The following is a 60,948-nucleotide window of genomic DNA, read 5'->3' as shown; positions in this document are numbered from 1 at the left end:
ACCCACTGAAAACGGGTCCACGACCCACTTTTGGGTCGCAACCCACCAGTTGAGAATCACTGGTCTAGCATGTTTTCATGCTAACATTTGCAAATAGCACTAAACACAATGAACAGTTGAGGCTGATGTCCAAACACTTAATTTTCTAATTAAAATATATATCTGTTCCAAATTTCACAGCAATCCATCAAAGTATAGAGATATTGCGCTACAAACGGAGATGTCCAAATCAGAACCGCTAAAGGAAAAGTCAGACTATCACTGAAGTCATTCAGATCTATCCTCTGTGGACCATGAACGTGCACATTTTCATGGCAATCCAATCATTAGTTGTTGTGATATTTTAGTCGATGGGCCAATACCATCCCTTGAGCTGCTGGTGTGGCTTAAAACTGATGTTTGTGATTTTTAAGTCAAGTAACAACTCAGCACTTTTCATATGAAATTGGGTAATATTACAAGGTCGTGAATCCAAGCTGACCACAGCCGATGTTCTCTGCTCAGAAGCACAGGGGCCTACAGGGGGCAGTGCTTCAGACTGGAAAGGGTAGGGGACTGGTGGAGGATCTCTGTATTGAGGCAAGATTTACCATCTCTGTGTCATAGTGGACAAATAACATATTTAAATTATCATTTCATTTTTAAAGAGCTCTGACTCTAAAAAGTTATCTTTAAATGCAACTCCCCCCTTTCCTTTATTTGGCTGTGAGTCAACTGATATTTCAATTCACACCATATAAAACAATGAATTTGTGCAAGGTGGCAATATTTGTCAGTTGCAAATAGATGATCAAAGTGTTCATTCTATTTGTAAATCAGCCTCTCAAGCATCTTCAACATTTTTATTTCAAACTGAAGTTACAAGACATTAATAAATGATGGTAATCCAGATTTAAGATTTCTTGATTTTAAGTCAAGTATGAGATAACATGCTGATCCTGCCCTCCAAACTCTGCCACAACACGATATATGAAAATGATCTGTCACAGCTACAAAAGAGGAAACATTTGACATTACAGGGAACTTCTTAAGACCACTAAAAAATACATCTCCTCAAATGTATCTTCCCTTTCTTCACATTTCCCGACCCGCGGCTGCTCACCTTTGATACGATTTGTTTCCCAATTATTGTGAATGACTATTTCAGAAATATTTCACACACCAAAGAATCAGAACCATGCTTCCCAGCCCACATAAACTCTGCCAAGCACATTTGGATCCATGGCTTGGTCAAGCAGACAGTCCACCTGCTTCTCCACTGACAAGCCTGCAGCTGGAAGCTTAGCACGAATGTTGTGCTCCTTACTCCCCAGGACCACAGACTCCATCCCCGAGAAGGCAGCGTCCTTCTCAAAGCCCAGCTTCAGCTCCTCACTGACCAAAATAAAGCAACATCTAATCACACACAAGTACAATTCAAATGATGTCAATGAAGACCAGTTACAGTATTTTGGATTGAAACTGAAAGCTGAAAATTTAACATTGTGTCACATAGGTAGTTTTGATTTTAGAGCAGTCATATCAGATTGGATTACGTGACAGATTACTTAAACTTTCCAACCCTTGTATACATCAACATTCGGGTAGAACTTGATAAAAGTGCTATTAGTTTAGGATTATAACATATAATATAACATTTTTGCAATTATGTGATTTTGTAAATTACACAATTGGAGCAATATTTCCACCATAATGGATATCAACAATGCAAGTCTCGTCTTTAATTGTAAAACTCCTCAGTGTGGTCTGACATGAATGACATCCTGTTGATTGGTCTGTCATGTTATGATTTGATGACATACCTGGTTATAACCGCTGGATTTGCTCCTTCTAGTTTTCTTCTGGCAAAGTTCACCTTCTGTAGGGGATACCAGTTGATTTCTTTGGTGTTTACGCTGTCCGTCCATGTGCCTCCTTTCTTCATCTGTTTCAGCTCAAAGTTCTGTTCAGAGCAATGGGAAACATTGTTTGTCATGAAGTTTATTGACAGTTTACTGTATAGCGAAGGTCTTAGCTTAAAGCTACAGCCACATATTTCAAAAACTCTAAAGACAAATCAGATTCACACCTTACATTCTTGCCTGTAACACATTTAAAATGTCCATTTCTACTTACATCCCCGGAGACATTATCAAATGTCCTTACCTCTTTTATCTGTAGTTCAAATACTGACAGTGAGAAATTCAATGTTAAATGGGATCTCTGCAGCAGGAGTGATTGCTTACCTTCCAGTCCAACGAGGGCTCCTTGACAAACACATCCATGGTGTTCAGCAAAAGGTCCGGCTCGGCACTGTAAGCTCGGAGGGAGTGGACCATGATGCTCTGGATCAAACCCGACTCCCTCAAGGGTTGCATTAGATTCACAAACTGCTGGGTCAGCCGGAAAGGCATGAGCTCAGGCACAGGGAGGAACTGGGAGGAAATACAAGATTGAACGGAGAGGGAATTATTTATACAAGAGATGGTGGAGTCTTTTCAAACAAAGTGCTGTTCACATTCATATAGCTGGACACAGTAACACCTAAGAACCTCATGGTCTTCTGTCTGTTACATTTTCATCCATGCTAGCGGTACGTCTCTCTGGATGCCAACATTGGTCTGCCCATCGGTCAGACCACCAATTTTAGTTAAAAACTTTCACTTCTGCCCTCAATGAAACAAGCATGGCCAACCTGTGTGGCTGAGCCGAATGCATGACCAAAGTCGATGCCAATCATGCCTCCCGTTTCCGTGTTGATCATGAAGTTGGAGAGATGGCGGTCACCAATTCCGAGAATCCATTGGCTGACACACAGCAAGGCATGGGAGCTGATGAAGTGGGAGCGCAGGGAGAGAAATGCCTCAGGACTGTTGCACATCTTCAGAAAAGCTCTCCTAGACATTGAAAAAAAAAAGAGAGAAGAAGTTGTTTTACTGAAAGTGTGAACCTTCATCAGCAGTTTTAGAATACAGAGATTCAACTTACTTCAGGAGATCACTGGGCACATGCTGCAACACTTTCGCAAAGTTGTTGATCGTCTCAGTACGTTTCGCTCTCCTGGCAAAGGATAAATATGCTGTAGCTCACATTTTATAAAACAGTATTTCCCCGTGTGGCATTGCCCAATGTTAAAACAGACTATAACAGATTAATACTGCTGTGAATATTAAACTACAATCAACAAAATTCAGCTGAAACAGTTAAGTTAAAAGGAACAGAATGAACATTTGGGAGACTTACTGGTAAGCGCGTCCATACAGTGCAATACCAGTTAAGTTTTCATCAAATGTTTTGAGCCAGTTATTGTAGTCTTCAACACACCTTTAAGAAACAGAAATCCACATTTACATACACTGTTTTCAATGAATCTGAAGATGACATAACCTCACCACTGGACAGCGGGGTTATGAGATTGAAATAGATACTGTACCTCTTTGCCCTTTGCTGTTCCTCGTCAGTCATTGTGTTGCACAGGAACTCTTTCAGTGTACAGGTATTCTCCATCCATTCAATTAGACCAATTCTGTAAAGGCAGTGAAAATGGTCAATTACGTTACCTTACAGTCTATGATCCCCAATCCCTAACAACTCATTTAAAGAATAAAGAATAATAAAATAATTTTTATTAAAAAAAAATGAATCTCAGGAATCTGTGTTGCGTTTCATGTCTTATTTGCTGGATGCAAAGAAAAACAGGAAACAAGTCTGTTGTAGTTGTACTTCGACTGGTGTAATCAGTACAAGCATTAGGTTTAACTGGAAGGATATAATGATGGATGGACCGACAGGCCTGGCACCTTGTGGTTATGGGAATGACTTGATAGGTGCATAGCTGCAGGCCTCTGTGTGTGCATGCGGCGTCATGACTCAGCAGAATGTTCATGACAGCAAAGAGCTGCTCAATGCGTTGGTCCTGGCGGAGGTCCTCTCCACCCTTCACCAGAAAGGGGTGGTCCCGTTCATCATCCCCGCGGATGATCAGGCGTTTGGGCCGACGGATAGACGGCATCACCTTCACCTGCGGAGCATAAATTCACACTGATATACTGAGCAGCCCACAGTGGGATTACAAACGTACATAGGGCTGCTATTAGAACAATTTAATTATTATTTGACAGTAAACAACAATAAAAACATACCCTTTCGTCAAAGCCTGTTATTTTTGCATGATATTCTGGCAAAGGTTTGGATCTGCCATCATATTGTCCTACGAGAGGAAGGAAAACATCTTCATTGGTGAAAAGGGTAGAGTTCCATAGAACAATATTATATTTTCACAACCGCAAACATGATGTTCTCTGAATCAGTGGCTGCCAACCGTTTTTGTCGGCGGCGGAATATATATATATATATATATATATATATATATATATATATCATAGCCAGCAATGTACAATATCTAAAGAGTACCGATTGCCCTTATTTTAACAGCAGGAGTGTCCAACTGCACTGACCTGGGATCTCCAGCTCATTGCTGAATGTGTCTGCTTTAAATCCACTCAGCCAGGGCGAGTATTCCTTAAGGTTCCCTGGTTCCTTCTGAAATACACGCATGGATGCTGCCAGATCATCCACCTGCCGCACAAAGCTTTTTTGTTTCCTCTTCTCAAACAGCTTGCTGCCTTCAGATCCCAGCAGTTTCTCCACATCTTTGGAAAATTTCTGTTAAATACAAAAAAAGAAAGAAGAAAAAATTGATTGAAATGTGCACATTTTTGTACACATGCTTTTGCAATACAAAAAGGATAAAAGCAAACTACAAACTTTGATGAATTTCTTGCGAAACATTCCATGACCGCCTGTGTTACAATCTCCGAGAGAAGATTGCATCTCCTTATACATGTCGCCCATCCGCCTCTTGTCAAAGCCTGGTTTTTCCAATTCATTTTTCACACAATCCCACCAATCCTGTGTGGACCAAACGACAACAATCAATGACAGGCCAGTAACCAGGAAGTGGCAGCTTGATTCATTCATGGCTGAACTTGCACTTATTACCTTAAAAAGCATTTCAGGGTTTGTCAGCTGCTGCAGTGCATCCACAAAGTTCTTCACATGTCCTCCCTTATCCAGCATGCCCCTGAGCCTGTTGAAGCACACACAATACCAATAAGCAGACATTTATATATACATCATACTGTCATTTTCCTTTCTTCCCAAAAGAGACATTAGGCAGTTTACTTGTTGACAAATCCCTGCTGCTGGTGGCCTGTAGCAGAGTCCTCAAACCGGTAACTCTCACTGCTGATCATAAGAGCGTAAACCAGAGCTTGAGGGTAGCACTCCGCTATCTGCTCAATGCAGCGCTGCATGGCCACAGCTTCCGGCTTGTCCAGTAGGGCGACCATTTGACTGATCCATCCAATCAGCATCCAGCAGGGAACTGACACCATCTACAGGTGGTAAGAAAGTCAAGACACAGACTTTTGATGTAGTGTTTCGCCTGTAACAAGTTTTACATTGTTGTGTGATCATTTTCACAGTCACAGCAGGGGAAAATGGATGGATGGAACTGATGGAAGTGCGCTAAACTGTACTAATGTGGCCTTAGCTTCCACAACACCCATGGTCTTCACATACTAACCTCTTTCATCATGAGGTCCAGTGTCTCAGAGGGGTACAACTCAATGATCTGCAGCAGACGAGGGAACTTGAGGCGAGCTTCCTCTGAGTTCATCTTCAGTGCTTTAAACATGCTCTCTAATACATGAACAGGCATTGCCAACAGGTCTGGAAATTGGCTTTCTGTAACAAAACGCAAAATGTATCAAGTTAGATCACTTGGGTTACTGGTGCAACAAAGGCACACAATCAGTCAGTATCGTTGATCACCAGTATCGCTCTGCTCCTCCTCTCGCAGCCGTTTGTCACAGAAGTTAGCCAAAGTCATGTATGTCTCAATGATGCTGCTGCTTTCCACAAAGTCCTGAGTATAAGACTGAAGCTCTTCATCAGCCTTTCTGGTAGCATCACACAGCAACGTCAATGCCTTCAACTGCAGCCCCACTTCCACTTTCTGCAGGGGAAAAAGATCTCTCATTCACAGACTGTTTGCGCGTGATCTAGTCATACCATACACTATACAGTATTTTATAAATAACTTTGAAAGTAATATAATTGGAGTACCTTTGGATTTTCATCTGGCCAAGCAGCTCCAGAAAGCTTTGCAACTGTCTCTGCTTTCTCAGCTTCAACAGTTCCCAGGACAGAGGGGCTCCTGCTTACAGCTGTGGCCAGGATGTGGAAGGATGTACCCTGGAGTATCTTTTGGTCTCTGAATACTTTAGCTGTGGCACTCTGACAGTCAGCCTGAAGGTCCTCTGCAGAGAGATGAGAGCTGACATGAAACATCTCAACAGCAAACTAGAGCAGCTGAACTCACACTTATCTGTTTGTGCATGTTGTTGCGCCTTTAAGTTCAGTTCCAGTTAAAAAGTGAACGTAAACAAAAATGTGCTTTGCAAATATTTTATGGTGGACATCTACGATGTTCTTTAGACTTCACAAACACAAAACATGTGTTTTGATGAGTAACACCGAATGCAAACAGAACTTTTGTTTGTTTACAATAAAACTCCACAGGGCACCTTAAAGTTTCACACGACTACAGTAATCACGTTGAGGCTGCCTATCCTTCCCTGTCTTGTAATCCTCAAGATAATGCACACGAGTCTTTTCCCTACTTACCCAGGAGTGGGATAGTCTTCAGCATGGCACTGATTTGTTCAACAGGACCATGGGCCTGGATGCGTTTCTGGCTGTAGCGGCTAAAACTGTGGACCCACCGCTGGAACCAGCCTCTGTTTGTTTTGGCTTCTTTGTGAAGTTCCTTCAGCAGCTTGTTGGCCACAGAAATGTTATTCTGAAAACAACATTCGTGTTCCAAGGTGAGTTTGTGGTCAACATGGGACAGCACAAAATAAGTAACTTCCACAGTTTGTTTCTTCACCTGCTTCCAAGCGCTGTCGGCCATTTGTAGCTTCATGTTGAACTTGCAGTCATTTACTAATGTGTCAATGTCTCCCGCCGGGTCTTCTGAGTTGCCCACCTCCATGCTGTCACTGGGAGCGTGGCCTCTTAGCTTTACTCTGATCTTGTCCAAGAAGAAACATCTGAAATGCAGAGATCAAAGATGACACCGCATCACAATGTGTTATCTGATCATTTAAAAGATTTGTAAGAAAAATATGATATTTTTTTTTTTGCTGACCGAGATGTAATGATGTCATCCCATAAATTCACTGGATCCGCTTTGGCGTCAGGATACCGCTCGGTCCATAGTCTTATGAGCCGCTTGAGCGAGCTCACAGACACTAGCGAATGAAACACAATGAAAGTTACTAAATGTTGAGAGTGGGACAAACACATTGTTGTATTTATGGGATTACACAAAGACAGTTGCAGGGAAAGCATTCTGCAATTCTTGCAAGACAACGTCTCGGCTCACCGTCTCCTTTAATGAACAGCAGGAAGTCTTGGATTTCAGTCAAGGACTGCACTGACTGCAGGATGGTCAGCCGACTTTGAGTCAACAGCGTATCCACACTGGAGTAATTCTATGAGGCGAAAACATTTACTTTTGTTTGCTTTTAAAGTAAGAATGAGTTCAGAACAATCTTTGTCGTTCTGAAACTCTGAGGTGAAAGACAGAAAGGACGTTTGCAGCAGACCTGCATGAAGAGCTGCATGGCATAGTTGGTGTAGTATGTCGCGCGGTCATAGTCCTCCTGCAGGATGTAGAGCAAGCTGAGCTCTTGGCTGTAATGGCTTTCCAGCAGCTTTTTACGCTCCTCCACCTTCATGGCTTTGTCGATGAAGCTGAGAAGAGTTTGGTCCACCTCACCCAGCTGCAGCTGCTTCAGCATGCTGCGAATCATGTGCTGCAGGTACATTTCCTGGCACAAACGCAAAAGACTGGTGTGAGAAAAGCACTACAACGTGCACTGCAATGCATTGCATCACAATAGGACTTATATCAGACTATGATATGCTACAGAATTCTTTAACTTTTTGGTTAAATTCAAGCGAAAATTAAAGGTGACTGAAGAGTCTGGGAGGGTCGTTTGCATGCCATGGAGGCCTGAGATTACGTTCATTCAACAAGACATGACGAATACCCGGTTTGGAATCAAAAACCTGCAGGACGTCAGTTCCCCCTGGTGCATAGCTGAGAATTCCTCGACTGTGAAAGGTAAGATCTAGTACCTGGTAGAGCGGCTCCGACCACATCCTCTCGAGGTTGGGTGGGGAGTTTTCATCTATGTACACGGTGGAGCAGTACTGAAGAGACTTCCACTCAGTCAGCTGACTGTAGGCCTGCAGGGCAGCTATTTCCCAAAATTCCTTCTCAGAGTCTGTGGGCTCGCCATCACTCCATTGCTCAGTGTTCAGGGCCTGCCAGTATGGAAGAGAGTGAGCAGTTTGACCCCACTGTGCTGCACACACAAGCTAGCACTCTGATAGAACTGCACCAATCCACGTGCGTTGACATGCTGCCTCAGCACTCCGCTAGATTTATTGTAAACCCATACCTCATTGTAAAGCTTCACAGCATCTGCAAAGTCAGTGTTGGCTTCAGCTTGAAGCGCAGCGCAGGTGATCGACTTGGTCCCGACTTTACCACCAAAGATGCCGCGCACGACATCATAGTCCTCCAGAGATCTGTAAAGCCTGGAGTAGACAGGGAACAAAGACTGGATTGAGTAATTAGTGAAACAATAAAGCTAACATTCAGTTCCAGCACTGATAGAACCAGTATCAATGGTCAACAAAGTTGTAACACCTTGCCAGGTGGATCCATTTATTGGTGTCCGGGGGGATTTCTTTGCATCCTCGTGACCGCTTGGCAGGAGGCTCATCCTGGCCACCGGCATGCAACAACAAGCCCTCTTCCAGCAGCAGGATGCCCGACGGCTGCTGGAGACTCATCAGGCAAGTGGAGCTGATGGCTGCAGGATCGAGCAGATGCAGCTCCTTATGCTGGTGGCACATGTCCTAGCAACACAACCAGCAGAGTGTCAACTCAACCCATCAGCTTTCAGCCTTGAAGTTTATAGTCTTGAGTTGGACTGTAATAAGCTATAAAATAGCGAGGTATGAAGAAGAAGAAGAATTATTATAATTATGTCACCCCTGACAAAGGCTATCCTCCAGAGGAAACTGGAATATTATTGTTAAGATCCTAAATACTTACTGGCCATAAAGTCAGTGGTATTGTGGATGTAAATGAAATGAATACAGGCGCTACCTTCATTTTGACAATATCAATGAATGCTGTCAGTTTTCACATTTAAGACTCTGCAAGCAAAATATTAAAATCGTTTCTCAAAGTTATACCTGCACACATGCTATGAATGGAGGGAAGCAGAGGGTGCTCTTGCTCAGGAATGTATTCATGCTGAGACGCAGTTCCTCTTTAATCCTCCCGCTCTCCACTCTTGTTTTGTGTGTTTCCATTTCTTGGAGGATTCCAGCAAACAGGGAGCTGAACAGCTGTTTGGCTAAAATTGGATCTCTCTGAAGGAACATACATAGGGGAAAAAATCCATTAGCTGCTTGTTTTCTGTTCTTTAGGGTATATGTATTCATTTATATTTCGAGACGGAGTACTTTGTGAGAAGGACACAGAGAGCAGTGGCAGTCTTACCTGGGCTAGTGCTTGAAGGGGGGCGATGAGGCTACTGTATGGGATCTGGATGTCTGGGAAGTCTCCCACTCTGTAGTTACGATAGAGAGTCACCTGAGCCTCTTTTCGCAGCCTTTGATCAGCTTTGTCCACCTGTGGGACACACAACAGAACCACAGACAGTAAGTAAGACTCCAATCTTAACATTGTTTGTGCTGCCATCCAGACTTTGACAAATGAATTTCACTGAGGATAAATGTGGATCAGCATATTGCTTGTTGCGTGTTTGATACCTTTTTCTGTCTTTGCTGTTGGATCTCTTTATGCGCAAAAGTCAAGCTGACTTTCTCCTGATCCTTGAGAAATCGGCGTCTCAATCTTAGGATGTTACTGCGTTGCTCATTTGCCGCTGTTGATATAGAGACAACAAATCACATTTACAGAATTCCAATCCATTTGAAACACTGTTTCTCTCTTGGAACATACTTAAGACTCACAAAACATTAAGCCAAGGATGGAAAGTGAAAACCAACCTCGAGTGCGACTGTCCACCTCATCGGTTGATGCAGTAAGGCGCCTGAGCCCAAAGCCTTCTCCCACTGGTCTCCTTGCTGTAGTTTGCCTCTCTTGTTTCTTATCAAACGCCAACAATGAAGACAGAGACTCAGAGCCAAGTGTGTACTCTGCTAAGGTGTCCACACTGCTTCCCGTCAGCCAGTTATATGCTGTACGTCGACCTGGGGAAAAAACAAAACAAAACAAGGTAAATATACACATGTTCACCTACAGATCCTCTGACCTCAAAGCCAAAGGTACAGCAAATGCTTCCATCTTTAGTGCTGACACCAGGATATTGCCTTATAGCAGTACCTGCTGTTTGGGTTTGGCTGAACTCTAATGAACTCTGAGTGGCTCGGAGCTTCCCCTTAATGCTTCCAGCCTGCGAAGCCGCCACACTCTGTGGGCCTTGAGAGCTTTGGGTTTCAACAAACATGGGAGTCATCACCGTGCTCCTGAAGCGCCAGTTGGAGTCGATCACATAGTCCTGGAGAGTGGAGAAATATAATGAACACAGCAGGCTCGTCAGTAACATACAAATACAAATCTCAAGTTTGCAGTAATAGCTCGTAGCAGCTAATTTGAACTGGCTCATTTCTTACAGACCCCCTGAGAGAAATAAATGATTTTTAACTGACCTGGAAGGTACACTCTGACAGCGGATACTCAAAAATGTTTCGTATGAAGTCGGGACTCTGGCTGGTCATTTCCAGCAGAAGATTGGTTGCAAAGCTTAAGAAACACTTTTCAATTTGACAGGAGTACAGAGACCGAAGCACCGTCAACATTCGCTCAAGGGTCGCAGTTGGGAGGCGCTTCTCCTGACTCCAGAAGTTACGAACATGAAGCCTACAAAGGAAAACGGACAGGGATGGTTTGGTTTTTCAGTCAAAACACTGAATATTGTTTAGATTACACTACCCTGATTAGTATGAGAAAGGATAAAATGAATAAAACAAAAGAGAAATAGTTGCTTCTTACTGAAGGCCTTGGTTTTCTTCAGACAGTCCCTGAAGTAGAGTTTCTTTAGCTGCGTTCAAAACCTCTAGTGAGGTGTTGTCCTCCATGCTCTCTGCATCACTGGAAGAATAACAAACAGTATATAGTTCATACCAGAGACGTACTGCTCACTGCTCATGTCCAGTACGAAGAAAATGCAATGTAATAAAAGTTATGCTGAAGAATTTTGCAGGATTTGCTCGTCTTGCTATATGCAATTTATTTTGACCCACATTGATTGATTGTTTGACTCATGCAGTCAAATCAGAAGAGTTACGAAAATCAATGCATTATGTGGGAACAGACGCCAGAATGGCTGACAGTACCTGTAGTTGTCCTGGATCCACATGAGGATGTCGTACATCCTCTCTCTGCACACTGGTGAAGGATGGGAGACGAAAGCTGTCACAGCTCCCAGGAGCTCCTGAAGCTGAACCGGACTCAGGCAGGCAATAATCTTGTGGATGATATCCAGACACACTCTCTGCCTGGCTTCATCCCTGACGAGGGACATGCAGAAACATGGTTGCAGCACAAATGAGCATTGAAATGTGTTATTCATTTAGATACGAGACAACACCACTTTAAACCCTCTGCAGCTACCTGCAGCAGAGTTTTGTCAATCCAGAAAGACAATAAGCATGCAGATCACATAGAGCGGCCTGGTCAGGACTTACCTGTGGCCCATCATTTGAATGAAGCCTGTGGTCTTCAGATGCAGAAAGATGTCTGGGATGACATCCGCACGGCTCAGCACGCACTCCAAACAATGAGTCTTTAAGATGCCGTGCAACTTTGGCAGGAGGGAGAACACGTGGTTGACAAACCTGAAGAATAAAAAAAAATACAGCTGCAGTTACAGTAAGACTGAGACAGGTTAGAAAATGACTTAGTTTCTAAGCCAGGGATCAGGTCAAAGGAAACACAGTAAGATTCATGAAATGATTTATGTTAGAGGGGAATCACATTAAACATAAAGCAGAACTACAAACTCACCGATCCATAAATGGAGGAAAGTGCTTTGAAACTTTGTTCAAGCAAATAATGAACTTGTCATCCATGTCTTTCTTCTTCAGGTTCGTTATCTTACTTGCAGCCAGACTGAGAAGCTCTTGACGATGCTGAGACAAGAAACAAAAATGACACAGAATCTGAATAAATAACATGAATTAAATATAAGAGTATTGCAGATAACTTCTGAAAATAAATATTCTTTTCTAATATGAGCTCTTTGCTACCGAGTTCATTTGAGCTCTCCTCAGACATAAACATAAATGAAGTTTCACTGTAATTCAACCAAACTGGGGAAGGTCTCATACATCGTCTGTTTCACTCATGTTCTTCAGGATGAGGCCGATAATCTCAGCAGCAGCTGCGTAGACGTCTTTATATCTTACGAAGGACACGTTGTTGGTGAGAGACTGGATGTACCTGAAAAAAACAAACAAGATGGCAGTATGTGAGCAACAACACACGTGTACATGTTTCAGAAGAAACCACCAATGTCTGAATATATTGCTCTATTTCTCTTCCTGGTTGTTTATTTGTTTCATTGATTGATTTCCCCCCCCGCCCTGAACTTAAACCTTGGATAAATGGCAGTTGTGTTAGCAAATTAAATGGTGGTTTCAAACTGTAAAGCTGTCAGCTGACACGTTGCCATTTAGCTTGCGCTATATATTTTACCCGTCGTATTCAATTCCACATGAGGCATCGTAAGCAGGGAGGTTGTTGCCCAGGATGATTCCCAGCAGCTGAAGTCCAACAGAGTTGTCTTTGCTATTTGGGTCGATGCCACGAAATCGGTCGTATATCAGACTACAAGGGCAAGAAAAAGATAAAGTCAAGGCCCGGTTCAATTCACAATACAATTTACAGAATTACACAATGACAACACATTTCTATTGTTCATAATTAACATCTCGAGTCAATTTTCCATCTGGCTTTGAAATCACACGTGTCTTTTGTGTGTCTGTGTCCTGATCTGGCCATTCCCACTGAGCTACAGGCTTGTGTCAAAAGCATTTGTTCAGTGAGAGCGTTTGAGAACTACCTGTAAGGCACATGCAGACAGTCTTTCCAGCACTCAACCAGGGTGCGAATGATCTCCAGATTGTGCCGGAAAACTGCCCTCTTGGAGTTGAAGCTATGCTTCATCAGGAACTCTAACAGCCGGTTGGCGAGCACTTCATCTCTGGGGTTTCCCTAGGACAAAAGAATCCTGTTACTAACAGCAATCCACCAGTTATTCATGTGATAAAAAGACAGCAATAGCTAAAGGGATACTCCCGCTCATTAAAAACTGTTTAAACTCGTTTATATGGTTCTTATACCCCTTAAACTGGAAAATTCATATGCAATATATTGTTAACAAAATATTGAAAACTGCACAGCAATGACAAAAATGTAATAATGATTTTTATTTGCGGCCTTTAAAATGTAAGCATTAGCCACCTTGGGGCTGACCAGACTCGTCCAAGAGAGCACCGTGACGATGATATCCACCACCATGAAATGGATCCCCTCTCCTCCGTTGTTTCCAGAAACGACGACCTGCAGGAGCGGCCCCAGCCAGTGCTTGGCATATGGTCGGAACACCTGGAAGGATCAACAGCAGAGATTGAATCCACAGACAAATAGTGAACACAAGAGGAGCAGCAGTACGAGGCGTCACATACGGGTAGATACAGCATCACCGTAGCCATTTCTTTTCCAAGACACTAACTGAATGAATTCACACTGAGCGACATTTACCTCCTCTGTGTTGATGATCAGCTTTGAGATGAAGAGTCGGATATTCAGATGTGTAGCTGGATTTGATAGTTTGCCATGTAGAAATTTCATCCATGGAGGAAGTTCACTCGGCATGTTTCCCTGTTTCATTAACAAAGAAGAGAGCAGTTCCAGAATAATATTTGCATGTGATCATAGTCATAAATGACAGTGATTTACTCTTCCTCGGTGCCACTGACCTGTTCAATCTTGGGGGTTATGTTGTTCCTGAGCATGTGTCCAATAAGAGCAGTCATGGTCGCCATGCATTCATGCTGATTTAGCTCATCCATTTCCAGATCCACCATTGCATCCTGGGAGGGATTTGTCTCCTCTGTCTCCTTGATGTAGAAACATACAAACACTGTTGAGACCTTCATATGACACTCACGCATGTTACTAGCTTGGTGCGGTGTTATAAAGGGAAACATGAAAGACTTAATGACTAACTCTTTTTGCAACAGTGCGTCTTTGTCCTTCAGGGTTTTGGGAGCTGAAGGAAAAGCTTTGGACTCCGGTGGAGAAATCAAACTGGCTCATCTCCTCACTCAGGCTGCTGTCGGCCATGTAAGACTGGGAGGACAGGTACACTGGCGCTTCTGTGGGAACCAAAACATAAATCTCATGAACATCCTCTGCTGGAGATGCACTGACCTCTATGGCCAACTATTTATCTTCGTTCGACCCATCGCATCCCATTTCATTGTAAGAAGTAGGGCATTTTCATCAGACTAATAATTAAGCCTAGAGACAGACAAACTAGTCTGTGGCAAAGATTGCTAAATTCCAACAGTTTAAAAACATTGGTGGTAGCAGAACATACCTCCGTTCTCCTCGCTCACTTCTTTCCGAATCGTCACGTATTTCTTCTTTCTCTCAAGTGGGACCTACAGTGATATATGAATATGTGTGTATATATATATATATATATATATATACACACATATATATATATATATATACCATGACTGCAACTCTGAGAATAGTATGAACCAAACATACCTCAATTTCAATTGGAAAGTTGTAGGTCCTTTCAACGTCAATGACATTCTCCAGAATGAACTGATTCTGGACAAGGAAAGAAACCCACAACCAGTGAAGTCCTCAGTCACTACACCTCTCATCTCTTATCATGGATTACACACAAAAATAGCTGTAGTGCTTTGCTCTAAAATGAAAGATGGCTGCAGTACTGAAGAGAGTTGGATATAATTATACATTATATATAATTATACATTATATAATTATATATCATTACCTTCTCTGGTTTCTCACTGAAGAGGAAGCCATGGTAGAATTTGGGCTCATTGAAGCTGCAGCTGATGGCTGCGATGGCACAGTTGTAGGCAGCACAGTGATAGTGTCTCCTAAGATCAAGGAGCTGAGTTTCACCGGCCATGTTCTCAGTGAATGCTTCAAAACAGGACCTAATTCAAATAAAATCAGCATTCATTCATGGAACAATAAGGACACTTCACATCATTTGTTGTGTCGCTTCTTGAATCGTGAAAGTGTCCTACTTGATCACGGTCTTGGACAACTCATTCCCCTCTGTTTTGTCTGAACGACAGTAGGCTTGATTAATGCGGGATTCCTTGGAGTAGACCTCTTCTTTGGGAAGCAGAGAATACAGGAGCTCCATCAGCTTGTAGCAGCCGTTCTTCTTCATCAGCTGGATCTCAAATTCCATTTCATTTGACTGAAATTGAGAAATAAATTAGCCTTAAAAACGATTTTCAATGTGCTCCTCTGACCGAAATAATTCAGCACCAGCTGTGGCCTATGAGGACAAAAAAAATACAACAGTTAAGTGTTTGATTAAAAGCTAAACATGCCATATAAAATAACATAAAAATAATACGGTGAAACAACAAAACACAGCTACAACAGCTATTAGCGTTCCCCAAAAATGTTAAGAAGCAAACCTTTGTGAAGCGGCTGAGCAGCAAAACTATTATGTCAGAGACATTCGCCACAAAGAAGTCAGTCAGGGCCTTGGTGCTACAGTGAGAGGCGAGAGGTAGCAGGACCCTCTCCATCATGGCCTGCAGCATGGAGCTCATGGGCACATCCCCCTGCTGGATCACCCGGTATACTGTACACAGTAGCTGCAGCTGCCGCTCACTGCTTGACCTACATGTAGTGAGACATTGACAAACACAGGGAGTGGACACAAAATAAGAGACTCCCGTACGTTCCAATAACATAATATAATATAATGACCCTGCAACGGACCTTGTTTAACCCACCAATTCAAAACACTGACACCTCATGTGCAACCTTACCGTCTCCCTTGAATGAGGCTTTACTAACCGTCTAGCAATTCTTTGGAAACAAGTTTGGAAGGGCTCCTCCATGATGTGCTTTCTATCGCGACACAGAATCCCTGCCATCAGTTTGAGAAGAAGCGGGCTCTGAGAAAGCTCCAGGGCATCCAGCAACTAAAAGACAGAAAGAAACGATTCGTCCAACATTACAACCGTTCTTACATGGAGAAACCTGCAGGAGAAACACACACACACACACAAGTCTTTGGAGACAGGTGAGTCTGCTTGTTCTTAAGAGAAAAAAAAAATATCTATCAATGATGTCCCCCCCCTTAATCTGTGTTATCCTCCTTAATCTCCAAAACCCTGACTTCACCTTTCGGATACAGTCCATGTAGTTGTTGCGGTGCAGCGAGCCCTTAGCGAACTCGTCGGACTGCATGGGGAAGTGGGACGCAACCAGGGAGTCCAGGGCTCTCTGCAGCTCACCAAGTGGCTCCTCTGGGAGGGTGGTGAAGAAGGCCAACACCAGCAGAGCCTGACTCTGAAGAGTTGAGGGAATCCAAGAAAATGAAAACACACAGATTCCTACATGGTAATTTGAAGCGATCCACCACACGGACTCTCAAAATGGAAACCATTCCCATTACCTTGAGATTCAGTGGCAGACTCATGTCAACCAGCAGCATGGTGAAAGTGGAAAACACCGGTCTGAACGCGTCGTGGTTGGTATCGGAGCAGACAGAGGAGTCAATCTGACGACAGAGGGGAAAAAAGAGGAGGACATTAGAGATGCATTGTATATATTTTTCCCAGGCCTGGGCACACAAATTACAATGATTATTACTGATTCACAAACCTGGCAGGTACAGTTCCGAGTTAATAACATTCGGATGCTTTTCTATGGACATGCAGCAGTAACTACAGATTCATAATACCTGTAGGAGCTTGGAGAGCAGCAGAAGAGTGGCAGTTTTGCTCTCTGGAGTGGAGGAGCCTCCTTCCCACCACGACTGCAGACTACTCCATCTTCTTAGCACCTCTTCGACCAGCTGTTTTCCCTGAGTCTTCCTCACAGAGCGCTCTCTAAAGCTATGATCCAGCATGCCATTCAGCAACACGCTCACCTGATGAACAATAATTCAACACCAAAAAAAAAAGAAAATGTAGAAAAACAATAATGTTCCTTCACAGGTGCAAAAACTTGTTCTGAAATTGAAAAATGTGAAAGAAAAGGGAGAAGAGCCAGCTACCATGCTGGGGTTCTGAGAGGATGCTTTCATGAGGCGTGGCACTGTGGTGTTCAGACTTTTCAGCAGCTCGGTGTTGATGGTCATCTGGAAGAGGCTGTAGAAGTACTCGCCGTGCGAGAAGCTCAGGAAGTTCTGGCTGTGACTTCCAGAGATTGGCACAGAGAGCATGATGGTGTTCAACAACAGCTCCACCAGCTGCTCACTCTGCAGAGAAACGGCAATATACAACATAACTCACCACAAGTAGCTTCAATTTCCTCTGATTTGATCAAATCCAATCCAAAGAGAGGTAGCACTGACCTGTTGATTTAGAGAAAAGGCAAGCTGAAGCAGGCCATCCGCCAGAGTCTTGGTGTTTATGTCCAAGGATGGAAGTGCCTTCCGGTCCTCACCCGGCGCGATTCCTTTATACACCGTCATGAGAAGTTGGGACCCAAGTGATTTGGCATAGGTGTCATCCTTTAACGCGATGAGAAGGACAAAAAAACACAAACAAAAAGGTGTGTTCTTTTTTTGAGGATACAAACACTGTAGTATAATTTCATAATTATGAAAACTGAATTGCATGGGATGGAAGTAAAAAACAGTGGTGCATATAGAACGCTTATTGTGGCTTAATGGTCACACAACCCCATTTGAAAATGTCCCAGGACGAATACCTGGCTGTGCAGAATGGAGCTGAGGAAGTCGGCTTTGTGGATCTGCTTACAGGACGACAGAACCATTTTCATCTGGTCATGGCGGCTCAGATTGCTCGAGTAACAGAGGTCTACAGCACACAACTCCTCCACACTAGAGACCATGAACGACATTAAGAGAGAAAATAAACACGGGATGATTGTACTATGATCACAATCATGGTCTCCACGACTGCAATCAGAAGTCATTTTTGTTACAATTTAATACAATTAATATGCTATCAATTTTACTACGACTGTATATTTAGTCAGGTATCAGTGAGCTCAATTCAAGTTTGTAATTTTGCTTCCATACATAAAACAAACACACGCAACTTTATTGATCTGCGTTCTTTAAAAATTCAAATCCGCTGCCTATTGAGTATTATTGCACATGTTGCACATATTGCACAATAACAAAAAAACATTGCACGTGGCTTGTCTAGTGAACTTAAAATTAGAGTACTACTCAGAGATGATTTACCTTTTACGGGAGAGTTTTGTCCGCAGGCTGCTTTCAAGGCGCGTGCGGTAAGGCGAGGCCAGCAGCGCCTTTAGTAAAGGAACGCAGACTTCTGGTAGGTTCCTCATTACCTCCACATCTGCCATGTTGAACCCCACAGTGGATGGCTCACACACCACCAGCGCAGTCAGCTCAAAGAAATCTGAGACAAAAACGTCTTGTTCCAGAAGCTGTGAATACATGAAGGAAATAGTGAGGAAAAAATGTAAAAAAGGAGACCAAGAAGAAGACTAAGGACGTCCTTTATGTCAAGAGTGTCGTAAATTCAGTGATACCTTCCAAATCTCTTGGTCTCCTTTGACAAGAATCATGGTGGCAAAGTCCAGCAGGCGGACAATGATGGTGCACTTGCTGAAGTTGTACTGGTCCACCTCTCTTGGGCTGAAGTGAGAGGTCCTCTTGCCAAGGGGGAAGCAGCTCTCTGCTGCTGCCAGTTCGTGAGTTGCCAGTTCCGTCAAAAAGAAACAAGTAGCTTTCAGAAAGCTTGATTTCTCTTCAGGGCCTTGGCAACGAAGGAGGAAAAAAACCCAAAAACATTTCATTCATTTGGTAATGTTACCTGGACATGTTAACTAGTCATCCAGTATACACGTGTGTAGGTTGAGCAGGTGAGGACTTTCTGAACAGATGATGTCAGCAAGAGGGATTTCCTGATGACTTACTAAGCATGACGTGAGGCTTGATTACGTGTCGGTGGATGAAGGTGTTGTAGCAGTCCAGGGCAGCCAGCAGTACGTCCATCCACTGCAGGGTGGCTCTGACACTGAAAGGACCCGTCAGGTCCCCGAGAGTTGGCTGAGAGAGGAGACCTCCACCCTCGAAACGCGAGATCAGAAAACCTTTGCCATGATCCTTCAGCATGCCGTCTACCCACTGAGGTGGAGACTCCTTTCCTACGGTCAGTCACACACATCAGAGAATGTATTCACATGTAAGTGAATGAAACATAAATGAATGCATCACTGCTGTGTTGATACTATTTGAGATGAACTCAAAATAATAGCTTGGTTTATAATTGTATTTTCTTTTTATAACTAGCATTTGTTGTTGTTACTGGTTCATCTGATCAAGGCCACCATGGTAGGATTGCTCACCTGGGAGGAGAGGTACGAACTCAAAGAAGAGTTCCATGCATTTGTGGCGACACTCGGCCTGAGGTCGGCCACATTGTTCCAGAAGCCACAAAACCACATCAGAGAGGCACAGCTTTCTATCAGGTGGAAAGCCCCTTTATGAACAAATAGGAATAAAAAGACAATGATTTATTTATACATATAATCTCAAATGTCTTATCTTTTCATAAACATTACTGCAACTCGGCCTCCTGTACAAAAAAGGGGAGTGCACACATACTTACACATTATGTCGTTATGAAATACAATGCTTAACATACACAATGTAACGATGACCAACCTTGGGACGCGTGTCTTAGCACTGTGCTGATTGAGACTGGCGCCCTTTTGTTTGATGATTCTTTTCAGATGATCAATGGCACTGCAAGACTGCTGCACCGTACCTGAGGACGGAAGAGTGGCGAAAACAGATGCAGACCTTTTTCAAAATGAAACTATGAGTTTCCTTTAATGTGAAATGGAACCTTTTTTAACCCAACATGACAGCATTAGAATATATATATATGTTTTACAATTACTAGCATGTGGATTAAAGAAAATAGTGCTGTAACATCGCAGGAAAATAAATACATGACTATCTGAATGTCCTGTCTGTAAAGCGAAGTGGAGGAACAGTTACCCATAGAGCGCTCATCTGAGTGTGCAAGAGCCAGACTTTCCACAAATATGACGAGAACTTCAAAGATGAATTGCTCCACCAAGGACTTCTCCTCCCTGCAGAGACAAATAGGCAGCAGCATTGAGCAGATACAGTACAACTGTACAACATGTTGGTGACATAAAACCATTTCTCACAATTAAATTAGTCATTCTTCATGAAAATGTAGGAATTTAAATATAATGAAGACGAAACCTTATCACTGTCAGCATTGGCTTTCATTTACCAAACCAGTCAAACCGTAAATATGAAAAACCAGACAACGCTTGCTATTCTGGGGGTCAGCAGAAAAGCATCGTACCTGAATTGTCTGTAGATGCTGTTGAATGCTAAGGCCGCACCGAGTCTCTTGAAGCCATTGGGGTGGAGAGCCAAGCTGTAGATACGCTTAAACAAGGACTTCATGTTGGTAGGACTCTTCTCCTGCTGCTTGGGGGTGGTTTGCTTGATTGACCATTTGACAAACTCTTCAATGCAGCGGCCACAGAAGTCTCTGAGAGTGCTATCTATCGGGTCAACCACACCGTCCTGAGGAGGAAAACAAACACAGCAATGTGTGTACTTCACATGGTAGAAAGGAAGAGTCTTCATGTATTTATGCATAATCTCAGGTCTTGTTTGAACACTTAGCCTGTAAAGCCCTGCATAGAATATAAACACTTACCATAATGGCCTCCAGGACAGCTACTGTGTCTTGGCTCTCAAACTTCTTGTTGTTTGTGAACCAATGAATCAGCTGCATGACCAGCGGTTCAAAGAGCTGTCTGGTGACCTGGTAAAGAAATTTTAATTCATAAACATTACAGTAGACATCATCATGTGAGAACCCTAATATTGTTTTTGATTTGGGGGTAAACGGTCCCTTTAAGGTCATACACAACACATATTTAAATAAACTAACGAAATAAATCATTCAAAAGAAATGGTAACTTCATCCTTAAACTCCCATCAAGTGTCTGTAAAACTTCCAAATAATCTCTTTTTTCCGAGAGATAATCAACACATGTCGCTCCCTGTTTGGACAACAATCATTCAAAATTCCACGATATGACTTTTAATGGGAATTGTGCTCGTGGTGACTATGTTGTTGGGGCGCACATACCTGATCCACGTCGCAGGCCAGACGCAGTAGCACAGGAAACAGCCTCTTGTGCAGCTTGTACATGGGCGGCAAACTATTGTCTCCCTCCACCATCTGAGCACTCTTCCCAACCATGTAGACCACCAAGCTGTGGAGAAGCTCACAAGCTGCTACCTGCAGCACAAAAGAAACTGGAGTAAAATACTCATTTCTATTGGGTGACACCATTGTCGTCACGCCTACGTTTGCATCAAATTCATTTGGGAAATGCTTTGATGTTGGAGGACGTACTTTGGTTTGTCTGTCACTCGTGGACAGAGCCAGTTCACTGATGTGAGGCAGGAATGGGTCGAGGTAGATGACTGGCTTCATGTCGGCGAATGGCACCGCAAAGCTGAGCCTTTTCTCAGAATCCCAGGCGACAAACTTCTTCATCGTTTCCTCTGATGAGACCGCTGAATGTGAAAATAGAGGCCTACCATCAACAAAACAGCGCACTTCTCGCAGTCATGTGTCAAGTGAACCATCACAGTGGAGCGTGGCCCAGTGTGTCCGTGCAAAAAGGGAATGAGACAGCAGCGGCTTTGTTTTGAAAAGTCTTACCGGTTACAAGGTTCCTGTTCAGCTTTCCTCCCAGGTGACCGAGCAACTTCACCACTCTGAGCCTCACCACGACAAGAGGAGCGTCTTCCTGCATTCACACAGAAGCAATCAGTGAGCTCACGGACAGGACTTCTCATGAATGAGTCGCAATTCCACTCACCAATATCTGCAACGTGCAGTAACAGGTGATTCCTGAGCACTTGTTTTGAAGTAATTCATCTTCATAAGAGATTGAAATATTATTATACATAATCAAACGACTCGTAGAGATACTCCTCAAGTCTTTTTGGGGGTCTGTAAATTCTGGCACACATCACACAAAGCATGCTCTCCTCCTGCTGTATTTGTATTGTTGTGCTAATGAGGCGAACACACTACTAGTTAACAGTTCATTAACCCTGTTTACAATAACTGCAGCCAAATTGTGATGATGGACTAAAAAGACAACTTCTTATATGAACTTTCCTGACTCGTTCGTGCAGTGAGAGACTATAGAGAGTGAACTGGACATTTTACGTTGTTAAGGCTGAAGCCACAGTAAGAAATAAGACAAAAAGCAAGATGTCTTCCCACTTTCCCATCCAGTACCGTGGTGAGCTGTTTCGATTTTTTCAAGAGCCTCGTCATCACTCGGCTGTACCCCTTGTCCCTTCTCGAAGACACAGAAGACATCACCTCCCAGTTGCTGTCGTCTTTGTCTGAAGTAAACAACACCGAAATAGATTTTGGTAATTTCATTGACAATCTTCATTTACTGAACTGAAATCTCCCCCCGATACTATCATGGGCGTACCGTTGGTGGTACTTTTCAGGTATCCGTCCAGAAGAGGAAGGATGCTCGTGTAGCAGTTTTGCATGGTCTCCAGAGGAATGTGGGAGGACCAGTCCTCGAGAGCATCAAGGGCCACGTTGGCCAAAGGAACATGGCTCAGACCCAACTTCAGAGCCGCCTAGACGCCCATTCACACACACACACACACACACAAAACTTACGGTAAGCTAATTGTGAATTACTGCACTAAAGCCCCGCCTGTACATCTGCATACTATGTTTTTGTTTGAAGCTGTATCCATCTATCCTTATCTAGGTGACAAAAACACAATGAAACAAGTTCAAGGATCCCACCTCGAGAGCAGGACAGTAGGCCTTGATGTCCAGAGCTATGATGTTGTGGTGCAGCGAGAGGACGAATGTCAAGCAGGACGCCAGCAGCTCATCTTTGTACTGCTTCATTCTCACACACACCTGGAAGGAAACCACATGTCACTTACACCCCCTGCATATTAAGGTCCTCCGTAGTGCCACATTTTAGTTGATGGCATTCCCAGGAAGTATTGGAAAGAGAAGCTACCTCTTTTCCAAACTTAGAGAAGAGGGCGAAACAAGCACTCTTCACTGTGTCACTCTGGGGCGATGTCGAGCTCCTCGGGCCAACTCCCTGATCAAAAACAGAGAAAGAATAGAAATGTCACTCACGTTGAACACACGAGTAAAAGAAGTACAAGTTACAAAGCTGAGTTTGCACAACACTGCTGAGCTTACAGGACATCCATTGTTGTTGTCCACCTGATCACATACCCACAGCCTTGATACAAACAGTATTCATGTGTATTCATGGTAATATTACCTGGTAGTACTTGATTCTCTTTGCAATGTTCATGGTGACAGAGAGCAGCTTGTAAAAGCCACTGACAAGTGGATTTCGTATGGAGTGGAGGATAAGTTCATGGCTCAAGGGATACATCCAGGACTGAAAATACTCCAGGTGTTTAGTCAGCAACAACTCGCTGCAAAAGAGGGAAAACAGCGTGAGACTGACATTGTAAATGCTTAACGTGAACAATGACTGTGGTAGAATGCACAGTATGTCCAATTTAATAATAATAACAACAATAATAACACATTTTATTTGTACAGCGCTTTAAAAAGGTACTCAACGGTACTTTAAATGTGATAACAATGTCTGCTTGTCCCGCTGTTAACTTTGCCACTTTTAAAGAGCCTCATGATGTCCGGTAGACCGATCTCCCATGTGTGCCGTCTCCAATACCTGCAGAAGTCAACCAGATTGATAAAGGCAGTGAAATCTTTGATCTTATTGGGCAGCAGATGAGCCGTGGGGTCGGAGGACGGCAGGACATGGGCCGCATCATCTGGAGCCTGATAGACAAGGAGGCCATGGATTAGGGTTCAGAGTACACAAAGGCCATTGAAGGGAAACAGATACCAAAGTATACCAAAGCTTTTAGTTTCATGCCATCGACATGGGACATAATCAAATTGACTGAACCAATATCAACATATCTCGTACACTAGCCAATCCAATTTCACTTGTCGACAACTTTTTATGAATGTCAGTGAAGTATGTCAAAGTGGGACCTGAGAGGGAGACCTCACCTCCTCTCCCGTCGTCACTTTCTGCACAGACAAGTCCAACTTTTCCACAATTTTGAGGATTGATTTCACCAACTCGTCATAAAGCAGACGGCTCAAAGACACGAGGGCGGCGTTCTGACTTTCGAAAGCTCCGTCGAAAAATCCGGAATCCTGCAGAGGACGACACAAACGCAACAAGGGCAAAAAAATGAAATGTGCTGCTTATTGTGCGTACCCAGCAAAGTGGAAGAGACCACGCTGGTCCGTAAATGTAATCGATCTCATGACACAAAGCACCGAAATATTTGCAATTCAAAACTCTGCATGCTGGATGTACCTGAAAGGGATGCTGAGTGGCCAAATGTTATGTAATGTAAAATAAATAAAAGGCTGTGCCAAACAAATCTGCTGTAATGAATTAGAATACAACTTTAAAAAACAACATAGCTGTACCTTCAGCAGATCACAGTCTAGAAGGCTTTTAAACAGGGCAAGGTAGTTCTGACTTGATGGAACTTTCCATTTTCCAGTGCGAACTTGGGAAGACTCGCCGTCTTTGTCCTGAGGGAAAAAAAGGACAAAATGCATATTTCTTCAACCAGCACAGTCAAAAATAAACGAGACATTTTGATTTCAGGAAAATAAATGAAACTGCAAATAAAACATTCAGCTGAGTAAACATATACATGCGTGTAAATTCACATCTGAAATCATGCACCTGACCTCAGAAAGCATGATGGGTTTTGAACAGACACGGATCAAGCCCTGGTGCACTGAAACAATTGAGCAGAAGTGAAACTTTAAGCAGATAACAGTCACACAAAAAGCAGCATGCAGGTTTAAACAATACATGTATTGCATTTTAGGGGCCCTTTACCACTTTGACAGTCTCCTCTCTCACTTCTGAGAGACGATGAAGACATCATTGTAAAAGCCGTACCTGATCAAGGGCAGTTCTCTTTTTTTTTTTCAAGATATCATGATGGCCTTTAGGTGCAGTGTGCTCATGGGCGACCTACCCACAGAGCTAATGAATCCCCAGAGGACAGGTCCTTTAGAGGCCATGGCCACCAGCACCTTCAGGATGGCCCTGCAACAAACAGTCTGCATTCTCTCACTGTACTGGGGGAAGCTGTCGATCTGCACCACGAGCAGACGCTCCAGCAGTGGTGTGTACACCTCTGGAATCTGAGACCAGGGACAAAAAGCAGAAGCTCAAGTTAATCATGAGGGTGAATCAGTATTTCTCTCTACTGCAGGACTCAGTGGTGTGTGTATATAGGCAGACACACATATGGATTCAAATCTGTGATCGTCAGCTTGATTCAGGGTATTGTTGCTCGTCGGCATTTGGTCCAAGTGAATGATAACGAGCGTGACTTTGTTACCTTGTCCAGGTGAATCAGGACACAGGCTATAGAGTCCAGGAAGCTGGGCAGCTGGTAGAAGCTGTCTTCCTCCCCGTCAGACTCTGTCAGATACATCTGCTTACAGCGCTGAATCAGCTCTGTGTACATCAGGTCCACATCTTGTGGGCACACTTTCTTGCATGGCTACAAAAAACAAAAAAAAACTGTTTTTTTGCATTAAGAAGTCAAGATTGTACACAAACAGCAAAGGATGATCTCATGGATTACACAGGAGACCAAACGTAGAGCAATGGGAACACAGAATATTACTAAGAAGCAACTGATGGAAATGCAGATCGCAACAACTCAAGCAGCAAACACGCACGTCTGAAACGCATGTGCATACGTTTATTGTCAAATAGGTTTTGGTTTCTACAGCTGTATTGAAAGCAAATAAAACGTACGGCGGCAAAGAATCCATATCCTCGTATAGCAATGGACAGCTCCTTATGTGTCGAGTCCATGGTTCTAATGATGCCGCAGAACTTCTGCATGAAGAACTTCAACTTGCTTTTGTGCTCCTCGATATTGTCCGCCACCAGCATTGCAACCTTAAAATAACAAAAAAACATGTGTTGGAATGACAACGAGTGTATCACAGGCGGTTTTATTCTCATCATGGTGCCGATAACCCGTCCCGACTTGTTTTCTTCGCCTGTGTGGAAAAGCCTCGGAGCTTTTACCTGTTTGAGGAAGGCCTCGAGTGCGTAGTAACTCGTCTTCTTCATCTCAGCGTTGATGTGTCCACAGAGCCTGGACATGACATCGAACAGAGCTCTGTAGTTGTCCATGAGGCAGCTGCTGAACTGGGACGCATGTCTGGCAAGTAATCTGAGGCCGGCTGTTCAAGAGACAAAGAGTCACAGACGCGTGAGTTTTCAGGGAGTTTCGTCTTCGTGTTGCTATGGAAATAACAGTCCTTACCAAATGTGACTGCGTAGCGTGTCATTGACATCTACAACAAAAGATGAGAAAACAAGCGTTTTTTTAAAATATATCAGTCAATTTCAATCGGGATGTTATATTTCGACAGTTGGACAGCAGAGACGGGGATATTTACCTGGGGGCTGACGGCCTTCAGGGCGTACTGAAAAATGTCCTTAGACGTCGCTGGGTCTGCAAGTCAGAGACGCACACTAATCATGCACCATCACGCACGAATCATAGAAACGGCATGTTTGGTTGAAAATTGTGAAAGAAATAGATATAGCGTCCCACCTTCCTCCATTGTTTTAGTGAAGTTGACCATAAGAGCGGTGATTCCTCTCAAACATCCAGCTACAACAAAAAGTTTTGGTTCCTTTGTTGAAGAGGTCATCTGAAAGGAACAGATCGACAGACACAACTGATTACGGGAACGTTTGAAAATACAATAAGTGCAGAGGACAGCAGTTCTGCCCAAACACTCGGTGCCATCTCCCCTGTTCACACACCTGTTCTTTGAGCTCTCCTAGATAGGCTCTGTAGAGTTTGTCAGAGTTGTTGACCATCTCGCTGGGGTGAACCTCTGCGAGAACTCCCAGCAACTCGTAGATTTTGCCGAGGACTAAAACAAAAGATTTTTTTTAAATGTACGTAATTTACATTTTCATCTCCTGCATGAATTCCGGTCATCTCCATTCCAGCGTTAAACCAAACTTTGGCTTCGGGCCGTAAAACGAAGACTCACCTGAATCTGGCAGTTTGCTCCTCTGACAGAGCTCGCCGTAATATCTGTTGAATATATCACAGATTCGAAGCTCTGCCACCACACTGGAAGCCTTTGTTGTTTGGAGAACCTGAGGAGAGTAAGAACAAGAACAAGGTCCAGCCAGCAGATATATTCCATATTCACAAATATGTCAAACAGACTCTCGCAAGATCATATAAATAAGGAATTTTGTCAACAGTGGATCTTTTCTTTCGCTCAGTTCATGTTGCACAGCTAACACACTCGGCTGATGTCAAAGAACCCAGGAGGCCAAGAGAAACCAACCTTGATAAGGAGCTCCAGCACGAGAGTCCTACACTTGGCTGATTTTTCCTTTGTATACACAGCCATGCATGTGTCCTGCACAAAGAAATGGAGAAAAACAACATGATTCATTTGAGGTATTACATGTACACAAACAAAAGTCAGTTTTATTTGTGGTACGTTTCACTTGTCTTGTGTTATACTGAGAGGTGTATGAAGAATACATATATAGAGGCTACTTTGCGTCAGTATCAGTTTCAGTCGGACACTGAATTTACTTTGAGTGCACGGATGCAGCATTATGTGTAAAGATTGTTCCTTTTCATGGTTCTAAAGGGGGAACTTACTCTTATGTCAGTGGCGTAAGTCTTCTCCCAACCTTTGACTCTTGGTGAGACCCTGTCCAAGAACTTCTCCAAAAAACCCAAGGTCTCAACTCGGGTGTCCCGGAACTGGAAAACAGATGTTTTCTGTCAACACGAGAACTTTTCAGTGTAGTGACGTCATTGTTCACTCGATGTTCCTAGATGCCTACCTCATCTGACGCCAGGGACTTCCTGAGGAAGCTGAGCAGTCCACAGTCTTTTGAGAACAATAAGGACGTCTGTAAAGCTTCAAGACCAAAGATGCAAAGACGGAATCAGAAGGAAATGTTAATATTTGTTTTCGCAGTGTGTGTGTCACCAAACACAAAACTCTGCACATTTAGGAGCACTGTGAACTTTGATACATGAATACATCTGTGCAATCTTTAATGAAGCCTCGAATCATCAAATGTGTTCTTCTGCCTCCAAACAACAACTAAACACCAACTGTGTTAGTAATGTGCTATAACTTTACTTCACACTTGATCAGTTTGAGGACCTAAAACAATAATCTAGATATCATGAAGAACACTTTAGTTGAATTGAAGTGAAGTGGAGAGCAAGCGAGAACACATGTTAGATAAACAGGGAGTGACTCTGTAGCTCTCACTGAGCGCAGAAGCTGATGCCAGGATGCTGAGTGGAGCCAAGAAAGAGAGATGGCCACGGTCATAGGTCGAGCATGCAGTATGAAAATATGGTCATAATGTTATGTTTTGCATGAGGTAAGAACTAACTGGTGAGTTCCCCTGAGGAAAAGGAGTCATGCATGGAGTCTGTGGCGTGCAGACTTTTGAATCCGTTGTTGCAAATCCACTTAAGTATTTTAATGCTGCCACACTTTATGCTTGGAGACTGTTTCACTCGTGTACTATTACAGACTTCCAATGGAGTAGCGTTAGGAGCGTCCACGCTTGGCTTATTGTCACGTGGTATTTATATTGCATTCTGACTGAGCGTTACCGCCCACCGCAGAGAGTTTTGGCGGAAGAGCCTGATGTGATGCAGGCAAGCAAAACAAAACAAAAGTAAATGCGCAATTATTGAAATAATTTATGCATTACGAATCAACAAGTAGCTTCTAAAGATCCACACACCACCTCACCCTACAAAGTGTTTAAGGCTCATGCACAGCAGAAGCATCGACAACATTAAACTGCCAGATTGTTATTGGAGTTTGGCGCGGAGTATTTGACGGACTTTATGGTCTTACCAAGTTCGTTCTCGGTTGTTGTTAGCATGCACTCCTGTCCCAAGTCACCGATGATATCGTGACATCTCAAAGCTGCAGCTCGGGTGTCTTCGTCCGAGAGAGATTCGTGAAGTTTCAGAAGAAGCACTTGAATGCCTCCAGCAGGGTTCCTCTCGGAAGACATAACTGCAGCGCGGATCTAAGCTAACATTAGCATCCCATCAGCCACATTACTTTCTCTCATAAGTACAACAGTAAGTCGTCAGAAAGAGTACACTCTGGCAGACATGCTAGGGAAGAGCCATTACATTTCAAACAGTCACGCACATCAGGAAGAGTCAGGATGGGATGCATCTGTTTCAAAATAAAAGCTCCGATGGCGAAGGTCCCGTGAACTTCTGGTGAAATAAAGTATCCTCTAGTTCAGTGGACCCCAACCACCGGGCCGCGGACCGGTACCGTGCCGCACAGAAAGAATACATATTATATTATTTCCGTTTTATTGATTATCAACGTCTGAAAGAAGTTTTATTTTGAAAGATGACCGGATTCTCTCGCAATTTCATCCGTCTGTGGCTCTTGACATGTCAAGACGCTTGTCTCGGTCACGTGACCTCAAAAATTAAGCCCGCAAATTAGCGAAAATGAGTAAATCACTTTTGGAGAGCGTCTTTGCAAAGGGGAAAGGCCACTAAGGAGACAGAAGAGCCGACAACTTCCAAGAAAATTTAATCTTCATTTAACATGAGTGAAAGGATTGTCCCTGCCTTTTAGGGGTCACAGAACATATAATACCGCATTAATAAAATATGTAATATAATACAATTTTTGACAAACAACGCTGTAGTTGTACACTATGACCACTGGGGGGCAGTGTACACTAATGATCTGTTAATGCTTTGTTTCTCAGCCATCAACAATCCATGGATATATGGTATCCGCAGACACAATATCGTGCTACATTTTCCGGTGAATATTTCAAAGTAAAACTGTCGATGTGGTAGATGAATTGCTATCGTGCGCCAATGGGGCGTTTAGTTCATTGCAGGAAAGATTGCGTTTTCCTAAAACTATGCTGCTGATGTAAGTCAATGAAGATCAGTTCCAGTGTGTCTCTGTAACTTTATACGTAATAACGTTATCAATGACTGCATTGATATGAAGAGCATGTTTGTTGTACTAATCTATCTGTTTCTGTTTTAGCTGTTTGTCTGAGCAGAGCTACCAGGTCAACAGCAGCCCCACACCAGCCCCAGTACCCCCCCCCCCCCCCCCCCCCCAGTACCCACCTCCCAGAGGACCCCCCCCCCCCCCCCCCCCCCCCCCCCCCCCCAGCAGACCTGCACCCTTAATACTGCGTCTCTACAATCTAGCCCTTTGCACTATCATTCAGAGGAGCATCCTTTGCGGCCAAGTTCACTTATTTAACTATTATTGTGTCATTACTTGTGACATGACTTTCCCCGTGCATTATTACATTACATTACATTACAGTCATTTAGCAGACGCTTTTATCCAAAGCGACTTACAATTAGTGTATTCAACATCGGTTTTCGAGACAACTAGACACCAGAAGTAATAAGTGCATGTCCTTTCCTCAAACAAGCATCTAAGAGCATAACCAGAGCCAACGTACAGTCCAGAAACAAACGCAATAAGTGCCACAAACTAATATGAATAGAATAAGTGCAATAAGCTAGTATGAATACAATAGATGCTCAGTAAGTGCTTAGAGGAAGGCTAAGGGTAGGCCTTCTTGAAGAGGTGAGTTTTCATCCTGGTTACAAAACAACTGGTTACATTACGGTAATAATGTCCAATTGAGTAACATTTGCAACATTGACCCATATGTTTTAATAAAGTGAACACTTCCTGTATCCACATTCTGAAGAAATGCGATTTTATTTATCCATCACTTGTCAGTGTAGTGCTTTTTAACAGACATTTTGACATGTCAGCAGAAAAAGCGTTTAATGGACGTGAGCCACGACTTTTCAAATTGATCTTTCAATCATCGACTTGCATGCAGCAAAACTCTTAATGTGCATCGAGGTTAAGGTGGTACAAATCCAAACATGTCAGTCAGTTGACAAAAGGAGAAATATCACACACATTACACACATTGTGAAACACGACAGCAGACCTGTGAGTGAGACAACGTGTGGATGGAAACAGCTTCACAGCTGATGAGAGCAGCTCTGACCCGTGTGCTGTTTCTAGTGTAAAAACAACACTGTGCAAGATTAACACTCCCAGATCCTGCTACTTCTAAATAAATACTATTTTGTTGATTTTCATCATTGCTCAGTCTCCCTGTCCCCGGGAAATTAGCACCGTTACTCCCCGCATCCCTTAGATGCCCCGGTAGGCCAACGGGGTTTGGGCCGGTCCAATACCGGACCACCTCCATCATCAACCGGCCCTCGCTCTGAGATCGCCGACCCCGACTGTGTTCTATGCTTCACAGAACACGTTAAATTTACTCTAATACTTAAAGCTCATAGTCACTGACGAAGATTTATACTACTCCTCGCGATCTGTATTCACACTCGTGGTTTCCATCTGCGAGCCGGCAGCACCCCTACACACACACACACTCACACACCCAGCATGCAATCTGCCCCAAAGAGGCGGGTCTATGAAGCAGTTTAGCCAATGATGCTTTAATGCTGATTAAAGATATAAATGAGTGAAATCCAATTTTGCCAATCAGCGTCCTCAAATAGATTTAGCGCCGTGGAGCAACGAGGGGTTTTCTTTCATTAAATTTTTCCAAATTGTGTGTGTTGCGTTTGTTGTAAACTCGAATTAAAGGTAACCTGAATACAGTTAGATTGTATCGTTTCCTGTTAAAGGGAATTATTACGGTAACCCTCAAGCTATTAAAGGGAAATAGAAAACAGCCCTACCTACATGTGCACCAGCGCCACTGCGTATAACCATCTGATACTATCCCAGAGTTCAGCATATTCATCTAGCAAACGATACCTACCTTGGAGTGTTACAATAGCCAGTATCATTTTATTCAATGTGTCCATCCGGGCAAATTGGTGGATCCAAATGTTATAAAAAAAACATATATGATGCAATTTCTTTGTAATCATCCAAAATAATGTTAAGTGTATGGTATTTTTCCAAGTAGGCCACTGACTGGTCGATACATGCGATGCATTGAGTGGGCAACGCGCCGTGTATTGAGTGGGCCGGTCTGACAGTAACTCCCGGGCCACTTTTTTCCCCCAGTCTGCTCCTGAACGAGGACCTCCACATCACTGTAAGATAAGTGACTCTGCTCCTTACTCTACAACACAATCCCCTAATCTACAACAAATACATTAAAATACATGCCTAACATTCTAAGGTCAATTATCTATATGATCTCTATGGTGGTAAGACATCACCATAGAGATCATATCCGGCCCGAATAGAGAATTCAATTTTCCTACCACCCCTCTAGTAATTACCACATGGTACCTTCCCGGAACTATAAAATGGTGCTCTTGTACCCTGGGGACTCTTTTAGGGCGAACACCCTGGAGAGGAGACAGTAGAGGTAAGTGCTTTGAACATGCAGGTTATTTGACAGCACTATTAATATATTCAATAATTTTAGTTAAAGATAACTAAACTACTAGTGATGGCGAGATGAAGCCTCATGAGGCATCGAACCACTTCAGCCAATTGGTTCGAGAAAGGGTTCATTACTCGATGCTTCATGTGCACACGATACCACCTACTGGCCAAGTGTATAATCACAGGCAGCTGTATCTGAACCACATAATGTGATGCATTGAATTGTTGTCTGTTATGGCTGTTGGGAATGACTGAATTACAAAAATGTATGACCAAATAATTTCTGTACATAAATGATCACATATGTGCATAATAAAATATTTTTATATATTTTTTGAATGTATTCTGTGTGTGAATGTTCCCAAAATGGGAGTATCATATGATATGGCAGGTTGTGTAATGATGTTATTATGTCACTTTAGGAAAATGGCATGGGCTTCAGCAGGCAGAGGACAGTGAAAGTGCTTGTGGAACTAGGAAGAGGGGACTGAATATGCTTGTGTAACTTGGACAGTGATGTACAGGACACATTTTATTCATTTTTATTCAGAAATAACAGTTTCTCAACAGTTTTTGGTTTTAAACGATTCCTTTTTTTTTGACACAACCTCTCCGGCCTTTGAAAACACCCTTTCACAGGGTACAGAAGATGCTGGCGTGCACAAAAACGCAAACACAAATGCCCTGAATCCAACATCCACAATACTGAAGGGCTGTGTGTCCTTCACGATCATGGAGACGAGGGCTTCATCCAGCGCTTGTTTTCTGGTGGCTGGTTAAAAGAGAATAAATACAGTGTCTGTTACCTGTCTTAATTTGCACAATACACAAAAGTGAACAGGGAAAAATTGTGATGGTGCATTTGTAATATTGTAATGACTTACAATGGCTGGCTGAAGCTCCAGTTTCCTCCTTATTCTCATGCAAGGCACGGTGATGCCTTAGCATGGATGAGGTGTTGTTTGTTACGTGATTTCTGGGGGGTGACCCCTCACGATTTTTTAATCCGATAATAAAAAATTGAAAAATTAATAATTATTATTTTTTTTTATTTTTTATTATTAGAATAAGTATCAGTGTGGTTTGGGCATTTCAAGAATGCCATCAGTAATGTACCGAGCTGGATCAAACACAACTTACCTCAGGGGATGAAGGGGATCATCTGAGGTGTGACCACCTCGTTATGGCTTCTCTGGAAATATGAAGAAAAGGACTTGGTCGAAGAAACTAATTCGTTATTTATTTATTTGCATTTAAATCAAAGTGTAGTCTCTTGGTCCAAAATACAGAGGGAAAATCGTTAACTGAAAAATATAAGAAAAAATCACCTAAGTATTCAAAAACCCCTTCAGAGTAGTTTACAGACAAAGGATCTTAAAAACACTGACTCAGCCAGCAGACGGGCCTGCTGTGTAGCTTACGGAGGAAAAAGTTAATGATTCACCCAGCGCAGGACTGGACAGAGTGAGCCTTCTCTCCTGACAAGACTTCAAAAAACCTTCTAAGTTTTCTTAAAAACTCCGACTCTCAAAGTCCGGAGACTCTGCAAAAAGTTAAAGTTCTCCTCCGTGCAGGCAGGAGCCCTGCACGGGGTTAGAGACTCCTTCCAACTCCTTCTCCAAAGCTGCTTCAAGGGTCTTTCTGCTGTTTCAAAACTGCCCCTATATACTCGTCCGGGCCTCAGATGTCTGACTTCAAACGGATTCCTACCCTTCACATCACTTGATTGATGACACAAAAACCCTTACTTCAGCGTAATCTTTGAAAGCCAGGTCTGCCTTCGTGGTCCATATGAGCTCCTCAGCATTTTTAGCGACGCCACTGTCAAGGCTAAGTTATTTATGCTTCCCCCAGGCTAATCTTACTGATCTGACCGCCCTATAGCTTTTCCCTGAAACCGCTGACTCGGTCCTTATGACTCCGTCCGGGGGTTTCCCCTTCTTTTCTTCTCTAGACTAGGTGGCGTCTCAGTCTTCCTTCTTTGTGTGAATTTGCTGGCTCAGCTCTTGGACTTCCCCATGAACCGAGGAGAGCATCGGGGGGGGGGGGGGGGTTGAGGGTGTGTGTGTGTGTGTGTGAATGAGTGTGCGCCCACCCGTACACATCAGTGCAACAGGGGTTTTGCACAACACAAACCTGTCTGTCTACCCGGTGCAATATTATAAGAGCCTCAGAGTCATATGCCTGATTTAAACAACGGCTTTGCAGGTAGAGACATCACTACTTCGCAAAATCTCCACCGTGTTCAACATTAGTTACTTTGGAAAAAAAAATATTTTTTTAGTTACTTTGGAAAAAAAAATATTTTTTTAGTTACTTTGGAAAAAAAAATATTTTTTTAGTTACTTTGGAAAAAAAAATATTTTTTTAGTTACTTTGGAAAAAAAAATATTTTTTTAGTTACTTTGGAAAAAAAAATATTTTTTTAGTTACTTTGGAAAAAAAAATATTTTTTTAGTTACTTTGGAAAAAAAAATATTTTTTTAGTTACTTTGGAAAAAAAAATATTTTTTTAGTTACTTTGGAAAAAAAAATATTTTTTTAGTTACTTTGGAAAAAAAAATATTTTTTTAGTTACTTTGGAAAAAAAAATATTTTTTTAGTTACTTTGGAAAAAAAAATATTTTTTTAGTTACTTTGGAAAAAAAAATATTTTTTTAGTTACTTTGGAAAAAAAAATATTTTTTTAGTTACTTTGGAAAAAAAAATATTTTTTTAGTTACTTTGGAAAAAAAAATATTTTTTTAGTTACTTTGGAAAAGAAAATATTTTTTTAGTTACTTTGGAAAAAAAAATATTTTTTTAGTTACTTTGGAAAAAAAAAATATTTTTTTAGTTACTTTGGAAAAAAAAATATTTTTTTAGTTACTTTGGAAAAAAAAATATTTTTTTAGTTACTTTGGAAAAAAAAAAAATTTTTTAGTTACTTTGGAAAAAAAAATATTTCTTTAGTTACTTTGGAAAAAAAAATATTTTTTTAGTTACTTTGGAAAAAAAAATATTTTTTTAGTTACTTTGGAAAAAAAAATATTTTTTTAGTTACTTTGGAAAAAAAAATATTTTTTTAGTTACTTTGGAAAAAAAAATATTTTTTTAGTTACTTTGGAAAAAAAAATATTTTTTTAGTTACTTTGGAAAAAAAAATATTTTTTTAGTTACTTTGGAAAAAAAAATATTTTTTTAGTTACTTTGGAAAAAAATTTACTTTTTTAGTTACTTTGGAAAAAAAATATTTTTTTAGTTACTTTGGAAAAAAAGTTACTTTTTTAGTTACTTTGGAAAAAAAATATTTTTTTAGTTACTTTGGAAAAAAAAATATTTTTTTAGTTACTTTGGAAAAAAAAATATTTTTTTAGTTACTTTGGAAAAAAAAATATTTTTTTAGTTACTTTGGGAAAAAAAATATTTTTTTAGTTACTTTGGAAAAAAAAAATTTTTTTTAGTTACTTTGGGAAATTTTTTTTTTTTTTTAGTTACTTTGGAAAAAAAAATTTTTTTTTAGTTACTTTGGAAAAAAAAAATTTTTTTTAGTTACTTTGGAAAAAAATATATTTTTTAGTTACTTTGGAAAAAAAAATATTTTTTTAGTTACTTTGGAAAAAAAAATATTTTTTTAGTTACTTTGGAAAAAAAAAATATTTTTTTAGTTACTTTGGAAAAAAAAATATTTTTTTAGTTACTTTGGAAAAAAAAATATTTTTTTAGTTACTTTGGAAAAAAAAATATTTTTTTAGTTACTTTGGAAAAAAAAATATTTTTTTAGTTACTTTGGAAAAAAAAATATTTTTTTAGTTACTTTGGAAAAAAAAATATTTTTTTAGTTACTTTGGAAAAAAAAATATTTTTTTAGTTACTTTGGAAAAAAAAATATTTTTTTAGTTACTTTGGAAAAAAAAATATTTTTTTAGTTACTTTGGAAAAAATTTTATTTTTTTAGTTACTTTGGAAAATTTTTTACTTTTTTAGTTACTTTGGAAAAAAAAATATTTTTTTAGTTACTTTGGAAAAAAAAATATTTTTTTAGTTACTTTGGAAAAAAAAATATTTCTTTAGTTACTTTGGAAAAAAAAATATTTTTTTAGTTACTTTGGAAAAAAAAATATTTTTTTAGTTACTTTGGAAATTTTTTTACTTTTTTAGTTACTTTGGAAAAAAAAAAATTTTTTAGTTACTTTGGAAAAAAAAATATTTTTTTAGTTACTTTGGAAAAAAATTTACTTTTTTAGTTACTTTGGAAAAAAAAATATTTTTTTAGTTACTTTGGAAAAAAAGTTACTTTTTTAGTTACTTTGGAAAAAAAAATATTTTTTTAGTTACTTTGGAAAAAAAAATATTTTTTTAGTTACTTTGGAAAAAAAAATATTTTTTTAGTTACTTTGGAAAAAAAAATATTTTTTTAGTTACTTTGGAAAAAAAAATATTTTTTTAGTTACTTTGAAAAAAAAATATTTTTTTAGTTACTTTGGAAAAAAAAATATTTTTTTAGTTACTTTGGAAAAAAAAATATTTTTTTAGTTACTTTGGAAAAAAAAAAATTTTTTTAGTTACTTTGGAAAAAAAAATATTTTTTTAGTTACTTTGGAAAAAAAAATATTTTTTTAGTTACTTTGGGAAAAAATTTTTTTTTTTTAGTTACTTTGGAAAAAAAAAATTTTTTTTAGTTACTTTGGAAAAAAAAAAATTTTTTTAGTTACTTTGGAAAAATTTTTTTTTTTTAGTTACTTTGGAAAAAAAAATATTTTTTTAGTTACTTTGGAAAAAAAAATATTTTTTTAGTTACTTTGGAAAAAAAAATATTTTTTTAGTTACTTTGGAAAAAAAAATATTTTTTTAGTTACTTTGGAAAAAAAAATATTTTTTTAGTTACTTTGGAAAAAAAAATATTTTTTTAGTTACTTTGGAAAAAAATATATTTTTTTAGTTACTTTGGAAAAAAAAATTTTTTTTAGTTACTTTGGAAAAAAAAAAAATTTTTTAGTTACTTTGAAAAAAAAATATTTTTTTAGTTACTTTGGAAAAAAAAATATTTTTTTAGTTACTTTGGAAAAAAAAAATTTTTTTTAGTTACTTTGAAAAAAAAATATTTTTTTAGTTACTTTGGAAAAAAAAATATTTTTTTAGTTACTTAGGAAAAAATTTACTTTTTTATTTACTTTGGAAAAAAAGTTACTTTTTTAGTTACTTTGAAAAAAAAATATTTTTTTAGTTACTTTGGAAAAAAAATATTTTTTTAGTTACTTTGGAAAAAAAATATTTTTTTAGTTACTTTGGAAAAAAAATATTTTTTTAGTTACTTTGGAAAAAAAAATATTTTTTTAGTTACTTTGGAAAAAAAAATATTTTTTTAGTTACTTTGGAAAAAAAAATATTTTTTTAGTTACTTTGGAAAAAAAAAATATTTTTTTAGTTACTTTGGAAAAAAAAATATTTTTTTAGTTACTTTGGAAAAAAAAATATTTTTTTAGTTACTTTGGAAAAAAAAATTTTTTTAGTTACTTTGGAAAAAAAAAAATTTTTTTAGTTACTTTGGAAAAAAAAATATTTTTTTAGTTACTTTGGGAAAAAAAATATTTTTTTAGTTACTTTGGAAAAAAAAATATTTTTTTAGTTACTTTGGAAAAAAAAATATTTTTTTAGTTACTTTGGAAAAAAAAATATTTTTTTAGTTACTTTGGAAAAAAAAATATTTTTTTAGTTACTTTGGAAAAAAAAAATTTTTTTTAGTTACTTTGGAAAAAAAGTTACTTTTTTAGTTACTTTGGAAAAAAAAATATTTTTTTAGTTACTTTGGAAAAAAAAATATTTTTTTAGTTACTTTGGAAAAAAAAATATTTTTTTAGTTACTTTGGAAAAAAAAATATTTTTTTAGTTACTTTGGAAAAAAAGTTATTTTTTTAGTTACTTTGGAAAAAAAGTTACTTTTTTAGTTACTTTGGAAAAAAAAATATTTTTTTAGTTACTTTGGAAAAAAAAATATTTCTTTAGTTACTTTGGAAAAAAAAATATTTTTTTAGTTACTTTGGAAAAAAAAATATTTTTTTAGTTACTTTGGAAAAAAAAATATTTTTTTAGTTACTTTGGAAAAAAAAATATTTTTTTAGTTACTTTGGAAAAAAAAATATTTTTTTAGTTACTTTGGAAAAAAAAATATTTTTTTAGTTACTTTGGAAAAAAAAATATTTTTTTAGTTACTTTGGAAAAAAAAATATTTTTTTAGTTACTTTGGAAAAAAATTTACTTTTTTAGTTACTTTGGAAAAAAAATATTTTTTTAGTTACTTTGGAAAAAAAGTTACTTTTTTAGTTACTTTGGAAAAAAAATATTTTTTTAGTTACTTTGGAAAAAAAAATATTTTTTTAGTTACTTTGGAAAAAAAAATATTTTTTTAGTTACTTTGGAAAAAAAAATATTTTTTTAGTTACTTTGGAAAAAAAAATATTTTTTTAGTTACTTTGGAAAAAAAAATTTTTTTTTAGTTACTTTGGGAAATTTTTTTTTTTTTTAGTTACTTTGGAAAAAAAAAATTTTTTTTAGTTACTTTGGAAAAAAAAATTTTTTTTTAGTTACTTTGGAAAAAAATATTTTTTTTAGTTACTTTGGAAAAAAAAATATTTTTTTAGTTACTTTGGAAAAAAATATATTTTTTTAGTTACTTTGGAAAAAAAAAATATTTTTTTAGTTACTTTGGAAAAAAAAATATTTTTTTAGTTACTTTGGAAAAAAAAATATTTTTTTAGTTACTTTGGAAAAAAAAATATTTTTTTAGTTACTTTGGAAAAAAAAATATTTTTTTAGTTACTTTGGAAAAAAAAATATTTTTTTAGTTACTTTGGAAAAAAAAATATTTTTTTAGTTACTTTGGAAAAAAAAATATTTTTTTAGTTACTTTGGAAAAAAAAATATTTTTTTAGTTACTTTGGAAAAAATTTTACTTTTTTAGTTACTTTGGAAAAAAAAATATTTTTTTAGTTACTTTGGAAAAAAAAATATTTTTTTAGTTACTTTGGAAAAAAAAATATTTTTTTAGTTACTTTGGAAAAAAAAATATTTCTTTAGTTACTTTGGAAAAAAAAATATTTTTTTAGTTACTTTGGAAAAAAAAATATTTTTTTAGTTACTTTGGAAATTTTTTTACTTTTTTAGTTACTTTGGAAAAAAAAATATTTTTTTAGTTACTTTGGAAAAAAAAATATTTTTTTAGTTACTTTGGAAAAAAATTTACTTTTTTAGTTACTTTGGAAAAAAAAATATTTTTTTAGTTACTTTGGAAAAAAAGTTACTTTTTTAGTTACTTTGGAAAAAAAAATATTTTTTTAGTTACTTTGGAAAAAAAAATATTTTTTTAGTTACTTTGGAAAAAAAAATATTTTTTTAGTTACTTTGGAAAAAAAAATATTTTTTTAGTTACTTTGGAAAAAAAAATATTTTTTTAGTTACTTTGAAAAAAAAATATTTTTTTAGTTACTTTGGAAAAAAAAATATTTTTTTAGTTACTTTGGAAAAAAAAATATTTTTTTAGTTACTTTGGAAAAAAAAATATTTTTTTAGTTACTTTGGAAAAAAAAATATTTTTTTAGTTACTTTGGAAAAAAAAATATTTTTTTAGTTACTTTGGGAAAAAAATTTTTTTTTTTAGTTACTTTGGAAAAAAAAAATTTTTTTTAGTTACTTTGGAAAAAAAAAATTTTTTTTAGTTACTTTGGAAAAATTTTTTTTTTTTAGTTACTTTGGAAAAAAAAATATTTTTTTAGTTACTTTGGAAAAAAAAATATTTTTTTAGTTACTTTGGAAAAAAAAATATTTTTTTAGTTACTTTGGAAAAAAAAATATTTTTTTAGTTACTTTGGAAAAAAAAATATTTTTTTAGTTACTTTGGAAAAAAATATATTTTTTTAGTTACTTTGGAAAAAAAAATTTTTTTTAGTTACTTTGGAAAAAAAAAAAAATTTTTAGTTACTTTGAAAAAAAAATATTTTTTTAGTTACTTTGGAAAAAAAAATATTTTTTTAGTTACTTTGGAAAAAAAAATTTTTTTTTAGTTACTTTGAAAAAAAAATATTTTTTTAGTTACTTTGGAAAAAAAAATATTTTTTTAGTTACTTAGGAAAAAATTTACTTTTTTATTTACTTTGGAAAAAAAAATATTTTTTTAGTTACTTTGGAAAAAAAGTTACTTTTTTAGTTACTTTGAAAAAAAAATATTTTTTTAGTTACTTTGGAAAAAAATATATTTTTTTAGTTACTTTGGAAAAAAAAAAATTTTTTAGTTACTTTGGAAAATTTTTTTTTTTTTTAGTTACTTTGAAAAAAAAATATTTTTTTAGTTACTTTGGAAAAAAAAATATTTTTTTAGTTACTTTGGAAAAAAAAATATTTTTTTAGTTACTTTGGGAAAAAAAATATTTTTTTAGTTACTTTGGAAAAAAAAATATTTTTTTAGTTACTTTGGAAAAAAAATATTTTTTTAGTTACTTTGGAAAAAAAATATTTTTTTAGTTACTTTGGAAAAAAAAATATTTTTTTAGTTACTTTGGAAAAAAAAATATTTTTTTAGTTACTTTGGAAAAAATTTACTTTTTTAGTTACTTTGGAAAAAAAAATATTTTTTTAGTTACTTTGGAAAAAAAGTTACTTTTTTAGTTACTTTGGAAAAAAAATATTTTTTTAGTTACTTTGGAAAAAAAGTTACTTTTTTAGTTACTTTGGAACTAAAAATATTTTTTTAGTTACTTTGGAAAAAAAAATATTTTTTTAGTTACTTTGGAAAAAAAAATATTTTTTTAGTTACTTTGGAAAAAAAGTTACTTTTTTTAGTTACTTTGGAAAAAAAAATATTTTTTTAGTTACTTTGGAAAAAAAGTTACTTTTTTAGTTACTTTGGAAAAAAAAATATTTTTTTAGTTACTTTGGAAAATTTTTTACTTTTTTAGTTACTTTGGAAAAAAAAATATTTTTTTAGTTACTTTGGAAAAAAAAATATTTTTTTAGTTACTTTGGAAAAAAAAATATTTTTTTAGTTACTTTGGAAAAAAAAATATTTTTTTAGTTACTTTGGAAAAAAAATATTTTTTTAGTTACTTTGGAAAAAAAAATATTTTTTTAGTTACTTTGGAAAAAAAAATATTTTTTTAGTTACTTTGGAAAAAAAAATATTTTTTTAGTTACTTTGGAAAAAAAATATTTTTTTAGTTACTTTGGAAAAAAAAATATTTTTTTAGTTACTTTGGAAAAAAAAATATTTTTTTAGTTACTTTGGAAAAAAAAAAAATTTTTTTAGTTACTTTGGAAAAAAAAAAATTTTTTTAGTTACTTTGGAAAAAAAAATATTTTTTTAGTTACTTTGGAAAAAAAAATTTTTTTAGTTACTTTGGAAAAAAAAAAATTTTTTTAGTTACTTTGGAAAAAAAATATTTTTTTAGTTACTTTGGGAAAAAAAATATTTTTTTAGTTACTTTGGAAAAAAAAATATTTTTTTAGTTACTTTGGAAAAAAAAATATTTTTTTAGTTACTTTGGAAAAAAAAATATTTTTTTAGTTACTTTGGAAAAAAAAATATTTTTTTAGTTACTTTGGAAAAAAAAAATTTTTTTTAGTTACTTTGGAAAAAAAGTTACTTTTTTAGTTACTTTGGAAAAAAATATATTTTTTTAGTTACTTTGGAAAAAAAAATATTTTTTTAGTTACTTTGGAAAAAAAAATATTTTTTTAGTTACTTTGGAAAAAAAAATATTTTTTTAGTTACTTTGGAAAAAAAGTTATTTTTTTAGTTACTTTGGAAAAAAAGTTACTTTTTTAGTTACTTTGGAAAAAAAAATATTTTTTTAGTTACTTTGGAAAAAAAAATATTTCTTTAGTTACTTTGGAAAAAAAAATATTTTTTTAGTTACTTTGGAAAAAAAAATATTTTTTTAGTTACTTTGGAAAAAAAAATATTTTTTTAGTTACTTTGGAAAAAAAAATATTTTTTTAGTTACTTTGGAAAAAAAAATATTTTTTTAGTTACTTTGGAAAAAAAAATATTTTTTTAGTTACTTTGGAAAAAAAAATATTTTTTTAGTTACTTTGGAAAAAAATTTACTTTTTTAGTTACTTTGGAAAAAAAATATTTTTTTAGTTACTTTGGAAAAAAAGTTACTTTTTTAGTTACTTTGGAAAAAAAAATTTTTTTTAGTTACTTTGGAAAAAAATATTTTTTTTAGTTACTTTGGAAAAAAAAATATTTTTTTAGTTACTTTGGAAAAAAAAATATTTTTTTAGTTACTTTGGAAAAAAAAAATATTTTTTTAGTTACTTTGGAAAAAAAAATATTTTTTTAGTTACTTTGGAAAAAAAAATATTTTTTTAGTTACTTTGGAAAAAAAAATATTTTTTTAGTTACTTTGGAAAAAAAAATATTTTTTTAGTTACTTTGGAAAAAAAAATATTTTTTTAGTTACTTTGGAAAAAAAAATATTTTTTTAGTTACTTTGGAAAAAAAAATATTTTTTTAGTTACTTTGGAAAAAAAAATATTTTTTTAGTTACTTTGGAAAAATTTTTACTTTTTTAGTTACTTTGGAAAAAAAAATATTTTTTTAGTTACTTTGGAAAAAAAAATATTTTTTTAGTTACTTTGGAAAAAAAAATATTTTTTTAGTTACTTTGGAAAAAAAAATATTTCTTTAGTTACTTTGGAAAAAAAAATATTTTTTTAGTTACTTTGGAAAAAAAAATATTTTTTTAGTTACTTTGGAAATTTTTTTACTTTTTTAGTTACTTTGGAAAAAAAAATATTTTTTTAGTTACTTTGGAAAAAAAAATATTTTTTTAGTTACTTTGGAAAAAAATTTACTTTTTTAGTTACTTTGGAAAAAAAAATATTTTTTTAGTTACTTTGGAAAAAAAGTTACTTTTTTAGTTACTTTGGAAAAAAAAATATTTTTTTAGTTACTTTGGAAAAAAAAATATTTTTTTAGTTACTTTGGAAAAAAAAATATTTTTTTAGTTACTTTGGAAAAAAAAATATTTTTTTAGTTACTTTGGAAAAAAAAATATTTTTTTAGTTACTTTGAAAAAAAAATATTTTTTTAGTTACTTTGGAAAAAAAAATATTTTTTTAGTTACTTTGGAAAAAAAAATATTTTTTTAGTTACTTTGGAAAAAAAAATATTTTTTTAGTTACTTTGGAAAAAAAAATATTTTTTTAGTTACTTTGGAAAAAAAAATATTTTTTTAGTTACTTTGGGAAAAAATTTTTTTTTTTTAGTTACTTTGGAAAAAAAAAAATTTTTTTAGTTACTTTGGAAAAAAAAAATTTTTTTTAGTTACTTTGGAAAAATTTTTTTTTTTTAGTTACTTTGAAAAAAAAATATTTTTTTAGTTACTTTGGAAAAAAAAATATTTTTTTAGTTACTTTGGAAAAAAAAATATTTTTTTAGTTACTTTGGAAAAAAAAATATTTTTTTAGTTACTTTGGAAAAAAAAATATTTTTTTAGTTACTTTGGAAAAAAAAATATTTTTTTAGTTACTTTGGGAAAAAAATTTTTTTTTTTAGTTACTTTGGAAAAAAAAAATTTTTTTTAGTTACTTTGGAAAAAAAAAATTTTTTTTAGTTACTTTGGAAAAATTTTTTTTTTTTAGTTACTTTGGAAAAAAAAATATTTTTTTAGTTACTTTGGAAAAAAAAATATTTTTTTAGTTACTTTGGAAAAAAAAATATTTTTTTAGTTACTTTGGAAAAAAAAATATTTTTTTAGTTACTTTGGAAAAAAAAATATTTTTTTAGTTACTTTGGAAAAAAATATATTTTTTTAGTTACTTTGGAAAAAAAAATTTTTTTTAGTTACTTTGGAAAAAAAAAAAAATTTTTAGTTACTTTGAAAAAAAAATATTTTTTTAGTTACTTTGGAAAAAAAAATATTTTTTTAGTTACTTTGGAAAAAAAAATTTTTTTTTAGTTACTTTGAAAAAAAAATATTTTTTTAGTTACTTTGGAAAAAAAAATATTTTTTTAGTTACTTAGGAAAAAATTTACTTTTTTATTTACTTTGGAAAAAAAAATATTTTTTTAGTTACTTTGGAAAAAAAGTTACTTTTTTAGTTACTTTGAAAAAAAAATATTTTTTTAGTTACTTTGGAAAAAAATATATTTTTTTAGTTACTTTGGAAAAAAAAAAATTTTTTAGTTACTTTGGAAAATTTTTTTTTTTTTTAGTTACTTTGAAAAAAAAATATTTTTTTAGTTACTTTGGAAAAAAAAATATTTTTTTAGTTACTTTGGAAAAAAAAATATTTTTTTAGTTACTTTGGGAAAAAAAATATTTTTTTAGTTACTTTGGAAAAAAAAATATTTTTTTAGTTACTTTGGAAAAAAAATATTTTTTTAGTTACTTTGGAAAAAAAATATTTTTTTAGTTACTTTGGAAAAAAAAATATTTTTTTAGTTACTTTGGAAAAAAAAATATTTTTTTAGTTACTTTGGAAAAAATTTACTTTTTTAGTTACTTTGGAAAAAAAAATATTTTTTTAGTTACTTTGGAAAAAAAGTTACTTTTTTAGTTACTTTGGAAAAAAAATATTTTTTTAGTTACTTTGGAAAAAAAGTTACTTTTTTAGTTACTTTGGAACTAAAAATATTTTTTTAGTTACTTTGGAAAAAAAAATATTTTTTTAGTTACTTTGGAAAAAAAAATATTTTTTTAGTTACTTTGGAAAAAAAGTTACTTTTTTTAGTTACTTTGGAAAAAAAAATATTTTTTTAGTTACTTTGGAAAAAAAGTTACTTTTTTAGTTACTTTGGAAAAAAAAATATTTTTTTAGTTACTTTGGAAATTTTTTTACTTTTTTAGTTACTTTGGAAAAAAAAATATTTTTTTAGTTACTTTGGAAAAAAAAATATTTTTTTAGTTACTTTGGAAAAAAAAATATTTTTTTAGTTACTTTGGAAAAAAAAATATTTTTTTAGTTACTTTGGAAAAAAAATATTTTTTTAGTTACTTTGGAAAAAAAAATATTTTTTTAGTTACTTTGGAAAAAAAAATATTTTTTTAGTTACTTTGGAAAAAAAAATATTTTTTTAGTTACTTTGGAAAAAAAATATTTTTTTAGTTACTTTGGAAAAAAAAATATTTTTTTAGTTACTTTGGAAAAAAAAATATTTTTTTAGTTACTTTGGAAAAAAAAAAAATTTTTTTAGTTACTTTGGAAAAAAAAAAATTTTTTTAGTTACTTTGGAAAAAAAAATATTTTTTTAGTTACTTTGGAAAAAAAAATTTTTTTAGTTACTTTGGAAAAAAAAAAATTTTTTTAGTTACTTTGGAAAAAAAATATTTTTTTAGTTACTTTGGGAAAAAAAATATTTTTTTAGTTACTTTGGAAAAAAAAATATTTTTTTAGTTACTTTGGAAAAAAAAATATTTTTTTAGTTACTTTGGAAAAAAAAATATTTTTTTAGTTACTTTGGAAAAAAAAATATTTTTTTAGTTACTTTGGAAAAAAAAAATTTTTTTTAGTTACTTTGGAAAAAAAGTTACTTTTTTAGTTACTTTGGAAAAAAATATATTTTTTTAGTTACTTTGGAAAAAAAAATATTTTTTTAGTTACTTTGGAAAAAAAAATATTTTTTTAGTTACTTTGGAAAAAAAAATATTTTTTTAGTTACTTTGGAAAAAAAGTTATTTTTTTAGTTACTTTGGAAAAAAAGTTACTTTTTTAGTTACTTTGGAAAAAAAAATATTTTTTTAGTTACTTTGGAAAAAAAAATATTTCTTTAGTTACTTTGGAAAAAAAAATATTTTTTTAGTTACTTTGGAAAAAAAAATATTTTTTTAGTTACTTTGGAAAAAAAAATATTTTTTTAGTTACTTTGGAAAAAAAAATATTTTTTTAGTTACTTTGGAAAAAAAAATATTTTTTTAGTTACTTTGGAAAAAAAAATATTTTTTTAGTTACTTTGGAAAAAAAAATATTTTTTTAGTTACTTTGGAAAAAAATTTACTTTTTTAGTTACTTTGGAAAAAAAATATTTTTTTAGTTACTTTGGAAAAAAAGTTACTTTTTTAGTTACTTTGGAAAAAAAAATTTTTTTTAGTTACTTTGGAAAAAAATATTTTTTTTAGTTACTTTGGAAAAAAAAATATTTTTTTAGTTACTTTGGAAAAAAAAATATTTTTTTAGTTACTTTGGAAAAAAAAAATATTTTTTTAGTTACTTTGGAAAAAAAAATATTTTTTTAGTTACTTTGGAAAAAAAAATATTTTTTTAGTTACTTTGGAAAAAAAAATATTTTTTTAGTTACTTTGGAAAAAAAAATATTTTTTTAGTTACTTTGGAAAAAAAAATATTTTTTTAGTTACTTTGGAAAAAAAAATATTTTTTTAGTTACTTTGGAAAAAAAAATATTTTTTTAGTTACTTTGGAAAAAAAAATATTTTTTTAGTTACTTTGGAAAAAATTTTACTTTTTTAGTTACTTTGGAAAAAAAAATATTTTTTTAGTTACTTTGGAAAAAAAAATATTTTTTTAGTTACTTTGGAAAAAAAAATATTTTTTTAGTTACTTTGGAAAAAAAAATATTTCTTTAGTTACTTTGGAAAAAAAAATATTTTTTTAGTTACTTTGGAAAAAAAAATATTTTTTTAGTTACTTTGGAAATTTTTTTACTTTTTTAGTTACTTTGGAAAAAAAAATATTTTTTTAGTTACTTTGGAAAAAAAAATATTTTTTTAGTTACTTTGGAAAAAAATTTACTTTTTTAGTTACTTTGGAAAAAAAAATATTTTTTTAGTTACTTTGGAAAAAAAGTTACTTTTTTAGTTACTTTGGAAAAAAAAATATTTTTTTAGTTACTTTGGAAAAAAAAATATTTTTTTAGTTACTTTGGAAAAAAAAATATTTTTTTAGTTACTTTGGAAAAAAAAATATTTTTTTAGTTACTTTGGAAAAAAAAATATTTTTTTAGTTACTTTGAAAAAAAAATATTTTTTTAGTTACTTTGGAAAAAAAAATATTTTTTTAGTTACTTTGGAAAAAAAAATATTTTTTTAGTTACTTTGGAAAAAAAAATATTTTTTTAGTTACTTTGGAAAAAAAAATATTTTTTTAGTTACTTTGGAAAAAAAAATATTTTTTTAGTTACTTTGGGAAAAATTTTTTTTTTTTTAGTTACTTTGGAAAAAAAAAATTTTTTTTAGTTACTTTGGAAAAAAAAAATTTTTTTTAGTTACTTTGGAAAATTTTTTTTTTTTTAGTTACTTTGGAAAAAAAAATATTTTTTTAGTTACTTTGGAAAAAAAAATATTTTTTTAGTTACTTTGGAAAAAAAAATATTTTTTTAGTTACTTTGGAAAAAAAAATATTTTTTTAGTTACTTTGGAAAAAAAAATATTTTTTTAGTTACTTTGGAAAAAAATATATTTTTTTAGTTACTTTGGAAAAAAAAAATTTTTTTAGTTACTTTGGAAAAAAAAAAAAATTTTTAGTTACTTTGAAAAAAAAATATTTTTTTAGTTACTTTGGAAAAAAAAATATATTTTTAGTTACTTTGGAAAAAAAAATTTTTTTTTAGTTACTTTGAAAAAAAAAAATTTTTTTAGTTACTTTGGAAAAAAAAATATTTTTTTAGTTACTTAGGAAAAAATTTACTTTTTTATTTACTTTGGAAAAAAAAATATTTTTTTAGTTACTTTGGAAAAAAAGTTACTTTTTTAGTTACTTTGAAAAAAAAATATTTTTTTAGTTACTTTGGAAAAAAATATATTTTTTTAGTTACTTTGGAAAAAAAAAATTTTTTTAGTTACTTTGGAAAATTTTTTTTTTTTTTAGTTACTTTGAAAAAAAAATATTTTTTTAGTTACTTTGGAAAAAAAAATATTTTTTTAGTTACTTTGGAAAAAAAAATATTTTTTTAGTTACTTTGGAAAAAAAAATATTTTTTTAGTTACTTTGGAAAAAAAAATATTTTTTTAGTTACTTTGGAAAAAAAATATTTTTTTAGTTACTTTGGAAAAAAAATATTTTTTTAGTTACTTTGGAAAAAAAAATATTTTTTTAGTTACTTTGGAAAAAAAAATATTTTTTTAGTTACTTTGGAAAAAATTTACTTTTTTAGTTACTTTGGAAAAAAAAATATTTTTTTAGTTACTTTGGAAAAAAAGTTACTTTTTTAGTTACTTTGGAAAAAAAATATTTTTTTAGTTACTTTGGAAAAAAAGTTACTTTTTTAGTTACTTTGGAACTAAAAATATTTTTTTAGTTACTTTGGAAAAAAAAATATTTTTTTAGTTACTTTGGAAAAAAAAATATTTTTTTAGTTACTTTGGAAAAAAAGTTACTTTTTTTAGTTACTTTGGAAAAAAAAATATTTTTTTAGTTACTTTGGAAATAAAGTTACTTTTTTAGTTACTTTGGAAAAAAAAATATTTTTTTAGTTACTTTGGAAAAAAAAGTATTTTTTTAGTTACTTTGGAAAAAAATTTTTTTTTTTAGTTACTTTGGAAAAAAAAAGTATTTTTTTAGTTACTTTGGAAAAAAAAGTATTTTTTTAGTTACTTTGGAAAAAAAGTAACTTTTTTAGTTACTTTGGAAAAAAAAATATTTTTTTAGTTACTTTGGAAAAAAAAATATTTTTTTAGTTACTTTGGAAAAAAAAATATTTTTTTAGTTACTTTGGAAAAAATTTACTTTTTTAGTTACTTTGGAAAAAAAATTATTTTTTTAGTTACTTTGGAAAAAAAGTTACTTTTTTAGTTACTTTGGAAAAAAAATATCTTTTTAGTTACTTTGGAAAAAAAGTTACTTTTTTAGTTACTTTGGAAAAAAAATTTTTTTTTAGTTACTTTGGAAAAAAAAAAATTTTTTTAGTTACTTTGGAAAAAAAAATATTTTTTTAGTTACTTTGGAAAAAAAAATATTTTTTTAGTTACTTTGGAAAAAAAAATATTTTTTTAGTTACTTTGGAAAAAAAATATTTTTTTAGTTACTTTGGAAAAAAAATATTTTTTTAGTTACTTTGGAAAAAAAAAATTTTTTTTAGTTACTTTGGAAAAAAAAAATGTTTTAGTTACTTTGGAAAAAAAAAATTTTTTTTAGTTACTTTGGAAAAAAAAATATTTTTTTAGTTACTTTGGAAAACAAAATATTTTTTTAGTTACTTTGGAAAAAAAAATATTTTTTTAGTTACTTTGGAAAAAAAGTTACTTTTTTAGTTACTTTGGAAAAAAAAATATTTTTTTAGTTACTTTGGGAAAAAAAATATTTTTTTAGTTACTTTGGAAAAAAAAATATTTTTTTAGTTACTTTGGAAAAAAAAATATTTTTTTAGTTACTTTGGAAAAAATTTACTTTTTTAGTTACTTTGGAAAAAAAAATATTTTTTTAGTTACTTTGGAAAAAAAGTTACTTTTTTAGTTACTTTGGAAAAAAAAATTTTTTTTTAGTTACTTTGGAAAAAAAGTTACTTTTTTAGTTACTTTGGAAAAAAAAATATTTTTTTAGTTACTTTGGAAAAAAAAATATTTTTTTAGTTACTTTGGAAAAAAAATATTTTTTTAGTTACTTTGGGAAAAAAAATATTTTTTTAGTTACTTTGGAAAAAAAAAATTTTTTTAGTTACTTTGGAAAAAAAAATATTTTTTTAGTTACTTTGGAAAAAAAAAAAATTTTTTAGTTACTTTGGAAAAAAAAAATTTTTTTTAGTTACTTTGGAAAAAAAAAAAATTTTTTAGTTACTTTGGAAAAAAAAATATTTTTTTAGTTACTTTGGAAAAAAAAATTTTTTTTTAGTTACTTTGGGAAAAAAAATAATTTTTTTAGTTACTTTGGAAAAAAAAATATTTTTTTAGTTACTTTGGAAAAAAATATATTTTTTTAGTTTCTTTGGAAAAAAAGTTACTTTTTTAGTTACTTTGGAAAAAAAATATTTTTTTAGTTACTTTGGAAAAAAAAATATTTTTTAGTTACTTTGGAAAAAAAGTTACTTTTTTAGTTACTTTGGAAAAAAAGTTACTTTTTTAGTTACTTTGGAAAAAAAAAAAATTTTTAGTTACTTTGGAAAAAAAGTTACTTTTTTAGTTACTTTGGAAAAAAAAAAATTTTTTTAGTTACTTTGGAAAAAAAAATTTTTTTTTAGTTACTTTGGAAAAAAAAAATTTTTTTAGTTACTTTGGAAAAAAAAATATTTTTTTAGTTACTTTGGAAAAAAAAATATTTTTTTAGTTACTTTGGAAAAAAAAATATTTTTTTAGTTTCTTTGGAAAAAAAGTTACTTTTTTAGTTACTTTGGAAAAAAAAATGTTTTAGTTACTTTGGAAAAAAACGTTACCTTTTTAGTTACTTTGGAAAAAAAGTTACTTTTTTAGTTACTTTGGAAAAAATTTTTTTTTTTTAGTTACTTTGGAAAAAAAGTTACTTTTTTAGTTACTTTGGAAAAAAAAAAAAATTTTTAGTTACTTTGGAAAAAAAAAATTTTTTAGTTACTTTGGAAAAAAAAATTTTTTTTTAGTTACTTTGGAAAAAAAAAATTTTTTTTAGTTACTTTGGAAAAAAAAATATTTTTTTAGTTACTTTGGAAAAAAAAATATTTTTTTAGTTACTTTGGAAAAAAAAAATCTTTTTTTAGTTTCTTTGGAAAAAAAGTTACTTTTTTAGTTACTTTGGAAAAAAAAATATTTTTTAGTTACTTTGGAAAAAAAGTTACTTTTTTAGTTACTTTGGAAAAAAAGTTACTTTTTTAGTTACTTTGGAAAAAAAAAAATTTTTTTAGTTACTTTGGAAAAAAAGTTACTTTTTTAGTTACTTTGGAAAAAAAAAATTTGTTTTAGTTACTTTGGAAAAAATTTTTTTTTTTTAGTTACTTTGAAAAAAAAATATTTTTTTAGTTACTTTGGAAAAAAAAATATTTTTTTAGTTACTTTGGAAAAAAAAATATTTTTTTAGTTTCTTTGGAAAAAAAGTTACTTTTTTAGTTACTTTGGAAAAAAAGTAACTTTTTTAGTTACTTTGGAAAAAAAAATATTTTTTTAGTTACTTTGGAAAAAAAAATATTTTTTTAGTTACTTTGGAAAAATAAATATTTTTTTAGTTACTTTGGAAAAAAAAATATTTTTTTAGTTACTTTGGAAAAAAGTTACTTTTTTAGTTACTTTGGAAAAAAATATATTTTTTTAGTTACTTTGGAAAAAAAAATATTTCTTTAGTTACTTTGGAAAAAAAAATATTTTTTTAGTTACTTTGGAAAAAAAATATTTTTTTAGTTACTTTGGAAAAAATTTACTTTTTTAGTTACTTTGGAAAAAAAAATATTTTTTTAGTTACTTTGGAAAAAAAGTTACTTTTTTTAGTTACTTTGGAAAAAAAATTTTTTTTTTAGTTACTTTGGAAAAAAAGTTACTTTGTAAGTTACTTTGGAAAAAAAAATATTTTTTTAGTTACTTTGGAAAAAAAAATATTTTTTTAGTTACTTTGGAAAAAAAAATATTTTTTTAGTTACTTTGGAAAAAAAAATATTTTTTTAGTTACTTTGGAAAAAAAAATATTTTTTTAGTTACTTTGGAAAAAAAAATATTTTTTTAGTTACTTTGGAAAAAAAAATTTTTTTTAGTTACTTTGGAAAAAAAAAAATTTTTTTTAGTTACTTTGGAAAAAAAAAATTTTTTTTTAGTTACTTTGGAAAAAAAAAATTGTTTTAGTTACTTTGGAAAAAAAAATATTTTTTTAGTTACTTTGGAAAAAAAATTTTTTTTTTAGTTACTTTGGGGAAAATTTTTTTTTTTTTAGTTACTTTGGAAAAAAAATATTTTTTTAGTTACTTTGGAAAAAAAAATATTTTTTTAGTTTCTTTGGAAAAAAAGTTACTTTTTTAGTTACTTTGGAAAAAAAAAATTTTTTTTAGTTACTTTGGAAAAAAAAATATTTTTTAGTTACTTTGGAAAAAAAGTTACTTTTTTAGTTACTTTGGAAAAAAAGTTACTTTTTTAGTTACTTTGGAAAAAAAAAAAATGTTTTAGTTACTTTGGAAAAAAAGTTACTTTTTTAGTTACTTTGGAAAAAAAGAAATTTTTTTAGTTACTTTGGAAAAAAAATTTTTTTTTTAGTTACTTTGGAAAAAAAAATATTTTTTTAGTTACTTTGGAAAAAAAAAATCTTTTTTTAGTTTCTTTGGAAAAAAAGTTACTTTTTTAGTTACTTTGGAAAAAAAAATATTTTTTAGTTACTTTGGAAAAAAAGTTACTTTTTTAGTTACTTTGGAAAAAAAGTTACTTTTTTAGTTACTTTGGAAAAAAAAAAATTTTTTTAGTTACTTTGGAAAAAAAGTTACTTTTTTAGTTACTTTGGAAAAAAAAAATTTGTTTTAGTTACTTTGGAAAAAATTTTTTTTTTTTAGTTACTTTGAAAAAAAAATATTTTTTTAGTTACTTTGGAAAAAAAAATATTTTTTTAGTTACTTTGGAAAAAAAAATATTTTTTTAGTTTCTTTGGAAAAAAAGTTACTTTTTTAGTTACTTTGGAAAAAAAGTAACTTTTTTAGTTACTTTGGAAAAAAAAATATTTTTTTAGTTACTTTGGAAAAAAAAATATTTTTTTAGTTACTTTGGAAAAATAAATATTTTTTTAGTTACTTTGGAAAAAAAAATATTTTTTTAGTTACTTTGGAAAAAAGTTACTTTTTTAGTTACTTTGGAAAAAAATATATTTTTTTAGTTACTTTGGAAAAAAAAATATTTCTTTAGTTACTTTGGAAAAAAAAATATTTTTTTAGTTACTTTGGAAAAAAAATATTTTTTTAGTTACTTTGGAAAAAATTTACTTTTTTAGTTACTTTGGAAAAAAAAATATTTTTTTAGTTACTTTGGAAAAAAAGTTACTTTTTTTAGTTACTTTGGAAAAAAAAATTTTTTTTTAGTTACTTTGGAAAAAAAGTTACTTTGTAAGTTACTTTGGAAAAAAAAATATTTTTTTAGTTACTTTGGAAAAAAAAATATTTTTTTAGTTACTTTGGAAAAAAAAATATTTTTTTAGTTACTTTGGAAAAAAAAATATTTTTTTAGTTACTTTGGAAAAAAAAATATTTTTTTAGTTACTTTGGAAAAAAAAATATTTTTTTAGTTACTTTGGAAAAAAAAATTTTTTTTAGTTACTTTGGAAAAAAAAAAATTTTTTTTAGTTACTTTGGAAAAAAAAAATTTTTTTTTAGTTACTTTGGAAAAAAAAAATTGTTTTAGTTACTTTGGAAAAAAAAATATTTTTTTAGTTACTTTGGAAAAAAAATTTTTTTTTTAGTTACTTTGGGGAAAATTTTTTTTTTTTTAGTTACTTTGGAAAAAAAATATTTTTTTAGTTACTTTGGAAAAAAAAATATTTTTTTAGTTTCTTTGGAAAAAAAGTTACTTTTTTAGTTACTTTGGAAAAAAAAAATTTTTTTTAGTTACTTTGGAAAAAAAAATATTTTTTAGTTACTTTGGAAAAAAAGTTACTTTTTTAGTTACTTTGGAAAAAAAGTTACTTTTTTAGTTACTTTGGAAAAAAAAAAAATGTTTTAGTTACTTTGGAAAAAAAGTTACTTTTTTAGTTACTTTGGAAAAAAAGAAATTTTTTTAGTTACTTTGGAAAAAAAATTTTTTTTTTAGTTACTTTGAAAAAAAAATATTTTTTTAGTTACTTTGGAAAAAAAAAATTTTTTAGTTACTTTGGAAAAAAAAAATTTTTTTAGTTACTTTGGAAAAAAAAAATTTTTTTTAGTTACTTTGGAAAAAAAAAATATTTTTTAGTTACTTTGGAAAAAAAAATATTTTTTTAGTTTCTTTGGAAAAAAAGTTACTTTTTTAGTTACTTTGGAAAAAAAATTTTTTTTTAGTTACTTTGGAAAAAAAGTTACTTTTTTAGTTACTTTGGAAAAAAAAAATTTTTTTTAGTTACTTTGGAAAAAAAGTTACTTTTTTAGTTACTTTGGAAAAAAAATTTTTTTTTTAGTTACTTTGGAAAAAAAAAAATTTTTTTAGTTACTTTGGAAAAAAAATTTTTTTTAGTTACTTTGGAAAAAAAAAATTTTTTTTAGTTACTTTGGAAAAAAAAATATTTTTTTAGTTACTTTGGAAAAAAAAATATTTTTTTAGTTACTTTGGAAAAAAAAATATTTTTTTAGTTTCTTTGGAAAAAAAGTTACTTTTTTAGTTACTTTGGAAAAAAAAATATTTTTTAGTTACTTTGGAAAAAAAGTTACTTTTTTAGTTACTTTGGAAAAAAAGTTACTTTTTTAGTTACTTTGGAAAAAAAAAAAAATTTTTTAGTTACTTTGGAAAAAAAGTTACTTTTTTAGTTACTTTGGAAAAAAAAAATTTTTTTAGTTACTTTGGAAAAAAAAAATTTGTTTTAGTTACTTTGAAAAAAAAATATTTTTTTAGTTACTTTGGAAAAAAAAATATTTTTTTAGTTACTTTGGAAAAAAAAATATTTTTTTAGTTTCTTTGGAAAAAAAGTTACTTTTTTAGTTACTTTGGAAAAAAAGTAACTTTTTTAGTTACTTTGGAAAAAAAAATATTTTTTTAGTTACTTTGGAAAAAAAAATATTTTTTTAGTTACTTTGGAAAAAAAAAAAAAATTTTTAGTTACTTTGGAAAAAATTTACTTTTTTAGTTACTTTGGAAAAAAAATTATTTTTTTAGTTACTTTGGAAAAAAAGTTACTTTTTTAGTTACTTTGGAAAAAAAAAAAAATTTTTAGTTACTTTGGAAAAAAAGTTACTTTTTTAGTTACTTTGGAAAAAAAATAAAATTTTTAGTTACTTTGGAAAAAAAAAAATTTTTTTAGTTACTTTGGAAAAAAAAAAATTTTTTTAGTTACTTTGGAAAAAAAAATATTTTTTTAGTTACTTTGGAAAAAAAAATATTTTTTTAGTTACTTTGGAAAAAAAATATTTTTTTAGTTACTTTGGAAAAAAAATATTTTTTTAGTTACTTTGGAAAAAAAAATATTTTTTTAGTTACTTTGGAAAAAAAATAAATTTTTTAGTTACTTTGGAAAAAAAATAATTTTTTTAGTTACTTTGGAAAAAAATATATTTTTTTAGTTACTTTGGAAAAAAAAAAAAAATTTTGTTACTTTGGAAAAAAAAATATTTTTTTAGTTTCTTTGGAAAAAAAGTTACTTTTTTAGTTACTTTGGAAAAAAAATATTTTTTTAGTTACTTTGGAAAAAAAAATATTTTTTTAGTTACTTTGGAAAAAAAAATATTTTTTAGTTACTTTGGAAAAAAAGTTACTTTTTTAGTTACTTTGGAAAAAAAGTTACTTTTTTAGTTACTTTGGAAAAAAAAAAATTTTTTAGTTACTTTGGAAAAAAAGTTACTTTTTTAGTTACTTTGGAAAAAAAGAAATTTTTTTAGTTACTTTGGAAAAAAAAAATTTTTTTTAGTTACTTTGGAAAAAAAAATATTTTTTTAGTTTCTTTGGAAAAAAAGTTACTTTTTTAGTTACTTTGGAAAAAAAAAATTTTTTTAGTTACTTTGGAAAAAAAGTTACTTTTTTAGTTACTTTGGAAAAAAAAAATTTTTTTTAGTTACTTTGGAAAAAAAGTTACTTTTTTAGTTACTTTGGAAAAAAAAATTTTTTTTTAGTTACTTTGGAAAAAAAAAAAATTTTTTTGTTACTTTGGAAAAAAAATTTTTTTTAGTTACTTTGGAAAAAAAAAATTTTTTTTAGTTACTTTGGAAAAAAAAAATTTTTTTAGTTACTTTGGAAAAAAAAATATTTTTTTAGTTACTTTGGAAAAAAAAATATTTTTTTAGTTTCTTTGGAAAAAAAGTTACTTTTTTAGTTACTTTGGAAAAAAAAATATTTTTTAGTTACTTTGGAAAAAAAGTTACTTTTTTAGTTACTTTGGAAAAAAAGTTACTTTTTTAGTTACTTTGGAAAAAAAAAATTTTTTTTAGTTACTTTGGAAAAAAAGTTACTTTTTTAGTTACTTTGGAAAAAAAAATTTTTTTTTAGTTACTTTGGAAAAAAAAATTTGTTTTAGTTACTTTGAAAAAAAAATATTTTTTTAGTTACTTTGGAAAAAAAATATTTTTTTAGTTACTTTGGAAAAAAAAATATTTTTTTAGTTTCTTTGGAAAAAAAGTTACTTTTTTAGTTACTTTGGAAAAAAAGTAACTTTTTTAGTTACTTTGGAAAAAAAAATATTTTTTTAGTTACTTTGGAAAAAAAAATATTTTTTTAGTTACTTTGGAAAAAAAAATATTTTTTTAGTTACTTTGGAAAAAATTTACTTTTTTAGTTACTTTGGAAAAAAAATTATTTTTTTAGTTACTTTGGAAAAAAAGTTACTTTTTTAGTTACTTTGGAAAAAAAAATATTTTTTTAGTTACTTTGGAAAAAAAGTTACTTTTTTAGTTACTTTGGAAAAAAAATAAAATTTTTAGTTACTTTGGAAAAAAAAATTTTTTTTTAGTTACTTTGGAAAAAAAAAAATTTTTTAGTTACTTTGGAAAAAAAAAAATTTTTTTAGTTACTTTGGAAAAAAAAATATTTTTTTAGTTACTTTGGAAAAAAAATATTTTTTTAGTTACTTTGGAAAAAAAAAATTTTTTTAGTTACTTTGGAAAAAAAATAAATTTTTTAGTTACTTTGGAAAAAAATATATTTTTTTAGTTACTTTGGAAAAAAAAAATTTTTTTTAGTTACTTTGGAAAAAAAAAAAAAATTTTAGTTACTTTGGAAAAAAAAAAATTTTTTTAGTTACTTTAGAAAAAAAAAAAAATTTTTAGTTACTTTGGGAAAATTTTTTTTTTTTTAGTTACTTTGGAAAAAAAAATATTTTTTTAGTTACTTTGGAAAAAAAGTAACTTTTTTAGTTACTTTGGAAAAAAAAATATTTTTTTAGTTACTTTGGAAAAAAAAATATTTTTTTAGTTACTTTGGGAAAAAAAATATTTTTTTAGTTACTTTGGAAAAAAAAATATTTTTTTAGTTACTTTGGAAAAAAAATTATTTTTTTAGTTACTTTGGAAAAAAAAAAATTTTTTTAGTTACTTTGGAAAAAAAATTATTTTTTTAGTTACTTTGGAAAAAATTTACTTTTTTAGTTACTTTGGAAAAAAAATTATTTTTTTAGTTACTTTGGAAAAAAAGTTACTTTTTTAGTTACTTTGGAAAAAAAAATTTTTTTTTAGTTACTTTGGAAAAAAAGTTACTTTTTTAGTTACTTTGGGAAAAAAAATATTTTTTTAGTTACTTTGGAAAAAAAAATATTTTTTTAGTTACTTTGGAAAAAAAAATATTTTTTTAGTTACTTTGGAAAAAAATATATTTTTTTAGTTACTTTGGAAAAAAATATATTTTTTTAGTTACTTTGGAAAAAAAAATATTTTTTTAGTTACTTTGGAAAAAAAATATTTTTTTAGTTACTTTGGAAAAAAAATTTTTTTTTTAGTTACTTTGGAAAAAAATAAAATTTTTTAGTTACTTTGGAAAAAAAAAAATTTTTTAGTTACTTTGGAAAAAAAAATATTTTTTTAGTTACTTTGGAAAAAAAATAATTTTTTTAGTTACTTTGGGAAAAAAAATAATTTTTTTAGTTACTTTGGAAAAAAAAATATTTTTTTAGTTACTTTGGAAAAAAATTAATTTTTTTAGTTACTTTGGGAAAAAAAAATTTTTTTTTAGTTACTTTGGAAAACAAAATATTTTTTTAGTTACTTTGGAAAAAAATATATTTTTTTAGTTTCTTTGGAAAAAAAGTTACTTTTTTAGTTACTTTGGAAAAAAAAATATTTTTTTAGTTACTTTGGAAAAAAAAATATTTTTTAGTTACTTTGGAAAAAAAAATATTTTTTTAGTTACTTTGGAAAAAAAATAGTTTTTTAGTTACTTTGGAAAAAAAATATTTTTTTAGTTACTTTGGAAAAAAAAATATTTTTTTAGTTACTTTGGAAAAAAAAATTTTTTTTAGTTACTTTGAAAAAAAAATATTTTTTTAGTTACTTTGGAAAAAAAAAATTTTTTTTAGTTACTTTGGAAAAAATTTACTTTTTTAGTTACTTTGGAAAAAAAAAATTTTTTTTAGTTACTTTGGAAAAAAAGTTACTTTTTTAGTTACTTTGGAAAAAAAAATATTTTTTTAGTTACTTTGGAAAAAAAAATATTTTTTTAGTTACTTTGGAAAAAAAAATATTTTTTTAGTTACTTTGGAAAAAAAAATATTTTTTTAGTTACTTTGGAAAAAAAATATTTTTTTAGTTACTTTGGAAAAAAAATATTTTTTTAGTTACTTTGGAAAATTTTTTATTTTTTTAGTTACTTTGGAAAAAAAAATATTTTTTTAGTTACTTTGGAAAAAATTTACTTTTTTAGTTACTTTGGAAAAAAAAATATTTTTTTAGTTACTTTGGAAAAAAAGTTACTTTTTTAGTTACTTTGGAAAAAAAAATATTTTTTTAGTTACTTTGGAAAAAAAGTTACTTTTTTAGTTACTTTGGAACTAAAAATATTTTTTTAGTTACTTTGGAAAAAAAAATATTTTTTTAGTTACTTTGGAAAAAAAAATATTTTTTTAGTTACTTTGGAAAAAAAGTTACTTTTTTAGTTACTTTGGAAAAAAAAATATTTTTTTAGTTACTTTGGAAAAAAAGTTACTTTTTTAGTTACTTTGGAAAAAAAAATATTTTTTTAGTTACTTTGGAAAAAAAAATATTTTTTTAGTTACTTTGGAAAAAAAAATATTTTTTTAGTTACTTTGGAAAAAAAAAGTATTTTTTTAGTTACTTTGGAAATTTTTTTTTTTTTTTAGTTACTTTGGGAAAAAAAATAATTTTTTTAGTTACTTTGGAAAAAAAAATATTTTTTTAGTTACTTTGGAAAAAAATATATTTTTTTAGTTTCTTTGGAAAAAAAGTTACTTTTTTAGTTACTTTGGAAAAAAAAATATTTTTTTAGTTACTTTGGAAAAAAAAATATTTTTTAGTTACTTTGGAAAAAAAGTTACTTTTTTAGTTACTTTGGAAAAAAAGTTACTTTTTTAGTTACTTTGGAAATTTTTTTTTTTTTTTAGTTACTTTGGAAAAAAAAATAATTTTTTTAGTTACTTTGGAAAAAAAAATATTTTTTTAGTTACTTTGGAAAAAAATATATTTTTTTAGTTTCTTTGGAAAAAAAGTTACTTTTTTAGTTACTTTGGAAAAAAAAATTTTTTTTTAGTTACTTTGGAAAAAAAAATATTTTTTTAGTTACTTTGGAAAAAAAAATATTTTTTTAGTTACTTTGGAAAAAAAAATATTTTTTTAGTTTCTTTGGAAAAAAAGTTACTTTTTTAGTTACTTTGGAAAAAAAAAATGTTTTAGTTACTTTGGAAAAAAAAGTTACTTTTTTAGTTACTTTGGAAAAAAAGTTACTTTTTTAGTTACTTTGGAAAAAAAAAAAATTTTTAGTTACTTTGGAAAAAAAGTTACTTTTTTAGTTACTTTGGAAAAAAAAAATTTTTTTTAGTTACTTTGGAAAAAAAAATTTTTTTAGTTACTTTGGAAAAAAAAAATTTTTTTTAGTTACTTTGGAAAAAAAAAATTTTTTTAGTTACTTTGGAAAAAAAAAATCTTTTTTTAGTTACTTTGGAAAAAAAAAAATCTTTTTTTAGTTTCTTTGGAAAAAAAGTTACTTTTTTAGTTACTTTGGAAAAAAAAATATTTTTTAGTTACTTTGGAAAAAAAGTTACTTTTTTAGTTACTTTGGAAAAAAAGTTACTTTTTTAGTTACTTTGGAAAAAAAAAATTTTTTTTAGTTACTTTGGAAAAAAAGTTACTTTTTTAGTTACTTTGGAAAAAAAAAAAATTTTTAGTTACTTTGGAAAAAAAATTTTTTTTTTAGTTACTTTGAAAAAAAAAATTTTTTTTAGTTACTTTGGAAAAAAAAATATTTTTTTAGTTACTTTGGAAAAAAAAATATTTTTTTAGTTTCTTTGGAAAAAAAGTTACTTTTTTAGTTACTT

The 60,948-nt window shown here is 31.4% G+C and overlaps 1 protein-coding gene across 1 annotated transcript; it reads right to left on the bottom strand.

Annotated features, from left to right (window-relative positions):
- Nucleotides 1-828: 828 nt before the first annotated feature.
- Nucleotides 829-29,630, bottom strand: LOC306793934 (DNA-dependent protein kinase catalytic subunit-like). Its single transcript, XM_079291762.1, has 86 exons — nucleotides 29,449-29,630; nucleotides 28,406-28,482; nucleotides 28,218-28,322; nucleotides 27,892-27,966; nucleotides 27,586-27,694; nucleotides 27,350-27,462; nucleotides 27,135-27,234; nucleotides 26,977-27,032; nucleotides 26,841-26,871; nucleotides 26,600-26,757; nucleotides 26,321-26,467; nucleotides 25,896-26,060; nucleotides 25,527-25,695; nucleotides 25,231-25,280; nucleotides 24,961-25,068; nucleotides 24,529-24,678; nucleotides 24,182-24,291; nucleotides 23,759-23,918; nucleotides 23,483-23,569; nucleotides 23,257-23,376; nucleotides 22,925-23,081; nucleotides 22,720-22,829; nucleotides 22,132-22,219; nucleotides 21,820-21,983; nucleotides 21,550-21,702; nucleotides 21,112-21,219; nucleotides 20,749-20,975; nucleotides 20,409-20,503; nucleotides 20,070-20,172; nucleotides 19,751-19,884; nucleotides 19,319-19,549; nucleotides 18,932-19,158; nucleotides 18,618-18,826; nucleotides 18,116-18,248; nucleotides 17,757-17,915; nucleotides 17,457-17,660; nucleotides 17,142-17,330; nucleotides 16,854-16,958; nucleotides 16,580-16,747; nucleotides 16,250-16,377; nucleotides 15,862-16,069; nucleotides 15,457-15,635; nucleotides 15,195-15,363; nucleotides 14,939-15,004; nucleotides 14,760-14,823; nucleotides 14,387-14,535; nucleotides 14,137-14,277; nucleotides 13,919-14,038; nucleotides 13,619-13,762; nucleotides 13,218-13,369; nucleotides 12,851-12,982; nucleotides 12,484-12,595; nucleotides 12,161-12,285; nucleotides 11,842-11,991; nucleotides 11,491-11,664; nucleotides 11,147-11,245; nucleotides 10,804-11,014; nucleotides 10,478-10,652; nucleotides 10,141-10,344; nucleotides 9,901-10,016; nucleotides 9,629-9,760; nucleotides 9,319-9,498; nucleotides 8,765-8,976; nucleotides 8,514-8,652; nucleotides 8,188-8,376; nucleotides 7,653-7,877; nucleotides 7,430-7,538; nucleotides 7,193-7,295; nucleotides 6,932-7,094; nucleotides 6,670-6,844; nucleotides 6,109-6,302; nucleotides 5,815-5,998; nucleotides 5,567-5,727; nucleotides 5,164-5,375; nucleotides 4,981-5,068; nucleotides 4,747-4,890; nucleotides 4,437-4,644; nucleotides 4,122-4,189; nucleotides 3,780-4,000; nucleotides 3,413-3,505; nucleotides 3,223-3,303; nucleotides 2,968-3,039; nucleotides 2,675-2,876; nucleotides 2,226-2,414; nucleotides 1,803-1,942; nucleotides 829-1,374 (listed from the first exon to the last, which is right to left on the bottom strand). The coding sequence occupies exons 1-86, from the start codon at nucleotides 29,609-29,611 to the stop codon at nucleotides 1,170-1,172; spliced, it is 12,324 nt and encodes a 4,107-aa protein (XP_079147888.1). The 5' UTR covers nucleotides 29,612-29,630; the 3' UTR covers nucleotides 829-1,169.
- Between the last annotated feature and the right edge of the window lie 31,318 nt (nucleotides 29,631-60,948).

The sequence above is a fragment of the Melanostigma gelatinosum genome (assembly GCF_949748355.1).
Source record: "Melanostigma gelatinosum genome assembly, chromosome: 20".
Classification (NCBI taxonomy): domain Eukaryota; kingdom Metazoa; phylum Chordata; class Actinopteri; order Perciformes; family Zoarcidae; genus Melanostigma; species Melanostigma gelatinosum.
Note: the sequence above shows the minus strand (reverse complement) of the source record. Positions and strands in the feature narration are given on the sequence as shown.

Excerpts from the sequence above, each read along its gene's own strand:
- LOC306793934 (XM_079291762.1), bottom strand. The coding sequence starts at position 29,611 with ATGTCTTCCGAGAGGAACCCTGCTGGAGGCATTCAAGTGCTTCTTCTG. Across the intron at positions 20,976-21,111 it reads CTGTCCTGGAGGCCATTATG|GACGGTGTGGTTGACCCGAT; the intron begins GTAAGTGTTTAT and ends TTTCCTCCTCAG. Across the intron at positions 7,878-8,187 it reads GGTCGGAGCCGCTCTACCAG|GAAATGTACCTGCAGCACAT; the intron begins GTACTAGATCTT and ends CGTTTGTGCCAG.